The following is a 72,089-nucleotide window of genomic DNA, read 5'->3' as shown; positions in this document are numbered from 1 at the left end:
ACCAGAGATTTAAATTTTTTAACATAACCATAAAACAATAGGAAGGAAAGTTGGAACAATTACTTTTTAAGTTTAGGGTTAGGAAGATCTGTCCAAACTTTTGTGACTCAAAATCCCCAAGTCATAAATTATTTTACTGGTAATTGAACATACAAGAATTTTTTTTTAATTAGAAGGAAAAAAGTATGAACAAAGTTTAAAAATAAACGAATTATGGGGAAAAGTTATAACTTGTCACAGACAAAGGGCTAGATTTTCTAATATACAATTTGATAAGATCATTACCCATTTCAAATATAGAAAAAGAAATGAAATTTGCTCTTAACTAGGTGACAAGGTAATCAACCTCCCCTGTAAAAAAGAATGTAAATTAAAACCACGCAGAATATCATTTTCTACCTCTCTGTTGGCAAAAATCCAAAGTTAGGTAACATAATCTGTTAAAAGACTCTGAGGGGAAGAAAAGCATTTTCTCATGCCTGGCTGATGGGAGTATAAACTGGGCAATGTGCTAATATCTATTCAACTTACAGTTTCACTGCTAGGAAAACCCAGATACTGCTAGTGATGTGTAGAATGCTACCTGTACAAGATTAGTCTTTGCAACAAAAATTTTAGAAATATACTAATGTCTATTAATATGTAATCAGCTAAATAGTGATATGTTCATACAATTGAATTATCAGTTCAGTTCAGTTCAGTTGCTCAGTCATGTCCGACCTTTTGCAACCCCATGAATCTCAGCACGCCAGGCCTCCCTGTCCATCACCAACACCTGGAGTTCACTCAAACTCACATTCATCGAGTCGGTGATGCCATCCAGCCATCTCATCCTCTGTCATCCCCTTCTCCTCCTGCCCCTAATCCCTCCCAGCATCAGAGTCTTTTTCAATGAGTCAACTCTTCGCATGAGGCAGCCAAAGTACTGAAGTTTCAGCTTTAGCATAGTTCCTTCCAAAGAATACCCAGGACTGATCTCCTTCAGAATGGACTGGTTGGATCTCCTTGCAGTCCAAGGGACTCTCAAAAGTCTTCTCCAACACCACAGATCAAAAACATCAATTCTTCGGTGCTCAGCTGTCTTCACGGTCCAACTCTCACATCCATACATGACTACTGGAAAAACCATAGCCTTGACTAGACGGACTTTTGTTGGCAAAGTAATGTCTCTGCTTTTTAATATGCTATCCAGGTTGGTCATAACTTTTCTTCCAAGGAGTAAGCATCTTTTAATTTCATGGCTGCAGTCACCATCTGCAGTGATTTTGGAGCCCCAAAAAATAAAGTCTGACACTGTTTCCACTGTTTCCCCACCTATTTGCCATGAAGTGATGGGACCAGATAGGTAGCTATTAAAAACTGAAAACAAAACTCTCTGTGTACCAGTATCAAGTCTTATCCAAGGTATATTAGGAGAAAATAGTGTAATTAAGCAAAAGTTGAATAGTATTCATTAAGTGAAAAGAGAATAGAGTGTGTAGTATGTCATCTTTTGGGTAAAAAGGAGAGAAATAACGTATTTATGTTTTCTTGTATATGCATAAGGTAATTTTAAATGAAATATTTGTAACATTACTACAAAGCTAATGGAGGTGTTGGAATCCCACTTGAGCTATTTCAAATCCTAAAAGATGATGCTTTTAAGGTGCTGCAGTCAAATTTGGAAAACTCAGCAGTAGCCACAGGACTGGAAATGGTCAGCTTTAATCCCAATCCCAAAGAAGGCCAATGCCAAAGAATGTTCAAACTAATATACAATTGCATTCATTTCACATGTTGGCAAGATGATGCTCAAAATACTTCAAGATAGTCTTCAACAGTACATGAATTGAGAACTTCCAGATATACAAGCTGGATTTAGAAAAGGCAGAGGAACCAGAGATCAAATTGCCAACATCTGTTAGCTCATAGAAGAAGCAAAGGAATTCCAGAAAAACATCTACTTCTGCTACATTGACTATGCTAAAGCCTTTGGTATGTGGATCACAACAAACTATGGAAAATTTCTAAAGAGATGGGAATACCAGACCATCTTATCTGCCTCCTGAGAAACATGTATGCAGGTCAAGAAGCAACATTTAGAACCAGTCATGGAACAATGGACTGGTTCAAAACTGGGAAAGGAGTATGTCAAGGCTTATATTGTCACCCTGCTTATTTAACTTCTATGCAGAATACATCATGCGAAATGCTGGGCTAGATGAATCACAAGCTGGAATCAAGATAGCCAGAAATATCAACAGCCTGATATGTGGATAATACCACTCTAATATTAGGCAGAAAGCAAAGAGAAACTAAAGAGTCTCTTGATGAGGGTGAAAGAGGAGAGTGAAAAGCTGGCTTAAAACTCAAATTAAGATCATGGCATCCAGCCCCATCACTTCATGGCAAATAGAAGGAGAAAAAGTTTCAAAACAGTGATAGATTTTATTTTCTTGGGCTCCAAAATAACTGTCGGCAGTAACTGCAACCACGAAGTAAAAAGATGGTTGCTTCTTGGAAGAAAAGCTATGACAAACCTAGACAGCATATTAAAAAACAGAGACATCACTCTGCCAACAAAGTATAGTTAAGGCAATGGTTTTTCCAGTAGTCATGTATGGATGTGAGAGTAGGACCATAAAGAAGGCTGAGCGCTGAAGAATTGACGCTTTTGAACTGTGGGATTGGAGAAGACTCTTGAGAGTCCCTTGGACTGCAAGGAAATCCAACCAGTCAATCCTAAAGGAAATCAGTCTTGAATATTTATTGGAAGGACTGATGCTGAAGCTGAATCTCCAGTACTTTGGCCACCTAATGCAAAGAGCCGACACATTGGAAAAGACCCTGATGCTAGGAAAGATTGAGGGCAGGAGGAGAAGGAGGCCAAAGAGGATGAGATGGTTGGATAGCATCACCGACTCAATGGACATGAGTCTGAGCAAACTCTGAGATAGTGAAGTACAGGGAAACCTGGCTTCCTGCAGTCCCTGGGGTTGCAAAGAATCAGATATGACTTGGGACTGAACAACAACAAATGAATACTCTAGGGTTAATAACAACTGTTATACAGAGGATTAGACCTAGGGGGCAAACTGAAAAATTAAAGACATAGATCTAAAGGGCACTTTTCACTTTATAACTCCTTATGTTTTTCTGAAGCGCAAGGATGCATTATCTATTCAAAATTAAATGTAAAGGACTTAAATAAAAAAGGAAAAAAATGTTATGAAGCTAATACTGTCCTGTGTTTTACTTAATTTTCAAAATTTAATTCATTTAATTTCTTAATTTTTAAATTTAATTCATTTTCTTAATTTTTTGAATTATCTTATTGATAAAATTTTGAAGGCATTAATTGTCATCTAACTGTACACTATTTCCTTTTTAATAAAATTTTAGCATTTCCATAATCCTAAATATTCCCATTAGGAAAGGACTTAGTAGAGCCAGGCTATAAAACTGATAATTTTTCAACTATAAATGTTTCACCCACCTCGAGGGGTTTGCTGAATATATAGTTTTCTTGTCATTTTTTCTGATTGGCAGAATTCTTATGATCAAAGTATCTTTAATAATAAATAAAAGCTCACTTAGAACACATCTATTGACAATAAAGTTCAAAGGCAGTGAAATCTATAGCTGTGCAAAGATTCCCGTGTTGTGATATGTTGCCAATTTTTAATTAATCAGTGTGTATGTCTAGTGTATTAAATGTAAGAAATGATATTTTTATCATTCATCCCAAATTTGTTCAGGAAATTTCGTTGTAAATAGTCAGAGGTGGTCAATTCCTACTGCCCCATTCATGCATGCACTGTCTTCCCAGCTCCTAACAAACCACTGGCACCACCTTCTCCTCTCACAAGTTCTGCAAGTCAGTGGAGACACTTCAGTTCCTACGGCCTATGTCTCAACCAAAGGCTGGAGCCAGTTCTATCCCCTTCTGATTAAAATAAGAATATATAGTCAAATCACAACATAGTGATTTGATATTTCTGTACATTTCAAAATGATCACCATGATAAGTCTAGTTTCCATCTGTACCAAACAAAGATAGTATTGTAGGTCAATTATACTTCAAAACCAAACAAACTCACAAAAAAGCAATCACGAGAGGCAGGAGGTGAGTGGAGCAAGAAGAAAGTGGATGAAGGCAGTGAAAATGTACAAATTTCCAAGTATAAGGTAAATAAGTACTAGGATGGAAGTATGATATGATAAATTAATTAACATTGCTATACTTAATACATGAAAGTTGTCAAGAGAATAAATTCTAAGTAGTCTCATCACAAGGAAAACAAATTTTGTATTTCTTTAATTTTGATGATGGATCTATATGTGATAATAGGGGTTCACTAAAATTATTGTGATTATCATTTCATGATGTATGTCAAACCATTATGCTGTATACCTTAGACTTATACAGTGCTATATATTAATTATATCTCAAAACTAGAAGAAAAAATTTAAAAATAAAATAACCAAAAGAAGGCATTCCTATTTTTATCATTATTATATCTGTACTTTAACTTCAGAATCAATATTCAAATAGATAAAAATAATAATTCTATGGTAAAGATGAGAAGGGCTGTGAAGATTAAGCCATGGCATTCAAGTCTTTACAGCAATACAATATAAATATTCAATACTTTGTTTAGCAAAATAATGCCTGTCAATGTTTCAAAACCACCTGCAAAATCTAGCTTTGAGACTAGCATCCAGGGACTAAGTGATACATGGCCATGGTGAGCATATACTGAAGCCTGGTGTGCTGCAGTCCATGGGGTCGCAAAGAATCAGACACGACTTAGCGACTGAATGACAAATGGTGAGCACCATTTGCAAAGGGATTAGTAACGTACCCCCAGCTACTTTCGATTCTGCTTAAATTTCAGTCTGAACTTGAGCAGCATCATGCTGACACAACACATTCATAACAAGAGAGGAGTTTCCTGTTCTTTTTATGAAGATTTATAACCTTGGTTTCTGGGACTCCTTGTTTTGGAAAAAAAAAAAATCACTTCCTGATAAATTCTCTGTTGAAGAAAAAACTAATTTAAAACTAATTAAAATAATTGGGAAATGAACATGCTTTACATAAAGATATGCAAGTGATCTTTTTTTTGTTATGCTTTTAATTCAACTTAAAATCTGACTACACATTATTTTTCTCTATAAGTATACACAAGAGGAAAAAAAAAAAGTAAACCACTTCTGCTTGCTGGGTGCTCCTAATAGGTGTTCGGTATCACAAAGACCACAGAAATCACATGATTGTGACAATTACTATGGCAACTAACAAAATTTTCAAACTGAAATACCCACAGCCCAGGGTGCCCACACAGAGCTCAGATCTGACACCCATTTCCACTTCAATGTACAGTGTGCAAATTTGGAAGCCCCTGTCATCTTGTAACCACAGTGAAAAAAACTGCCTGCATTAACCCTGCTACTTTATTTGTAGATGACTGTTCCATACGTCAGGGAGTATCTCTTGCAGCACTCCATTAAAAAATGGAGAAAGTTGGCTGCCCACCTAGAAAACTGCACAGAAAGCCAAAAGCACACACAGAACTAAATTAGCAATATCATCCATATGTTTTCTCCTCTGTGTGCTTGGTGCCATGAAAATAAGCTCATTAAAAATAGCTTCCATCACATAGTGTATCTTTTTCTTCTCCTGACTCAGATTGTCATTTTAATGTCTGATTTAATTATATAAAACCAAGTCCCTCATATCAGAGAGGGCCTCTCCTCAAATAAATACCACACAAGAAAGCTGGTATGTAATAAGACTGTAAACGGTTTGGTCAGAATGTTCTGCGTTGTGTTCAGAGACAACAGAATTTCAGGAATCTTTTGGCTCGTTATCATGTAGCGATGAGGAAAGGCTCAATATGGACATCAAAGCCATCCGGGAAAAGGCTGAAAAGACGAGGAACAAGAAAATAATCCCTGTACTGGCAGCACACCCTTTCGATTGGGGGGAAAAAAAAAAAGCCATGGGACAGAATTCTACTGTGATCAGCAAATGTTACTGTGTGACTTTTTCTTCCTGCTTCTACTTCAAAAGAAAAAGGACACAGGAAGTTTTAGGGCAAGAAAGCCAGAGGAAATGATGTGCGTCTTAGCAGGACAAGCAAACAAGCAAGACAAATGGAGCGCTCTTCTCCTAGGACCTATGAAATCGAGACGTACAAATCCACTACGGAGACAGAAATTTTCCTTTTGGCCCCAAAGACATCGTGGTCATCATCATCATCATATCAGCAACCCAACGCCCCCTGAGTGCTTATATATATCAGGCATTGTTTAGAGGGTTTTACGTGGATAGGCTCTTCTAAGCCTCCTTTTCAGTAGACCACTTCTGTCCCCCATTGCCCAAGTCATAAGATGTAGAGTGGCGCCAGTACGTAAATCCAGGCAATCTGTTTTCAAGTTTTAAAGCCTCAAGAGCAAAATAGGTGTCTGGAAACATCTATAATAGCTCCCCTTAGACCCTGTTGCCTTTCAAAGTCTGCAGACAAAAATGACAATTTACAACAGTGTTGTTGGATGGGACCAGTGTTTACTGAGAAGACATAACTACAGTTTTAAAATGTCACCTGGCTATGGTCTTGAGTTGGGGATTAGGAGAACTAGGCTTCCACAACCAGCCTATAGCCCCAAACTTTCGTGTCCAGAGCAGCATTTTAAAAGAGGAAAAAGTCTAAAGTTAGTAAAATGGAAGTAAATGGAAGTAAAAATATAATCATCTCTTGATTGTGATTTATGGCTGGGAAATACAGGTCATTCAAACAGCTACTTTAGCTTGATAAGTTTGACTTTCTGCCCATGAAAACCTTCAGTTTTTATTACTGCTATAACAAATAACCACAAATTTGGTAGCATAAAACAACACAAATTAAGTATCTCATTGTTTAGTAGGTCAGCATTCCAGTGTAGGTCTAACCAGACTACAAACCAGGTATCTGCAGGCTGTATTTCTCTCTGGATGTTTTAAGGGAAAATCTGTTCCTTGCTCATTTGGGTTACTTGCAGAATTTAGTTCTCTGTGATGGAAGGAGGACTGAAGTCTTGCCTTCTTGCTTCCTGTAAACTGAGGCCTATTCCCAAGTTCTAGAGGCCACCACATTCCTCGGATCATGGCCCCCTCCCTCACCTTCAAAGCCAGCAAGGACAAGTTGAGTCCTTCAAATCTCACCTCCTTCCCCTTTCGTTTCAAATTTCTGACTCAGCCAGGAAAGTTTCTTCCCTTTTTAGGACTCACGTGATTACACTGTGTCTGTGTAATTAACCAAAGATAATCTCCTGACCTCAAGGTCCATACCTTTGATTATACCTGCAAAGCTCCTTTGCCAAGTAAAGTAAAACATTCATAGTCTTACCCGCTTCCACATGCTCACATCCCCAGGTCCAGACATAAAGCAAGTAACACCTTTGGAGGACATTATTCTGCAATTTCCTTTAGGAATAGAAAGCACAGAAGGTTTTGTTTGTTCCTCTTTTTCTCTTTAACAGCTTTATTGCAGTATAATTTATGTACATTGAACTGTACATCTTTAAAATGTACAATTTTATGAGTTTTGACATTGGCATACAGTATACAGCCATAAATCTATCACTGTAATCAATATAATGAATATACCCATTATCCCTAAAAGTTTCCTTGTGCCCCTTTGTAACCCATCCCTCCCTCCTCATCTCATCCCAGGCAACCACTGATCTGCTTTCTGTTGTTATAGATGTGTGTATATTTTCTAGAATTTTATAAAAATGGAATTACACAGTATGTACTTGGGGGCAGGCAGTGGTCTGCCTTTTTTCATTCAGTGTGATGATTTTAAGATTTGTCCATATTTTGGCATGAATCAATAATACTGCATGACCTAGCCATTCTGCTCCTATATACTACTTTTATTATTTCTGCCTGGTACAGTGTGTTAAGAAGAGAAAAGTGACTGAGAAAAACCAGAGCTTTTCTAATCTCCCGTCTAGCTCAGACACATGAAATCTTTGATGCTGCTGCTGCTGCTGCTAAGTCGCTTCAGTCATGTCCGACTCTGTGCAACCACATAGACGACAGCCCACCCGTCCCTGGGATTCTCCAGGCAAGAACACTGGAGTGGGCTTCCATTTCCTCCTCCAATGCATGAAAGTGAAAAGTGAAAGTGAAGTCGCTCAGTCGTGTCCGACTCTTCATGACCCCATGGACTGCAGCCCACCAGGCTCCTCCACCCATGGGATTCTCCAGGCAAGAGTACTGGAGTGGGTTGCCATTGCCTTCTCCAAAATCTTTGATATTCAGACACTATTCTACTCTATCTGTTAGTTTCTGCTGTGTAAGAAACCACTCCCAAAACTGATTGATCTAAAACAGTATCACTTCTCTGTGAATCAGTGATTTAAGTTAGCATTTGCTGGTCATTCTGCTAGGCTTGGCTAGGCTCACTCTGGTGCTAACGTCAGTGGGTAGATTGGCTAAGGGCTGATTCAATGTCTCACTCAGTGTCTGGTGGCTGATGCCAGCTGTCAGTTGATGTTGGCTCCCAACTGGGTGATGAAGATGACAGGCCACAGGTCTCCAGCGAATCACTCCAGGTTTATATTTACCTGGTTGCAGCCACAGGGTTCTTAAGAGCAGCAAGAGAGGCAAGCCCCAGTGTTTAAGGACTTTTTGAGCTTCTGTTTGCATCACGTTTGCTAGTCATAGCAAGTCACATAACTAAGCCCAGATGAAGGGGTGAAAAAACAGACTCCACCTCCTGATGGGAGTAACGATAAAGAAACACTGCAAAGGGACATGCATTCAGGTAGGGGAAGATTGTGTAACCATGTTTCTGCAGTCTAGCACATCCACCTCTTTTCTTCCTTCATTACCTCCACTTCCTCACTACCCATTCATGCCTCAAGCCATACCTCAAGTTCAGTTTCCTTCCCCATCACTCAGCAGAGTCTATTCTCTCCTAAATTACTAATGAACTTGTTTCTTGTTAAATGTAGGAAACCCATTTCACTCATCATTTCATTTGACATCTTGGCATCATTTGATACAATCTTCTCTGTTGGCTTTGATAACACTACTGTTTTCCTTACAGTCCTCTTTTTAGCTATTTCTTCACAGTCTCCTTTGTGGAAAAAGTGTATAGCATGGTGTCTTGTGTAAAATGAGCATTTAAATGGTTTTTTGAATGAATTCTTGAATCCATGAATGAATGAACAAATAGAACAGGATTTTGTTCCCCTACCCACCAATTAAATGTTGGATTTTTGCCAAGATTTGGTTACTACCTGTGCACAGATGACTTCCGGTTTTATGTCTCCAGCCCAAATCTCTCTCCTCTACTTCAGGCATATATATATGGAATCTCTGGCTGGACTTTCTCCCCACTGACACTCAAACTCAACCTGTTCAAATCTGATCCCATTAACCTCACTGCCAGACTTACTTTTCTTCCACAATCTGCCCAGTCACCCAAGCTAGAAATCTGAGTGTCATCCTTGGCTCCATCCTGTCAGTCACTAAGTCCTATTACATCTTCCTTTTGAAATCAGCCCACTGGTTTCCAATGATGTTGTTTCTACTACTTTTGTTTAGATCCTCCCTAGTCCTCATCTATAAGTCTCCAACTACTACCCAACTCAGCATCTGCAGAATCTCTGTGAAGACAAAACTCATCTGAAGACAGGAAGCATATGCTTTTATGCTTGTTAAAAATATAGATTACCAGACCTGCCCCAGATCTTCTGCGTTGTAATATCCCAGAAAGCAGCCTGGAAATATGCATGTTTTAAAAGCACCCCAGGAAACATGGGAAAACATTTTTCTGCCTCTCAAGCACCAGAGTTGCCACCTACCTTACCATCCACTCTCCACAGCATTGCCAGAGTGACCTGTTTAAAACAGAAATCTCATCTTATCAGTACATCCCATGATTCTGCATGGTGTCTAGGATAAATATACACATTCTTTAATAAGAGACTCTTCGTATCTCTCTGGCCTTATCTTTCAACTCTTTTCGGTATGGACCCTACACTCTATTCTTAACTCTTTCCTAAAAGCAGCATGCATGCCCTTTCAGGCCACTGCACCAGCTCTCCTACTACCTAGGACACTTAACACCTTTATTCATCACACACTTAGGTAACACTTTGGTGAGATGCAGGCTCTGTTCTGAGTGCTTTGGAATGTTAAGTCATATAGTCATCCTTACAACTCTGGGATGGATAAGTAGATGGTGGATACAGTTGTTATCCCCACTCATGGAGAAAAGTGAGGGACATTTGCCTGAAGTCATGTTAGTTTCTGGCAAAACTAAGACTTGAACTCAGACAGCTTGGCTGTAGAACCTGTGCATTTAGCACCCATGCGTTAGTGCCTTGCCTTCATCTGATTAAAATCATTTTTATTCAAAGCGCAGCTCATGCATTAATACTTCCTGGAAGGCTTCTTCAATCCCCTAGTCTGAATTAACATTCTGGGCTTATTTTTTGTCACTGCGCTCATAGCACTGTACAGCTATACAGTCTATTTTCTTGTTTTACAAATCAGACTGTAAGTTCTTTAACAGAGGGAAACACATTTTTCTGTATCCCCCAAACCTAGCACAATGCTCAGCATGAAGTATGAACTATCTGTTGAGTTTTTTAAAAAAAGAAATAAATGAATGAGTGAAAAAATGCATACATTAACTTATAAAGAAGCAGCAGGGAACAACAGATGATCTGAACATTCTGCCTTGAATCGTCAAGTCATCTGTACACAGTTTTAGAAGGCTTTTCAATTTGAGGCAGACGAGATGGCCTACCTTGTATCAAAAATAAACTTTGGAGTCTTCTGACAAATTCTACAGATTTTCATGGGACCTCAAATTAAATGCATGATTGAACATCTATTTGTTTAATCTACTCAGTAGATTTCTTTTTTTTCTCTGTGTCAGGCAAGAACATTAAAATGATTTCTAGGCCTTTCACCTTACCTCAACTTTCCCCTTAATTTCTTCACTCCAAAATGTTGAACAAAACAGGACCCTTTTTGTGGTTGGAAAGTTTGGCTTTACATAGAACCTTTCAGCACACAACTGTCAGCACCTGATTATGGGTCATTTTTTAGCCTCTGACTTTCACTTCCTTCCTTAAATAGGTCTTTCAGATGAATCATCTTCAGCCACTCTGTGATCATGCAGGGAACACTTATGCAGTATACACATGAGCAGGATGCACTCAGCCCCCTCCTACCTGATATTCTCTGTGCTCTGATTTGGGGGTTTTCATTTTTCATTCAGTAAAAATTTGAGTGACAATGATGTGCTAGATTTTGTGTAAGCCCTCAGTTCATTAACACTTCCTGCAAGAAAAAGAGGAACAAAGAGCTAGGGAAAGCTCATATCTCTGTTTCTGGTTTGGAGACGAGTTTAATGGAAAAGGACTTGGATAAAATACTTTATAATACATGTGCAATTATTTTTCTATTCAGCTTCATGTCATTATTAAAACAATTGGGTGTGTATACAGTATGTTATATATATATAACATACATATATATATATATATATATATAAGTAATCTGTCAATCAGCACAGTAGTAGAGCCTTCTAACTATTCAAAAATTTATCCCTCGGTCCATAACCCATGAATGCTTTATCAGGTTCATTCCTATAATACATATGCTGAAATCATAACTATTCAGTACTTATTGGATCAATTTTGGAAAATAATACATTTTGGTAAATAATCTCTTTAATTCAGTTAAGTTCAGTCGCTCAGTCATGTCCGACTCCTTGCCATCCCATGGACTGCAGCACACCAGGCTTCCCTGTCCATCACAAAATCCTGGAGCTTGCTCAAACTCATGTCCACAACAACATGGAGTTGGTGATGCCATCCAACCATCTCATCCTCTGTCATCCCCTTCTCCTGCCTTCAATCTTCCCCAGTATCAGGGTCTTTTCCCATGAGTCATTTCGTCACAAATAATCTTTTTAATGATGGTTTATTGATTGTTTCATAACATGTACTTAGTTAAATATGAAAGAATCCACTCTTTTTCCATTTGAAAAAATGGAAAAAGTTCAATAAAAGTACCAAGGCATCCAGTATTGGAAAATACCAGAATGAATTAAGGAAAGAGGAAGTTTACAATAGGCATTTTTGTCTTTTATCTTCCATATGAATGACATCCTACATATGTATGATCCTGACCTACATTTCTACAGTTGAAGGCTGTTTCCTGAGTGAATCACAGCTGCAATGAAATGTGCAGCTTCAGAGGTATGAAAGGATATCGACAACAGCCCTCTGACAAACCCATACTATAGGCAAGGGATTAAAGGACTCGGGTAGGACCTCGGATGGGGTAGGTTTAGAGAAGATTTTGACCCTCCATAAGAATGCAAAAACTACTTGTTTAAGAGTCTTTTCAGGCTACTAAAGAAGATTCTGACTTTGTGCTGCTTCTTCCCCTCCTTCATCTTCTGAGAAGAGATGTGAAAAGAAAGTAATGCTTTGGGCATTGGTAATGGAGAATCATCAGAGAACGAACAGAGAGCAGTGTCTGTGAGGTGGTAGGAAGAGAGGAAGACATAACTGAGTCAATGATGATAAAGAGCCAGAGAGGGTACGGAGAGAAAAATAAAAACAGCCCAAACTGGGGGCAGAGGAAATGGCTCAGAAAAGAAGGAGTGAGAATAGCTGTGGGGTGTGACAGCAGCTTGTGGGAAAGAGAAAAGGGGAAATTTGAGGAAATTTTTCTGAGAGATATTTGTACCCTTCATAGGACTTGAGAAACACAAGTGCAGTGTTTGAGACACTCTGAGATTACTTTTGGTAACTGAGTTTGTCAGCGTACAGTCCTGCCCCAGGACAGAACTGCATGGTTCATGGCTTTATAAACATTACACACCTTAAGGTGAAATATTATGAAAACCACCTTCACCATCATCTGGCCAGCATGATTTGCGGCCCCTAGATGAACTGATAAAACCCATTTAGACTGACACATTCTATACTCAGAGCACATCGCCTCTTCTCCTTTCCCCATCTTCACTTACTGTTATTTGTGTCCTCATTGATATACAAATAATGTGCTAGACTCTAACATCCTTGATGCCAGGAACTCTGTCTTTTTTGTCTTGGTATTTTGAGTTATATCTGGCAGAACACCCGGGACATGATCATACATTCAGTTAGTTAACTAATCAATCAATTCATTCTAGGATACACATAAAGGGTTGAAAAATAAAAGGAGTAAAAATTCAGGAAGAGAAAGCCAAGTAGCTTTGGTTTTGTTGGTGGTACTTTAAATATTATCATGTTTATTGATCTTTGACATATTCTGATTCAGCAATATATTGGAATCTAAGAACTATCATGTACATTAGTCAGTGGTGATTTAATTACTACAACTTTGCTTACTGAGCTTACCAAAACCTTTTCATTTCAGCAATACATCTGAAATTCAATGGTTATTGCTATGTTTTAACACTTCAAAAAATATCACTAATTTAAGAAACCATTTTGCTAGGAAGTAGTTATATAAGTAGTATTAATAACACATGTCTTTTCCACCATTCTTGTCTAAAAATGAGCTACAAAATTGGCCAGTTTTAATTCTCTCAATTTTGTAAAGGTACACGTGAGATCGTAGCTATTGCTCCCACACTAATTGTTTTGATTGTCTGCAAGTCTTTGCTGTCTCATTAGCTATTATCCACCTGCATAAAGTCCAAACATAATGAAATTCATCAAACTATCTCTGGATCCACAATAGCAGTGTGCCATGAGTATGAGTATTTAATAGCTAGGTGGGAGCACCCATTGAGAATCTAGATTGAAGGCATTATATACTGTTAACTGTAGGGAGTTAAAAAGGAACAAAAATATTTGTCCTCTGACAACAAGGAACTTATATACAACATACACAAAATAAATTTCTGTGATGTGAAATGACAAGCTTTAAAAAATATATGTACACATACTTTCCTGTCATGCATTCACAAACTTACATTTTCAGTTATGTGGTTGCTCGCTCAGTATCCACACATTGCTAGACAGATGTGTTTATGACCAGGTAAAGCACAAGAGTCCAATTGAGAAAACAAGCCTGGAAGAGGAAGCCCTTGCTAGCTGTGTGCCCTGTGTAAGTCTTAGAGCTTCATATGTGATTAGGATCGAACATCTACCTCTTGAGTGGGGTCTAAAGAGAAAATGAGGTCACTCATGGAAGGGCCTAGTGTAGAGCACCCCACAACCACCCATTCTCTCTCCACATGGCATTTTATTTTGATTTCTGACTACTAACTCGGGGTAAAACCTGCACCTCCTTAGCAGTTCTGCTTCGTAGACACCAAGATTAAACAAACAAAAAACCAGAAGTGCCCTTCTGATGACTGTATACCAAGCAAATGTTTACTACGAAAGAAGCATGAGACTATTTACACAAAGAAATAGCATTAAATATATTACTGTGAAAGTTGTTTAGATATATATAAATGCTTGACTATTTAAAATATATAAAGGGCAATTAATATAAAGGAGAGGAGATTTCCAGCAATATTGTAGAACAAGAAACTGTCACTTGAAAGGGTATTATAAGTAAGACCTGATCAAGGAAAGTTTTATTGTGCTTGCTTTTTTATGATACAATGCACATTTTAAAATTTGAAAATTTTTTTAAAAAACATAAGCAGCCACAAAGTCAGTCAGTTCATGTTTTATCAGATATAAACATTGTTAACTTTTGGTGTTTCCTCCCAATGTTTTTCTTCATATGTAATCTATGTTTTTGCCTATTTTAAATTATACAATTTGTGTGGTTTTGCACCTTGGGTTTTCTTCCTCTTAGATTATGTAGTAAGTATTTTCCATGCTACTAAACATTTTCTGAAATCGTGATTTTTAATGGTTGTCTGTTATCCATAAGATAAAGGCATAATAACTGAATTTCACCCCTTACCTATTCTTACTCCTTTATATTTATACTCATAGTTTTTCACTTTTAGAAGAACTTTAGCCAATGACAATGATATATTTTAGTGAAAAGTAACGTTTTCACCAACATGACATACACTTACAGACTGGATAATGAGGAGAAAGAGACAAAGGGAAACAGCTCAGAACACAGGGCCAGCATGGAATCATGTTATCTCTATATGCTGTCAGACAATATAACAATGCAGTTGTACTTCTAAGTAAGTTAAAAACATCTTAAGGAAGTCAGAGAGTGTTTACTCATTTGAAGGAATGGACAGGAATTAAACAGTGAAAAAGGTTATATTCTTTCCAAAATAGTGATGAATGTGAGACCTGAACCAACTTTTGCTGTCACACTTGGTCTCTGGAAAGTGTCCTCTATAATAACAAGATGCCATACTTAATAAACATCAAATGGCAGGATGACATCTGAGCAATAAAGCAGATAAGGAGTCCGTCTCATTCCCAGGTTGAGCTCAAGTGAGCTCCGGCATAACCATCAAAGAGTGCAAGGAAGGTGGGCAGAAAGGGTGAGGACAGTAGGGAAGATTTCTTCCCTTCAGAACCACACAATTCTGTCTCATCAGGTCTTTCCTGAATGATCCCCTTTTCCACTGCCTCCCCCATCACAAGTTCTACACACTGTAGGCTAGCACACACTGTCAGTTCATGGACTCAACTAAGTCATAGCAGTGTTAAGGACACACAGAAGAAATTCAGTATTCAGGATGATCAGCCTGTGTTCCTCTTTTGTGCAACACTGAAGAGTCTCTTCCGAGGTTCCATAGACCCCCCTCCTTCGTTACACTGACACTTGAGCAACAGCGGATTGTGAAATGAAGGATTATAAACCAGGGCCAGGAGAACTATAGCAGAAAATGAACCAAGGAAGAAGCTGGAACCAGATTATATGAACACACTGAACAGACATCCTGGAGACAGAGATAGATAAAAGCCAAAAGATAGAAGTAACTGTGGAGTCAAAGTGAGACAAAGAACCTGAAACCCGAGAGATCAGGTCAGGGTAAGGCACTACTGAAGAAACGAGACCTGCCACAAGTGGAAGGATACTGCTTATTCCTCCTGATGACTCAAGATCCACAGATTGGCATCTTGGACATAGATCCAAGGAATTAAGGTGAATGCATTAGGTGCGAGGGGAGTTTGGGTGGGGGTTGGGGGGTGGGCATGGGGAATGGATGCATGTATATGTATGGCTGAGTCTGAAACTCACACCTGAAACTACCACAACATTGTTAATTGGCTATACCCCAATACAAAATAAAAAGTTTTGTAAAAAGATGAAGGCACTGGATTTGGTAAACCAGCACCTCTCATTCAACTCCCTGAGAACCAGCAACTTTTCTGATCTTGGAGTTGGGTCTTTCTCTCCTATCTAGGAGAAGGCAATGGCACCCCACTCCAGTACTCTTGCCTGGAAAATCTCATGGATGGAGGAGCCTGGAAGGCTGCAGTCCATGGGGTCGCTGAGGGTCGGACACGACTGAGCGACTTCACTTTCATTTTCCCTTTCATGCATTGGAGAAGGAAATGGCAACCCACTCCAGTGTTCTTGCCTGGAGAATCCCAGGGATGGGCCTGGTGGGCTGCCGTATATGGGGTCGCACAGAGTTGGACACGACTGAAGTGACTTAGCACTTAGCACTCCTATCTACCCTACCTCCCATTCTCTAGTTTCACAGCAAGTCAGATGCCCTTTTGGTTAATAAGTTTGACTTACATTATATTCTTCATAGAATCCTTGGATTTCTGGTTGAAACTACCATATCCAAGGCCACCTCCTCACTTATGCAAGAGATATCTCACTCCTTTCCATCTTATATGTCTTCAGCTCATTTTAAACAAGAACATTCTTTCCCAGGTTTGAAAGTGGCAAGATATGATTGAACAGCTCAAAATCCTTCCTATTTTCTCTGGAGTTGAGGAAGAAGGGGATTCAGAAAACAATATGGAGAAAACAGTACCCTCAGGGATGCCCAAAGGTACTGAAAGCTCCTGTAACAGAGTAGAACCCTAAGGGGCCTTCCCAGGACAGGGCACACTCCCCACTCCCCATTTGCTCTACCTGCCTCTTGTCTGTAGAAAAACCCTAAAGAGTAAATTTAATCAAAGAAGTGAAAAAATGCAGAAACAAAGGAAAATAGTCAAGCAATGAAAATCATAATCATTTAGCATTAAACAAAGTCAGGGACCTTTTGGTTCCTCGTCAAGGACTATAGATAATATTCTAAGCCATATCCTTTGAGCTGTTTTCTCAAATACTGAAATTCCCACTAGGTAGAGGGGACTTCCCAGGTGGTGCTAGTGGTAAAGAACCTGCCTGTCAATACAGGAGACGTAAGAGACGTGGGTTCCATCCCTGGGTCAGGAAGATCCCCTGGAGGAGGGCATGGCAACCCACCGCAGTATTCTTGCCTGGGAAATCCCATGGATAGGGGAGTCTGGCAGGCTACAATCTATAGTGTTACAAAGAGTTGGGCAGAACTGAAGCAGCTTAGCACGCATGCACCATCAGATGGAAGTTAACCACATGATGACCAGATTATAGCCATGGCATGTGCTCCATCTTACACAATGTCAAGAACTGTCCTCAAAGAAATGCAAACAAACCAGCCCCAGAACGAAAGATGAACTGAACTTAAAACAGTCAAGATAATGCTGATTAGACCACCACATAACCAAGACGATTGTTGGAGCTGACTGTGCTATTCTGCACGTTGCACCCTCCCTCCACTTATACACCCCTGACCCTGAAATTCCTCTTTACTAATTTTTTTCTTTTTTTGGTCACACCAGGCAGCATGTGGAATGTTAGTTTCCCAACCAGGGATCAAACCCCCACCGTCTTGCCTTGAAAGCACAAAGTCTTAACCACTTGACTACCACGGAAATCCTTGAAATTCCCCTTAAAAAGCAGTTGGGAGTTGACCTTGTACAGGAGTCCATCTTTCCCCAGGTTGCTGGCCCCCAGAATAAAGCAGACTTTCCTTTCCTACTCACACTTGTCTCTAGAGGATGGGCTTACAAGCAGCAAAAAGTTGAACCTGAATTCAGTTAACACTCCTTCCAAAAGATGGCCCCCACAGCAGGACTGCACCATCCCACATGCGCCCTGGGCTCACACGCGATGCGGCAGCTTGGCCTCAGCCTATCCTCTCTAGGTAACCCTTTCTCAGGAACTCAGAACCTGATCTGCTCATTCTTTCTCTAACCTTTTCATTATGCCGAAAGCCCTTTTGATCACTTTCTATTCTCCAGGCATAATTGAAACCTTCCTTCTCATACAATTTCTTTTTATTTAAAAATTTCTCGTGCTCTCTTCAGCAGAACATATACTAAAAATTTCTCATTTTGTGGATTCACATATTCACATGTGAAAAGCAGCCTCAAGGGGATTCTGGCACATATGTAGAACCCTGAAAGAGAAGTATTTACATTTTAAAATGAATAATAATATAGCTTATATTATTGTTTCCTTAGTAGGCCCCAGAGATTCTGCTAACTGCTTTATATTATAAATTATATATAATTGATATATCTAATATTTTCAACATACTATGAGTCCTTTCAGTGTACCTCTTATTTCCATTTTACAGAAGAAAAAATAGAGGATCACAAACAGCACGTGATGGGAGTCGGGACTCAAGACCAAATCCATATGACCACACCATTCGTTCTCTGGTCAGTATTCTGCATGGTTTCTTGTTTTGAATAACTCTGGCCTTGCTGTCTTTGGCATTTACTTGGCAAGAAGTGTGGCACTTTCCACCATCCTGCAACAAAGACATAGTTACTGCACAGTCTTGGTCACAGAATCATTTAGCTGCTCTGAAACGGTTGTGTATAAGGCTTGTTAGACTCATAAATTTCCATACTGATCACCTTTTGAGGTGGGAGTGGAAAGGAAAAACTACACAATCATGCTGGGACTGCCATCGTGGAAAATAAAATGCAAGGCTCGCCTCCAGCGGAACCTCCCTGTGAAGGGTTACTCTACTGCTCTCGGCCGCCTCCCTTCCCATCCACTCTTATCAGCCCTTCACTCAGCACCCTCTGTAGTCACACTTACTTCATCAGTGTCCTACTTTGTAAATGGTCTGAGGCCCATTTTATATTCATGGATTGTGTGTCTCCCGTGCCATAAAATAAGGTCTCTGGGGATAAAGCTTCTATTTTTCATCTAGTAGAGGAGTTAACTGAATGGATACTGGCTTGAAGAAGTAAAGATTGGTGCCTGGCACAAGTAAGCATGCATGTATTATAACTCCCATACTAATAGTAATAATTCTTGTGTTTGGTGCTCTGGTTCATAGAAATATGTATACCTATTTAAGAGGTCTTGAAATATCCTGACAACTCTCGTACCTTGAGCACATGACGAGACAGGAAGCCAGAGAAGGTTAGTTCACTTTATAGCGGTGATTATCGAGTAGAGACACATATCTGGAGACAGATTTGGTTATCACAATTTGAGGGGTCAGGAATGTTACTGGTATGTAGTGGACAGATGCCAGGAAGGCTACCTAAACACCTTACACACCCAAACACAGGAGAGTTCCCCCGACAACCACAGCAAAGAAGTACCCATTTCAAAATGTTAGTCGCACTAAAGTTGAGAAATCCTGGTTCAGGAAAAAAGTTATTCTGAGGTCAGATTATCAGCATTGCCTGTGTTATTTGTGGTTGGTTTTTTTTGCCAATTTATTATCTGAGGCAAAGTATAGATTTTATTTTTAAGATTGAGAATACCATCATTTACATACCGGTCATATTAGCTAAATACACTGTAACACAGTTTGCTTCACCTTACATTCAAAATTACCATCTCAACTTTTAAAATTATTATTTAAATAATTTTAATTATTAAAATTACTATTTTAAATATTTTACAGTATTATTAATTATTACTATAATTTTCCATTTTTGTATGCAATATAAATCCATTTCCATAAAATCTCTAGATTGGAAGGGAGAAGGCAATGGCATCCCACTCCAGTACTCTTGCCTGGAAAATCCCATGGATGGAGGAGCCTGGTGGGCTGCAGTCCATGGGGTCGCTAAGAGTCAGACACGACTGAGCGACTTCACTTTTCACTTTCATGCATTGGAGAAGGAAATGGCAACCCACTCCAGTGTTCTTGCCTGGAGAATCCCAGGGACGGTGGAGCCCGGTGGGCTGCCATCTATGGGGTCACACAGAGTCGGACACGACTGAAGCGACTTAGCAGCAGCAGCAGCTAGATTAGAAGAGATGTTAAGGATTACCTGGCCCAACCTTTTCATTTTACACATGAAGAAAGTGAGACCCAAAGTGGTCCAAGGACTTTGTAATGACAGGAGTAGATTGAATCCTACATCTCCTGACTGGTATTCCCGTGCTTCTTTACAGCATCACACAATGCAACCATTATGTAAGTGAGAAGGACTCAATTCTTCTTTGGCAGAGTATTTCCTTCTAAGGACAAACTTCAGCCTTTCTGTATCTAGCGACTGTGCTAACCAGTTTCACTAAATCATAAGGTAGAAAATAATTGCTACAGTAATATATGATGAAACACTTGTCCTCTGAGGCAGACAAGATCAAACACTAAAATTCCATTTTGGAAACGGGAATTCTAAAGCCACCTGGCATTTTTTACTTTTAAGTTCTTTTAGATAATACATTTCAGAATATTATCATCGTTGCTTCAAATAATTATGTTAAGACTTTGTCTTGGTAAACAGATTATTATAATAGACATTTAGATGAGGAAATCTTAAACTCTCTCAAGAATAATCTTAATAAGTATTTTTGTTCTATGCAGTGACTTTGGTGTTCCCTTCATTGACAAAAGAATTACTGGAATGGAGAGTTTAATTAACTTATTTGTAATCATGCAGTACACTAGTGGTAAAGAAAGGATTCCAGTACTCAGTTGTTTTGTTTTGTTTGAATTTGGTTTTTTGGTTTTGTTTGCTTTTATTTTGCAAAGCAAATGCTTTTAAACTATGCATTAGTTTTAATGCCCAGTTTGTTGTTCAGCCTACATCCACCCTAGGAGGGCATGCTTCTGAGCTCTCAGATGATGCGAAAGAAATGAGTAACAAAAGCTGATATTACCATTTCTTAATATTTTCTATTGAGCTAAGTTGATTTAAACATTTATGATATGAAGATTACAGATCAGTTTGCACCTTTAGCCTCCACTACTCAAATTTGAGTTTGTGTCATTTGTCCCAAAGAAGACTCAGTGGAAATGCAGGGAAAGATTAGTTTGAATCAAGCACTTCAACTCAAAGAACAATTTAAAACAAAGCCCCACTAATCATGGAAAATGTCACTAGTTCCTATTTTGATTAAAAATGAGGAACAGAAAGGAGGTGAACAGACTGGAACTTCTTGCAATGACTCGTTTAGGATTTATAACAGAAGGAGGAAGTTACTCTCCAGAAGTTGTGTTTGAAGTAGAAAGAAATGTGTTACTGGCATATGAATACCAGTCAGGCTGACAGCACTATTAGAGGTAGGCATGATGTGCAGAATAAATAGCCACTCAATGTAGTGACAACTTTGAATGACAGATAAAGAATAAAAATGAACAATTTTTCTGATAATGTGTCAGGAAACAAATGCCTCTTTCTTTCAGAAGAAAAAGATATATATGGTTGTAAATTCCAGCAGCCTCCCATCTGGTGAACTCTTTCTTCCTTAACAAAACTATCATTTTGGCCCCAGACAGAGCAATTTCTTGGTGGAAATTGTTACTTCGTTCATTGAAGGTTTACACCAGTTTATTCTGACTGTTTCTGTTCAGCTTTAACCATGTGTTTTATACTAACATTGTCTGTCTGCTGCATAATAAAAGATCTAAGAATAGTTTAGGCATTTTGTGCTCTGTAGGGCAAATGCCATCGTAAGTTCAGATGTACTCAGTTCAGTTCAGTTCAGTTCAGTCACTCAGTCGTGTCCGACTCTTTGTGACCCCATGAATCACAGCACACCAGGCCTCCCTGTCCATCACCAACTCCCGAAGTTTACCCAAACTCATGTCCATCGAGTCGGTGATACCATCCAGCCATCTCATCCTCTGTCGTCCCCTTCTCCTCCTGCCCCCAATCCCTCCCAGCATCAGAGTCTTTTCCAATGAGTCAACTCTTCACATGAGGTGGCCAAAGCACTGGAGTTTCAGCTTTAGCATCATTCCTTCCAAAGAAATCCCAGGGCTGATCTCCTTCAGAATGGACTGGTTGGATCTCCTTGCAGTCCAAGGGACTCTCAAGAGTCTTCTCCAACACCTACTCAGAGCAAATTCACATGTGCTTTTTTGCACCAAAAATATGTAATGTTTTAGGAGTCACCTCTTTATAAAATAATAAGAAAATAAAATTTTGTATTAATTTTCCTTTGTCAAAAACAACTCAAGGAGATGATATGGGAAAAAATTTTAGAAATTATACACTACGTTTCTGTATCAATCATTACATCTTGTCTTTGCCAACAAAATGAATTTGAATATTATTTCAACCTCCCTCAAGAAATTTCTGGCATGGATCAAAAAGCAGAAAAGAAAATAATGGGCCTCTACCTCAGGCTACTGTGTGCACAGTTTCCCTGAATGATGGAAATCCCATGGTGACAGCCTTTCATCACAGCAATAGATGTTTCCAAAGATACGGTTCTATAAAAGTCCCTCTGAACTTAAGAAAGAAAATATTAATTAGATAGTATGGTGTACCATGTCACTTTTAATTCTTCTATGCCATCTGAGAAAGCTTGAATCTAATAGCAGACCAATATTTGGTTTCAACTAAAGAGAATGGTATCTGTTTGTATATCACAAGGATCTGTGAATCCAAAATAATGAAAGAAAGCTAAAGCACATTACGGAGTTATCTGTTTATTATAGGAATTCGTTAGCTATGCAGAAAACAGTTTTGCCCTTTTTAATTTCCTTACATAATTTATTATGTTGAGGGTATTCTCACTTCTGCCCAGAAATTTCAAGATAGAAGTTGAAACGTTACTTTCATATGTTGTTAAAGTCCATTATTTCTGCATGGAGGTCTCATATTATGCATCATGGCAATTGTTTCCACTTCGTGAAATGATCAGAAATTCACTTTTCCCAAATTTCAGTTTTGATCTTTGCATAATTTCAAAACTTCTCTTTGGAAAAAAATATAGCAGTTGGTTTTCCTTTTATGTTTAGTATTCAAGTTAAGAGTGTACAATTTGTAAGGCAGATTTGTAAGGCCCTGACCAAGAACTCACCTCCCTGTCATCAGGATTTCCCTCAATGTCTCATCTTCTCAGCTACCGTGATTTCTCTTTGGTGTCTCAGTGATTTCCCAGCTCCCACTCATTACTGTATGCTTAGCATTTGGAAGGACAAATTAATTGACATCACTCCATAGTTTTTTTTTTTAAATAGACTGATGATTGTTTTGCAATATTCGTTTGATTTCTGTCATACATCAACTTGAATTAACCGTAGCAATATGCTTTTAAGGTTCTTCCACATTTTTGTGTCTTGATAGCTTGTTTGTTTTTCAGTTCAGTTCAGTCACTCAGTCGTGTCCGACTCTGCAACCCCACCAATCGCAGCACACCAGGCCTCCCTGTCCATCACCAACTCCCGGAGTTCACTCAGACTCACGTCCATCGAGTCAGTGATGCCATTCAGCCATCTCATCCTCTGTTGTCCCCTTCTCCTCCTGCCCTCAATCTCTCCCAGCATCAGAGTCTTTTCCAATGAGTCAACTCTTCGCATGAGGTGGCCAAAGTACTGGAGTTTCAGCTTTAGCATAGTTCCTTCCAAAGAAATCCCAGGGCTGATCTCCTTCAGAATGAACTGGTTGGATCTCCTTGCAGTCCCAGGGACTCTCAAGAGTCTTCTCCAACACCACAGTTGAAAAGCATCAATTCTTCAGCGCTCAGCTTTCTTCACAGTCCAACTCTCGCATCCATACATGACCACTGGAAAAACCATAGCCTTGACTGGACGGACCTTTGTTGGCAAAGTAATGTCTCTGCTTTTCAATATGCTATCTAGGTTTAGTACCTACTAATATTCCATGCTATGGATGGTGCCACACTTTATTTATCTATTCACCCTTTGAATCGTTTTTAATTTAACTCTCAGCACAAATCCTATGAGTTCTGGCTATTCCCTTTGACATATGAAGAAACTAAAATATAGAAGGTTCAGGGAACCTGCAGATAGAAGTTGCAGAGCCTGGATTCAAACCCAGGTCTGCTCATTTTTCAAAGAAAAGGAACAAACCACTCCCTCTCTTCCCCAATGCAGAATCTGAGAAGAACAAGAGGCAGTGGTTCAGCACTGAGTCGAGTCTTCGCTAAACTCAGAGTCTCTAAGTTTCTCTTCGTATGACTGAGGAAGTGAGGCCTTAAGGGAAATGAGGCAGCAAAAGGTCCCTTCTTCTATTCTCAGAAAACACAAAGGGAGAAGAGGATAAGAAATGAAGTAAAGAAACCAGACTTTACAAAATGTTGAGGATTACTGATTTTGTGGACGGAGAAACAATCTGAAGTTTTTTTAATATTTTTAATTAACACTTATTCCCCAATAGCTCAGCGGGTAAAGTATCTCCTTGCAGTGCAAGAGATGTGGGTTCAATTCCTGATCCTGAAGATCCCCTGGAGAAGGGAATGGCTACCTACTCCAGTATTCTTGCCTGGGAAACCCCATGGACAGAGGAGCCTCCATAGTCTTATGGAGTCGCAAAGAGTCAGACATAGCTTATCGACTAAGCACATATAATGTAGCACAAAATGTATGTCAGACACTGTTCTAGGTAGTTCATAAATATCAGCTCATTCAATCCTTATACTAACCTATGAAATGGGTACTATTACTATCCTCATTTCAAAGATGAGGAAAACGAAATATAAAAACATTAACCTCTGTGCCCAGAAACCTGCTGTTAGTCAAGACAAGATTAAGATTTAAATGTAGGCAGTTTGGCCTTAGACTGAGCTCTTCAGCACCATGACATACTGCCCCTGATAGTTAGGAAAATATTTTGTTCCTTCTTATGGGCTTAGACCACTGTTTCTCAACCTGGAGTTCAAGATCCCCTGGATCCTTCAGATGTTTTTTAAAAGGCTCTGGGGTTCTCTTCAAGATTTTCATTTTATGTTTAGTTCTCAGCTTGCTCTGCAGCATGTGTTACCAAGTCACGTCAGTCGTGTCCATCTCTTTGCGACCCCATGGACTGTAGCCCACCAGGCTCCTCTGTCCATGGGATTCTCCAGGCAAGAATACTGGAGCAGGATGCCATGCCCTCTTCCAGGATCGAACCCACGACTCTTACTTCCCCTGCATTAGCATGTGGGCTTTTTACCTCTAGCACCGCCTGGGAAGCCGCATGCGTGCTTAGTCACTCGGTTGTGTCTGACTCTTTGCAACCCCATAGACTGCCCCGCCAGGCTCCTCTGTGGATGGGGATTCTCCAGGCAGGAATACTGGAGTGGGTTGCCATGCCCTCCTCCAGGAGATCTTCCTAACCCAGGGATGGAACCCAGGTCTCCCACATTGTAGGCTGATTCTTTACCATCTGAGCCACCAGGGAAACACTGGGAAGCCCCAGTTCTCAACTTAAGTGAAGCTTAGGTTACAATTGACATAGTTTTCCCATTCTTTCGAAAAGCTGCTTGTTAAGAGGGGCTTCATGTTAGCAGGGGCCTCAAATTCAGGGCCTACCAACCAGAAATGAGACAGCACAAGGAACTGAGGTGGGCAATAGGGTCTGACCCACTGCCCACCCACCAGGTTGTCTTCAGATATGGCTCCCGTCGCGGAAATATCTCAGGACTCCCAACTGCATTTGCTCTCTGAAGCCCATTGTCTCATGATGACTACTATTATCATTCTCTTTATACTGGCCAACCAACTTCTATGTTGAAACTGCCTTGAGAGTTCTGTACAGACTGCTTGTTGCCCTCAATAGCCACTCTCCCCTTCTTTTATGATAGAATCTTCCACTTTAGCTCGGTGCATTACCCAGCAGCTAAAAGACGCCACCTCTCAATCTACCATAGATATATGAGTGTCCCATACAACCAAGCTCTCACCAAATGAGAGGTAAGCAGAAATGCTGACCGAGACTTCCAGAAAATGTCCTTAAAAATGAGGAGACAACGGAGCATGTTGATAACGCTTGTGTGAGGACAGGAGATATACGCTAAATCTCTGTACCTTCTACTCAATTGTGCTGTGGACCTAAACGTGCTCTTACAAAAAAAAGAAAAAAGTCTAATTTTTTTTTTTCTAATGAAGGCTGTGCCTGTCTCTGCCTCCTTTCTCTTTCCTGCTGCTGTAGTCAGAGATAAGAAGGCTAAATTCCTAAGCCTGTCATGGACCATGGGATGGCCTTGGTAATATAAGCCACCTGTACCAGAAAAGGAAGGGAAAAGAAACAAAGTCCTTCACCAGCTCCAACTGTGTCACTCCAGACTGCTTTATTAGTGGGAGGGAAATATGCTTCTCTTTCATTTAATCTGAGGTCATTTTGATTTTCCTGTAATATGCAGCTGAACTTGATCTTCAGTGGTATAGAAGTACAGAGATGATGTTTTAGTCACCCTTCATTGAAAATATGTTTCACAGTCTCAATACAGCAGGTTCAATTGAAAAATATATTTATTGAATTGAACTTCAAAAACCACTAGAAGGGCTCAGAATTCTCCATTGAGGTATACACCAAAGTTCCTCCTGGTCTTATTGTCTACATCTAATTAAATTCATTCCAAATAAAATTTATAATTGTTTCTTTTCAGTCTTTCTTGATCAGAGGTTTCATAATAGGAAATTTAAATAAAATGCTTTATGAATATTCCATATGCTTAAATATATTTTATTAGCTTTTGAATAAAAGGTGACCAAAGTATTGTTTTCTGCCTTTTATTGAAAACATAAAGCTTTAGCTTTATTATTAGGGATTAAAACAGCTTTAAAAAGAAGACCTAAACTGAAAACAAGTTAGTATTACAATGTATTTTCTGTTAAGATAATATAATGTATATTGTATATCGTATTAACAATGTTATATAAGTTTCAATAATTATCTTGAGTTTTAAACTAGCAAGTTACAAGGAAGCTTTTAGAAAATAACATATTTGTAAATTGGTGAGTAGGGGCTACATATAGACATGTAAACTCCAAATATCAGTACTATAGTTTCTGGATTTTGGAAACTATAAAACCTTAGGATATTCTTTAATCATAACTTATTAGATTTCATCCTATTAAAATAATGACTATAGTTTTAGCACTCAGTTTTTCTTTTTTTATATTGAGGTACAGTAGATTTACAATAATATATAATTTTCAGGTGTACAACATAGTGATTGACAATTTTTAAAGCTTATAGTCCATTTATCATCATTATAAAATATTGACTATATGTTCTGTGCTGTACAATAACTCCCTGTAACTTATTTATTTTATACACAGTACTAATAGTTTCTACCTCTTAATCCCCTCCTCCTATCTTTCCCCTCCCACTTCCCTCTTCCTACCGGTAACCACTAGTTTGTTCTCTAAATCTGTGAGTCTGTGAACTATATCATACAAGTAAAATAAAGAATATTATCAAGTCATTCCATATAATGTTTAAATATATGTAATGGAATGTAGCTGCCCTGTGAACAGCACGGGAGTTTGGACATCAAGCAAAGCAGTGGAAAATCCACATATTGCCACCTCAGCCTCAAAAACAAAGTAATTGATAAATGACTTACCCAAGGACAAGAAGCTGAAACAGTGTGGATACAGTCAAGACTCAAACCCTAGTTGTTTTGATTCCACATATTATCATCTCTAATCAAACACAAACTTTTCCTCACACTTAGTTAATTTAAAGATCTATAAAATAAAAATGAAATTTCCAACATTCGATTGATCATAGAGAAAGCAAGAGAATTCCAGAAAAACATCTACTTCTGCTTCATTGACTATACTAAAGCCTTTGACTGTGTGGATCACAACAAACTGTGGAGAATTCTTAAAAAGATGGGAGTACCAGACCACCCTACCTGTCTCCTAAGAAACCTGTATGTGGGTCAAGAAGCAACAGTTAGAACTGGCCATGGAAAAACTGAGTGGTTCAAAACTAGGAAAAGAGTACGTCAAAGCTGTCTATTGTCACCCTGCTTATTTAATTTATATGCAGAGTACATCATGCAGCTCCCAGGCTAGATGAAGCACAAGCTGGAATCAAAATTTGGGGGAGAAATACCAACAACCTCAAATATGCAGATGATACCAGTCTAATGGCAGAAAGTGAAGAGGAACTAAATAGCCTCTTGAGAGGAGAGTGAAAAGGCTGGCTTAAACTCAACATTCAAAAAGTTAAGATCATGGCATCCAATCCCATCACTTCATGGCAAATAGAAAGGGAAAAAATGGAAGCAGTGACAGACTGTATTTTCTTGAGCTCCAAAATCGCTGCAAACAGTGACTGCAGCATGAAATTAAAAGACACTTTCTCCTTGGAAGGAAAGCTATGACAAACCTAGACAGTGTATTAAAAACATCACTTTGCCGACAAAGTCCATATCATCAAAGCTATGGTTTTTCCAGTAATCATGTACAGACATGAGAAATGGACCATAAAGGAGGCTGAGAGCCAAAGAATTGATGCTTTCAAATTGTGGTCCTGGAGAAGATTTTTAAGAGTCCTTCAGACTGTAAGGAGATCAAACCAGTCAATCCTAAAGGAAATCAACCCTGAATATTCGTTGGAAGGACTGATGTTGAAGTTGAAGCTCCAGTACTTTGCCCACCTGACGGGAAGAGCCAACTCATTGTAGAGACCCTGATGCTGGGAAGGATTGAAGGCAAAAGGAGAAGGGGTGGCAGAGCATTCGATGGTTGGGTGGCATCACCACCTCAGTGGACATGAATTTGAGCAAACTCTGGGAGATGGTGAAGGACAGGGAAACTTGCCATTCATGGGGTCACAAAGAGTCGGACACAACTTAGCAACTGAACAACAACAACAAAATAAAAATTCAAGTACTGTATTTATTGAAAAAAATCTGTATATAAGTGGAATTGTAGAGCTCAAACTTTTGTTCAAGGGTCTACTCTACTTATGAAACTTCTACATTCAAATAGAAAATGCTCATTAGTTCATCAATATTTCTTTTGCACCTCTTACAAAATCATCTAAAAACATCCTGTTTAAACTTTAATCAGTATTATCTAGTCTACATTTTAATCAATAATTATTATTAAAAAGAACAGTTGTTCTGTCGCTAAGTCATTTCCAACTCTTTGTGACCCCATGAAAGATAAGAGTAGTCAATATTTATTGATCATTTATCATGTGCTAGGCATCATTTTGGAGAAGGCAATGGCACCCCACTCCAGTACTCTTGCCTGGGGAATCCCATGGATGGAGGAGGCTGGTGGGCTGAAGTCCATGGGGTCTCGAAGAGTCAGACACGACTGAGCGACTTCACTTTCATTTTCCCTTTCATGCATTGGAGAAGGAAATGGCAACCCACTCCAGTATTCTTGCCTGGAGAATCCCAGGGACAGGGGAGCCTGGTGGGCTGCCATCTATGGGGTCGCACAGAGTCAGGCACGACTGAACCGACTTAGCAGCAGGCATCATTTTAAGAGTTTCACATATTCCACAAATAGAATCCTGAAACTCAGAAATGATAACAATATGCTCCAATCCTACCAATAAAGGTAGAATTGTGATTCAAATCCAAGTCAGTCTGACTCTGAATTCGAATCTCTCTACCAATGAACACACTTTGCTGCCTTCTATTAGTAACAAGGAGACTATAATTTCAATATTTTTGTCATTACATTTTTCTTCAAGTGGAGGTTAGCCAAATTAATGCCAAAAGATTTGCCAACCAATTTGTTAAATTCAAGAAAAACTGTAAGTCTTTCTAGTCTGCCTGAAGTGACTACTTTTTATATAAATGAGAAAATAAATTCTATCATTATGTAAAGACTATATTGTCACAGTTATTATTTATCTTTAAGCTGCATGGGAGCCAAAGCAACAAAGCAAATATGATGAGCTACATAATTCTTATATCAAGACTTTGAGAAAAACATTTTTTCTAGTATCAAATTATAAAACCCATATATTATAGCAGATTTATGAAGAAACAGAATCAACAATGTTTTAAATATCATTTTCACAACAAAAAAAGAAGTGATATTATGTGCCCAACTTTTGGATTGTGTGTCTATGGAAGTCAATGGGCAATGCTGCTGCTGCTGCTAAGTCGCTTCAGTCGTGTCTGACTCTGTGCGACCCCATAGACGGCAGCCCACCAGGCTCTGCTCTCCCTGGGATTCTCCAGGCAAGAACACTGGAGTGGGTTGCCATTTCCTTCTCAATTGCGTGAAAGTGAAAAGTGAAAGTGAAGTCGCTCAGTCACGGCCGACTTGTGGCGACCCCTTGGACTGTCGCCTACCAGGCTCCTCCATCCGTGGAATTTTCTAGGCAAGAGTACTGGAGTGGCTTGCCATTGCCTTCTCCACAATAGGGCAATAGTAAAGGATAATTCAAAAATAGTGATTTTTTTTCAGAATTATCACAGTCAATATCTACAAATGTTCTATAGGAATCAAACTTTCATTTAACTAACACTGACACTATGTGTATAAGTTGTAAAAACATCATATCAGTGCCATCAAGACATAAAATAATGTATTTCATGATGCCTACTGTCCACACTGGCTCAGCATTCTCTGACTTGTATGATACTATACAGAATTATACAACATCTGTGCCCTGCATCTTCCCTTTGAGCTCAAAAACATTTTCACCTATTTATGAGAAAAAGTGAACGTGTTAGTTGCTCAGTCGCTTCTGACTCTTTGAGACCCCATCGACTGTAGCCCACCAGGCTCTTCTGTCCATGGAATTCTCCAGGTGAGAATACCAGAGTGGGTAGCCATTCCCTTTTCCAGGGGATCTTCCCAACCCAGGGATTGAATCCATGTCTCTTGCATTGCAGGCAGAATCTTTACTACCTGAGCCACACATCTAAGCAAAGCATTCTTTTGCTGCCCTACAACATATTCCCTTCATATAGCTGACACCCTTGAGCATACAGGTACAAAACCATCATGGCCACATGGCCACTGGTTCTTGCCAGCTCCCAGCTCCTCCCTAAACAGTAGACAGGCAGAGACAGGCAGCTAGAAAGAAAGTGCGAGGGCAAAGTCACCTGAGTTGACCTTTTGTGTCAAAAGTGCTTCACCTCCCCTACATTCAGCAGAGAGCTCACAGAAAGCATCCTTACGTATGTCTGTGATAAAAGCTGCCTTTGCCTGAGCAGTTGCTTTCTGAATGAGGTCACTTTAACAAGCACAGTAGAAGTGATATAATGAAGAGATGTGGGTCTTTTCCTCATTAAGACATCCCGTAAAACATAGAATGAGCTATGGTCCCTCCTGAGGAAACTTAGACATGTTAAATTCATAGTTATCATTACACATTCAAAGATAATCAGCAGCAGCAGCCTTACCTTGGATATATTGAGGCACAAAGGGAAAATGGAGCATAGGAAATTGCTTACCTAGTTCACAAAGGTACTGAGAAGCTTAATGCTTGAACTCAAAGCACTTGAACTGAAGACACAAGCGTTATCTTCTTAGCATGCCATTCTGACAGACGTCCACATGGTCCCATCTTCCACTAATTGGACTTGGATGTTGCACGCATTTGATGATTGTGATAATGGGTGATCTGATTAACAGCCTCTCCATAGGGCATTTTGTCCACAAATAAAATTGTCTTTATCCTATAGGAGAAAATGTTTCTCAGCTTGAAATAATCTGGTTTGTCACCACAGGTTACAAAGGATGCCTTGGACTTGTGGTGTGCAAAAATGTCTTTAAGTCAAGTGCCTGTTAAGAGGTTTCTTTAAAGAAGAGAATGGAAGCCTCCATTTGTACCACGTGACACAATCTTATCTGTTGTCTAGACTGTATTACCAATTCAGATCCTCTACCGTTGGGTGAATTGAGTTTAAAGGTAGATAAAGCAAAGCTATAGTTACACCACGTAAACTGATCTGGAAAAAAGAAAATGTAACAGTTTACCTACCATGAGATTGTGCACAGTACTTGTGTTCATTCCCTTAGTTCTAGAAATCTTATATAATTCGTACTCAGCATGAGTGTGTGAATTTTGTAATTACTCATAATTAAATTGTGGCTTATTTGAGAACAACAGAGAATCAAAAGTTCATGAAGTTTGTTATCTCCATCTCAGACTGTAAAGTAAGTAGGTCAAGTTTTCAGAGTTGCATTTTTTTCTTATTTTTTCTTTTTTTTTTTACTTTATTTTTTAATTGCAAAACAATTGCTTTACAATGTTGTGTTGGTTTCTGCCATACAACAATGCAAATCAGCCATAATTATACACACATCACCTCCCTCTTGAGCCTCCCTCCACAGAGATGCATTTTTTTAACCCATCAATAAGAGAAAAAAATTGCAATATCTTGTGACTTTTCAATGTTCTTATTAAACTATTTAATAAAATCTGAAAATGTAAGTTTAAATTGTTCACTGCTTATAAACTAGTTTTCCTTTAAGAACTATATACCATTCAAGTTTTTCATTCCTACCTTATATTATTGTGAAAGTATTTCTGTTTGAACAATGAGTATTTGGCAATAATCATCTTCCCTAGTGTCATAGCCATTCTGATAAAAGTTTAAGAGATGAATTAAGGTCTCCTTTTCAGTAAAGCAGGTATTGATGAAGCTATACATATATATATGTATGTGGGAGTCAGGCCCTCAGAAAAGGTGATCCATTATCTCTGTGCTATAAGCCAAAGACATATACAGAAACTCACACAACTCTCCCTTCACCCATCCAAAAAGAGGCAAAAAAAAAAAAAGGAAGAAGATTGATAACTATAGCCTGTTCTATCTCCCTCAGAAGGAAAAATACAGAGTAGCTTAAAATAAGAAAAAGATAAATTCCTATTACTTCCAACAACTACAAAAGAACTATGGAGTATATTATTTTTGAAAACTATCTGCATAAATCCACTAAGATTTTTCCAAGAAATGGGCAAATTTAGAAAACTCAATCTAACACAGTTAAAAAGATATAAGATCTTGATGTATATGTAACTATTTGAGGAAAGTTCTTAGATTTTTTTCCAGTAACAGAGTTGTACCTTTGCTAAAAGCTTTTTGACTTCAATTAGCTGAGTATTTACTTGGAAAGGAATCCCAATACTGAATGGGAAAGGAAAGATTAAAAATGTGGAGGGACAAACACTCATTTCATTCAAAAACCCTTGACCTGTGGTTTCCTAGGGAATCTGGATACTGGTACTATTCATCATTTATCTCACTGCTTTTCAGAACATAAACTGTAATGTCATTCTTATAAAATTTCCTTACAGCTATGGGAATCTCCATCCTATTTTGCCTCTCAGCTAACTCGGCTTTATTATTTACCATTGGTGGGTCCATAATTCATGAAACGTATCATTCTTTTTAATTTTTCTTATTTTTATCTTTATCTCTTATTCTCAACTTTATTAAAAATTCATTCATCCAACATTGTATTTACAAAGATATCCACAGGCCTAGTTAACCAGCTGATGCTATTGTGTTGCTGCAAAAGGGAGGTCTTAGAATTTATTTCGTGGAAATGAAGATTGTTTCCCTTCTGGAAGGATCAATCAGTGCAGTCTTTTTGTGTCAAGCTTAATGAGAGTGAAAGGTCCAGTCATTTAAAAATGAATAAACTGAGCTTAGACTCTTAGACAACACTTACTTACCCATGAAAAGAGACCACCATGATCTGGAAACTTAAGAAACGGATTCAAAAATGACTATTTGATATTATTTTTAATTTTCTACAGTAATCCACCATTCATTATTTTTTTTAATTTTCAATCTTATATACTGTGTCCTGTAGGAATGTTGCACCATTTGGATAAAAAATATAAATGAAGCTATAGTTTGGTCACATTATTCAATTAATATTAGCACTACCAATAAAGAGCCAATGGTGAAAAAGGAGATAAACTTCAGTATCTACTGGTATACTTCTGTTACATTCACCATCAATTATTTCAGTCTTCATTAATTAGTTATATGAGACACAAACATGTGTTCTTCAAGGAGTTGATCTCATTATAATTAGATAAGTATGGCTTTGTAGGGATCTACTCAGCATATTATGTAACTCATATACAGGACAGCTCGTATTAACTCTATTATAATTCCAATATATTGTTAAACCGGAATCTCATTGATAGAGAAGTGACAAAGGAATAAAGTTCTCTCAGTGTAAGCACATTTTTGAAACAAAGAGAATGAAAGAATCCTGGGAGAATGTTTGGGATAAAAGAATATCAAGCATGTTGTCATTTTTCATATGCTTTAATAGCTTGGTTATAAAGTTAGCTGGACACTAACACAGCTTTAAGGAGAAGGCAATGGAACCCCACTCCAGTACTCTTGCCTGGAAAATCCCATGGACGGAGGAGACTGGTAGGCTGAAGTCCATGGGGTCGTGAAGAGTCGGACACGACTGAGCGACTTCACTTTCACTTTTCACTTTCATGCATTGGAGGAGGAAATGGCAACCCACTCCAGTGTTCTTGCCTGGAGAATCCCAGAGACGGTGGAGCCTGTTGAGCTGCAGTCTATGGGGCTGCACAGAGTCGGATACGACTGAAGTGACTTAGCAGCAGGAGCAACACAGCTTTAAATCCGATGGCAGGTAATTTTTATTCAGCTCTTAGTGACAAGCTGGAGTCACTGGTCTTTTACACTCTGTATTACATATCAGACATCGGTAAATGAGTTTTTTATTTGTCTAAGTGGCCTTTTAGTTTTCAAACAACCTTAAGATTTGCTCCAATTATTTGCTCCAAATATTGGAATCATTATAAGTGTTATCCAGTTAATAGAAAAGGCAACCACGGTTTTTAATATGTGAATTTGGGGGGAGCGCCATTCAAGGAAATAAGACTTGAAAAACTATTTCTCAAGTCACTTTGAAATCTACAGTCTGCCTATAACTTGTACTTAGAACCCTGCCATGGTCAAAATTACAATGGTCCAGACTGCATCATTAGACCTAACATCTTACTGCACTAAAGGGAATGAAACCTTATCTAAGAGGCTGTGCTGTAAATGATATCAGCCTCCTGACTTAGGAATCAGCTTCACAGAATTATCTTCTCTGTCAAGTATGACATACACTAGAGAGTGAAATTGATTGGTAGTTTACAGAAGAAAGATATAACCTTCAGACTGGATAACCAAAAGTTTCTCAAAAAATCTCTTCTGAAAGTCAAAATCCTTTTATATTCTTAGCAAACAATGATCAGCTGGAAGATTAAGACATTACTAGCTTTTTCCTAGAAGATCAGTTAAAACGGTGGTTATTTTTCCTGTTTTATCCAATAATAGTTTTTTTTTTCCTTTTTTATCCAAAAGATGAAATAGATCATTTTAAAATTATAAATATTTTAACTGTTTTTCACAGAAAAATAATTACAATCGTTCTCTATTTTTAATGTTTTTAAGTACTTATGGAAATACACATATTTAGGACAATTCAGGTAAAAATTCCTATGTAACCGTGTTTAAAAGACCCTGCATCCTGTCCCCAAAGAGAAAATGAAAACAATATCCAAACTTCAATGCAGGAGACCCGGGTTCGATCCCTGGGTCAGGAAGATCCCCCACCTGGAGAAGAGAATGCTACCCACTCCAGTATTTTTGCCTGGAGAATTCCATGGGCAGAGTAGCCCAACAGGCTATAGTCTGTGGGATTGCAAAGAGACGGACACAACTGAGCAATGAACACTAGGACTACAGTTTACAACTTCCTTCATATTCTGACTTTTGTGTTTGCAATTTCCTTTCATGCTTTATTCCTCCTCACTCACCCTATAGAATCCAGCCACACTGATCTCTCAGCTCTACAACCATATCTAGCCCTCCCCTAGCTTTCCCCTCTTCTTGGAATGCTTAACTTTCCTCTCCTTGAATGGTCGCTTGCTTATCACTCAGGCCTCAGCTTAAATATCACCTTCCCAGTCAGGTCTTTCCCAGTAATTTGTCACAATAGGAACCCTCCTTGTTAGTTCCTATTTGAGGAATAGGGATAGTTCCTTGCTTGTGTTTTTCTTAACACATACCATCATTTGTCATTTGCTTGGTTATTTGACCTCCATCCCATTGCATGCTCCATGGCAAGGGGATCAGAATATGTAGTTCTATACTGTAGTGTGAGTACATATCCCTGTGCCTGTCTTTGGTAAATTCTCAATAAACATTTGTTCAGTAAATTAATTGATGCCCAAGAAGAGGTCATACTGGAAAATTATTTTATGTCTTTATGTTGGCAAGTCATTTCTTTTTAAACTCTAATGCTGAGAATGCTGCCTTTGTCACCACCATATAAACTAAGTCCTTGCAAAGCAATTCATTCTACAAAGTTATTTTAAAATGTTTTAGGGACTCAGTTCAGTTCAGTCTCTCAGTTGTGTCTGACTCTTTGCAACCCCATGGATGGAAGCACACCAGGCCTCCCTTTCCATCACCAGCTCCCAGAGTTTACTCAAACTCATGTCCATTGAGTTGGTGATGCCATCTAACCATCTCATCCTCTGTTGTCCCCTTCTCTTCCCACCTTCAATCTTTCCCAGCATCAGGGTCTTTTCAAATGAGTCACTTCTTTGTATCAGGTGGCCAAAGTGTTGGAGTTTCAGCCTCAGCATCAGTCTTTCCAGTGAACACTCAGGACTGATCTCCTTCAGAATGGACTGGTTGGATCTCCTTGCAGTCCAAGGGACTCTCAAGAGTCTTCTCCAACACCACAGTTCAAAAGCATCAATTCTTCGGCACTCAGCTTTCTTTATAGCCCAACTCTCATACCCATACATGACTACTGGGAAAACCATAGCTTTGACTAGACAGACTTTGTTGGTAAAGTAATGTCTCTGCTTTTTAATATGTTATCTAGTTTGGTCATATCTTTTCTTCCAAGGAGCAAGCATCTTTTAATTTCATGGCTGCAATCACCATCTGCAGTGATTTTGGAGCCCCAAAAATAAAGTCTGCCACTGTTTCCACTGTTTCCCCATCTATTTGCCATGAAGTGATGGGACCGGATGCCATGATCTTCGTTTTCTGAATGTTGAGCTTTAAGCCAACTTTTTCACTCTCCTCTTTCACTCTCATCAAGAGGCTCTTTAGTTCTTCTTCACTTTCTGCCATAATGGTGGTGTCATCTCCACATCTGAGGTTATTCATATTTCTCCTGGCAATCTTGATTCCAGCTTGTGCTTCCTCCAGCCCAGCGTTTCTCATGATGTACTCTGCATATAAGTTAAATAAGCAGGGTGACAATATACAGCCTTGACATACTCCTTTCCCTCTTTGAAACCAGTCTGTTGTTCCATGTCCAGTTCTAACTGTTGCTTCCTGACCTGCATACAGATTTCTCAAGAGGTAGGTCAGGTAGTGTGGTATTCCCATCTCTTTAAGAATTTTCCAGAGTTTGTTGTGATCCACACAGGCAAAGGCTTTGGCATAGTCAATAAAGCAGAAGTAGATGTTTCTCTGGAACTCTGTTGCTTCTTTGATGATCCAGCAGACGTTGGCAATTTGACCTCTGGTTCCTCTGCCTCTTCTCAATCCAGCTAGAACATCTGGAAGTTCACGGTTCACATACTATTGGAGCCTGGCTTTAGGGACTACCCATCACCAATAAAATTAAGTTCAAGATCCTTCTCCTAACACACAAGGCCTCTAGAACTGGTGCCTAGAGCCCTGCCCAGTGCTGCATTGCCCCCATGCCCTGCTTCCTTCTTCACACTCTGATAACAGCCAGCCGTGCCAAGCCCTATGCCTATGAATGAGCAGGCACTCCACAAGTATTTGCTAAGTCAACTGCTAGCAGTTTCCTGCATACTCCTGCCTGTTTGGGTGGTGTCAGCTGAGACTGGAGAGCTAGTCAGAGACAGATCTAGAAAGATGTGAATATGACATGTTAGGGATTAAAGCCTTTAAAGCTTTAATGGGAAGCAATGCAAGGGCTCTGATCAGGGGAATGACATAAAGAAGGACTGCTCAGAGAGAAGTAGCATGTGTATCCTTCAGCATTGGCGTAACTTAGCATGTCTTTATGTGATTAGCTCCAAGGGTGATTTAATAGCCCCCCACGAGAGTCAGGGGCAGAGTCTGGGAAATATTTCTAGCCAGTAGTTTCCACTTGAATTGCATCTTGTACACTTTCAGTTCTGTCTTTTATGGAGCATGTAAGTTCTGAGTAACCTCCAAAGTCACTCAAGTAAAATAAATCAAGGATTGTGTTTTATACTTCAAGTCCTTGCGTGTCCTTAGGCAGGAAGAAAGACAGGCTTGGAGGGTCTGTATCTTTCCCAGTCATTTATCTTGAAAATGTCTGAAGCAACATTGAACTTTCAATGATTTTAATTAAGGTATATTTTCCCAAGTCGGAGAAGGAAACATAGGGACAAACAAAAACCTCCCTGTTTGGGTACAAGTAGCTCTAAACTTTATATATTATCTCTCAAAGTGTCATATACTGATATAATATTTGCTAATGTTTGTGTTGATAATGGCTACATATATTTGAATAAGAAATGCAAGGACAAATTTTATTATCATCATCAAAGAACTCCTCATAAAAAGTTTTCTAAGCATCTTTTGATAACTTTTTGATAATAACTATGCACTAAATTAATCACAAATTGTTTATTCCCTCAGCAGTAAGGATTATTACTTGGTATTTGAGCTCCTTTTTTTAATAGCTTAGGTATTAAAACTTCTCTGTGACTGTCAGCTAGAATCAGTTTTACTCATTTGTCAAAATAACCGAGCTAATTTGACAGCATAAACAAACGTGTGCAAAGAAAAAGGTACATTGTTCTTTAGAGATATCCAGCAGCTATGCAATGACTGGGCATTACATTTCTCATTTTTCAAAAATAAATTCCTATGACTGTCATAAAATCTGAATTAAAAATCAGTGCTTTCCAGAACCTCATGAAATAATCTGCAGGTGCTAACATGATGATAGCCGCTGAGCTGAGACCAAAGTTAACATGTCAAAACTGGTTGCATTTTGGAATATTCTAACATCTGGGCCTCAAGTTGGATGTGTATGGATAAACCTCAGCTTCTCATGGCTCAGAAGAGGACGAGTATGAAAAAGAAACAGAGGCAATCAGAAGTTTGCAGGAGCAGGCCAGGCACCATCTGGGCTCTGTAGGAGGACTGCTGGGGAAAGGGAACATGATGGCATATGCTATAAAAGTACAGATTGTAAAGAAGGGTAGCACCCTTGTTTTGCAGACAAGTAACTACATTTATGTTGCAAAAGAGCCCTCTAAGACTCAGGAGGAAAAAAACCACTCTGGTTTCAGGTTAGCTGTATTGCAATGTTCTCTACTGAAGGATGGGGAGGGGATGGCGATGTGTACCAATTATAGCCCAATAGGTATAAATAAGTGTTCATGGGTGTAAATCTCTTTAACAATTGATTAAGAATCCTAGAGGAGGAACCGTGTCTAAAATGTCTCCTGCCTTCCTCACAGAAATGCAATGCTGGGCTCGTGAGAGTGGCAGAAGCTCTGTATTTGAAACTCAGAGCATCTGGGTTTAATTACCATCTGTGCTTTTGTGAGAAAGTCAGCCTCTCAGCCTAACTCCTCATCTGCAAAAGAAAAAAAAAAAATAATAAGGAAGTGGATGGTTAATTCCAGTCCTGCTTGGGTTTTTTAGGGTTTTTGTCAGAGTTAATAGATTAATATGTGTGAAGATGTCACATAAACTGTAAAAAGCTCCACTGCTGGAAGGCAATGATATTATACCTGGAGCAGAAGATCAACAAACAGTTGTTGGCAGACTGGTTTCAAGATTAGGATTTATTCATGACTCATCTATGGAAGGATTCCTTTCCATTTACTTCAGGGCTCTCAACCCCAGCACTGTTGACATTATGAACCAGATAATTCTTTGCTGAAATGTGGAACGTGAGGGGTGGGGATTACCTGTGTGTTGTAGAATGTTGAGAAACCAAACATAGCCCTAGATGTCAATAGCAGCCTCCCCTCCCCACTCTTATGAAGTGAGACCAACAAAAACCCGTGCACGCTCAGTTGCTTCAGTCATGTCTGACTCTTGGTGACCTTATAGACTGTAGCCCACCAGACTCGTCTCTCTATGGGTTCTCCAGGCAGGAATACTGGAGTGGGTTGCCATACCCTTCTCCAGGGGATTGTCTCAGCCCAGGGATCAAACCCACATCTCCTGAGTCCCCTGCATTGCAGGCAGATTCTTTACTGACTGAACCATCTGGGAAGCCCGGAAGTGTCCACAGACATCACTAAATGTCCCCAGGTGGGGGCGGGGTAAAGGGGGCCAAACCATCTCACAGTTGAGAACCACTGATTTAACCTAGAGACAAAATCCCATTATTTTCTGAAAAAAGCCATAAATGATAACAGCAGTAGTCATCCGTGATTACTCTGTGGAAGGCACCCAGCTAAACTATTTGCCTATATTAACTTCTTTAATCTTACAACAGCGAGGAGGTTTGAGTAATCCTCATTTTACAGATGAAGAAATGGAGGCTTAAAGGGTTGAAGCCACTTGCCCAGGTTCAAAATCAGAATAAAGCAGAGCTTGCGTCTGGATGCTGCTCTGTAGGATTTCAGAGTCTTCACTCTTAACCACCCCTCCTGTTCATGCTCACGTGAGATAAGCTGATCAAAACAGCCCCACTCTCTGTTGAACATAAGACAGAACTTGCAGAGGTGAAGCTGACAGAAGGATTAAAGCACACAGCTTTCTAAAGGCTGTAGCTGCTTGGTAAATATTATTTATATGAACCATGAAACTAGGCTAGGCATTAAAAAAAAATAGGCATATCCGAAGAAAAATAGGCATCAAGTCCTAACGTATTCATGCATAATCATCATTTAATTCAATATAAACCATTTTTTATTGAGAAATTGTATTTTCTTTGTAAATATTTATATTTTCTTATTTCAGTGATGTGGAAAGAGATGAAGCTTCCAAAAGTAGGAAGCAACATTGTTAAGGGTAGGTTGATTAAACTACATCTTACTCGATGGATATGAGGGTGGAAAGCCTTCTTATGGGACCAAGAAGCTCAGGGCAAAGGCTGTTGTTCATTAAGCATCTATGCGGGTTTGTTTTGCCAGGTGCTTAGCAAAAGTTAATGCCCTATGACTTAATATCTAGGATCTAGGCTCTTTCAAAATACAGAAGCTGTCGATATTATTCCCAATTCCCAAACCCAAAAATGAAGACAAGGTAAAGTTGACCAATACATATCAAGTCACAGAAATCAAGAGAAGGCAAAAGAAAACTTTAATTACAGAAGGATGTATAACTCAGATCATTCTCCTTGTACTGTCAATCATTAATGTCCCCTGAAATAGTAACCTGAGTAGCAAAGGTATTTAGTTTCTTAAGAGATCCACCCCTCATGGATGGTTCCTTCTCAACTGACTGTTGAACAAGACTGTAACTGCTAATTCACTACAAGGAAACCTGATTGCATTTTCTTCCAACTTCTATTCTGCTCCCCTGAATCAACCAGAATTCCTAACTTTACAAGTTGATACACATGTTTATTTCCTCCAAGAATAATCTTGAACTTTAAAAATGTGAAGAGAATTTCTTGCTACCAATAACAAGAACAGTCCAGTGTTTCATAGGGTCCAGAAGATCTGGTCCTTCCCCAGTCAGAGATCCAGTCTGAGTATATGCATGAAGGGTGTGGTTACAGTCTTGTTCTTATCTTCCCAGCCAGTATCACACATGTATGGTCAGTTCCCACGGTCACCCTTGCACTTTTAAGAGATGGTCCTGAGGGGAAGCTCCTGCCTCTGGGATGGCCCCCAGAAGCCATTTTATTCCTGTTGGTTTCCTTGTGCCCCTTTGCTGCTATTCATCTGATTCAGATGAGCTGTCAGATAATGCAGGTGCCTGAATTCTGTAGGAGATGACTGTGTAAGTCAGGATTCTTTCTGTTACAAAGGACAGAAACCCAGCTCAAGTTTGTTTAGGAAGAACTGGGAAGTTATTCTCTTTCCTAAATGAAAAAGTTTAGGCATGAACCCTTTCAAACCATGGGCCCAGAGTTTTTAAGTTACAAAGAATGTTTACATTTATTGGATTGCTATTAATAGATAATGGAGGTAGGTAGGTAGGTAGGTTGGAGAAGGAAATGGCAACCCACTCCAGTGTTCTTGCCTGGAGAATCCCAGGGACGGGGGAGCCTGGTGGGCTGCCATCTATGGGGTTGCACAGAGTCGGACACGACTGAAGCGACTTAGCAGCAGCAGCAGCAGGTAGGTAGGTAGATAGATAGATAAAGAAGTAGACGAATGGGCAGGACAGGTCTTACCTTCATCTTCTGCTGCTGCTGCTGCTGCCAAGTCACTTCAGTTGTGTCCGACTCTGTACGACCCCATAGACGGCAGCCCACCAGGCTCCCCCGTCCCTGAGATTCTCCAGGCAAGAACACTGGAGTGGGCTGCCATTTCCCTCTCCAATGCATGAAAGTGAAAAGTGAAAGGGAAGTCTCTCAGTCGTGTCCGACTCTTCACGACCCCATGGACTGCAGCCTACCAGGCCTTCTGTGCTCAAGGTCTCTCAGCTAGTAAATTGCACAGCTATTTACAACTAGTTGACTCCAGTTGCTGTGAATCCTAAGCACTGTGTATTTCCCAGTGTAGCTTATCTTGAAAGGATTGTATTAGACAAATAGCCTTACCCTCAAGATATCTAATTAATAGCAGAAAAAAAAAAAACTGATGCCCTTGAAAGCATTTTGTATGAAGAACTGATTTGTGCTTTACTAGCCGTCTATGGCGGAGACGGCAATAGCACCCCACTCCAGTACTTTTGCCTAGAAAATCCCATGGATGGAGGAGCCTGATAGGCTGCAGTCCATGGGGTCGCTAGAGTCGGATACGACTGAGCGACTTCACGTTCACTTTTCACTTTCATGCATTGGAGAAGGAAATGGCAACCCACTCCAGTGTTCTTGCCTGGAGAATCCCAGGGACGGGGGAGCCTGGTTGGCTGCCGTCTATGGGGTCGCACAGAGTCGGACACGACTGAAGCGACTTAGCAGCAGCAGCAGCAGCAGTACTTCTCCATTTTCTTTTCATAAGAGGAATTCTACAGGACTGTTTGGTGGAAGTTCTAACAGCATGTGCAAAGTACAAGTGGGCACTTTCTTTTGTCACTATCATACTAAACGGACAAACAGAGGACCGTATCATTGTCGTCAGTATGTCACGGTCATGTTGCCGTTGCCAGCAGCAATCACAAGCACCTTGAGAGTACTCCTAGCTCGGGCCTGTGGGCCTCTGCAGGGTCTCAGAAGCCAGCACTGTGTTCATTCATCATCATATCCCTGACAGCAAGTGCAATTTTGGTTGAATTAATGGAGAACAAGTCCTGATGGGACATAAAATCTGAAGAATGAGTAGAGGGAAAACGGAACTCTGCAGACTTTACGAGGGCCATGACTGTAGGTATTATTCTTTTTTGAGAGCGTAATGAAAATGAATCATTTCTTGAAGTTCCCATTGGTTATAAATGAAGATTACTAATTGATGAAGGACACATATAAGTTACCCTATTGTTGTGGAGCTGTATAAAGTTTCAGCAAAATGAAAATGAAAAAGTACCTCTCCTCCACCTGCACTGTAAATTCCATCCCCGTCACACCCTAGGGGGCTTTTTGCCATCAAATACCCCCTCTTCACTTGTAGGTTTACTCAATGTAAAATTACAGCCATCAGTCCCAATATTAAAACAATCCTGGCTCATCCTTTTATCCCCCTATAACAATCACATTCTTTCCTTCCATTCGGAAACTAAAGTCTAAACTCATTGTCTCCACTTCTTCATTTCTCATTCATTTTTCATACTGTGACTCGGTTTTCATACCCTCTATTCTGCTAAACTTGTTCTTGCCAGTTTCTGATACCATATACTAATTTCAATGTCAAAGTATTCTTCTCATCCCTTATCTTATTTGACCTCTCTCTGGCATTTGGCATTATAACTCCATTCTTAAAACTCTCTCCCTGGAAGACCACATTCCCTGGATTTCCCCTACTTACCCCTTCTCACTGAAAGCATCTCTCGTAAATGCTATTATTCCCCGAGGCTCCATTGTCAACAGTCTTTTCTGTCTACGATACTCTGTTAGGAAATCTTATATACTCCTATGCCTTCAATGAGTATTGATTTAACGTCTCCCAAATCTTGGTCTCCATCAATAAATCCACAAACACGTCAGCTATCCTGCCATTTCAGCATGCCCTAAATCAGTTGCATTGTATTAAATCCCACCAATATTCATATCATTGACTCCCTGTCCCCATGAATACCAGTATTATCTATCCACATTGGAAACTTCAGTCATTCCAGATTATTCTGCCAAATCCTTTCAGTTCTACTTTCTAAATATTTCTTGTATTTGGCCCATTTTCCCCATGCTCACTGCTGCTCTCAAAATATTTCTCCTGGTTATTATGAAAAAGCCTTTTATTTGGTCCACCTGTGTATGATCCACCTACTCACTTGCCCCCGTTTCCCCATCACCACTCAATTCATCTCTAAAACAAGCTGTCAAAGGTCATTCTAAAAACCAAATCTGATCATGCCATTTCTGTGCCTAAAATACTTCAATGGTTCCACATTACCTCAAGGATGAAATTTTAACTCTGTAGTATGTCTACCATATAAGGCCTTTCATTATCTGGCATCTCACAGAAATATTGATCTCTATATTTACAGCCCTAGTACAAGATAGGCCTTTGATAAGCACCTACTGAATGAATGAATGAATGAAAGAATTCTGGAAAAGATATCCTTAGATTTAAAAAAAATGTTATGTTGACTTTATTTATCTTCAACAAATAATAACTTTTATCCAGGGACTTCCTTGGAAGTCCAGTGGTTAAAACATCGTCTTCTGATGCAGAGGGTGCAAGTTTGATCCCTCATCAGGAAGCTAAGATCCCACATGCCTCATGGCCAAAAAAACAAAATATAAAACAGAAGCAATATTGTAACAAATTAAATAAGGCTTTAAAAATAGTCCACATCAAAAAAAAATCTTTAAAAAATAATTTTTAGTCATATATAAATTCACATAGCTTCTTTATTTTAAAACTTAACATGTATCATCCAAAAAAATAGGGTCTTATTTTGCTTCTTTTTTTTAGGAAATAAATCTTTTAGGGAAAAGATCTAATAAGATATTTTAGAATATCCCACAAATATATGAGGAACTCCTGAACTTGTAAATGGGCCATGTTCCAAACATTCTTTTATAACTTGGTTTTGTGAAACTTGGAATGCATTTTCTCGTAGAAACAATGTTTTATATATTTTATTTAATTTAGACTTAAATTATTTTAAAATGATTTAAGGTAGTATATAATAAAATGCACATGTCATAAACTATTACAGTAATGAAAGAAAGTCTATTAACAATATATTTGGCCTATGGAAAGTAATTATATCATAAATCTCATAAGCCTACACTAACCCAAAACCACATAGAAATAACTGAGAATCTTGTCAGCCAATACAATATGAAAGGGAGAAAATTATGAGATTCTTTTTTCTTTTTTGCTTTTTAAACCTTTTTTTAAGTTCTTATTGTCTAAAATGATATATACTAACTCATCAGGAGACACATTTTCTTTGTACTAAATTCTCAGAAATTTTTCACATGGACACATACAAGGAATGTTTAATAAACTGTTAGGCAAATGTGGTCTAATAGAATAAACAAAAATACTATACATAGAGCTACCATCAGTGAACCTGAGAACATATTTCATTATATTCCTATAAAGGCATTTCTGTAAGCAATTCAAGTAATATATACCCATATCTCTGATGCTATAACTTTATATGCAATCAAGTCTGGTCATAGCCAGCATGTATCATTTAGGAGGTGTGTACATGCAACGTCTCATTTAATCTTCACAAAAGCTTTTGTGGTTAGTACAATTATTACCATTCCCATTTTACAGATGAGAAAATTGAGGCAAAGAAGTGCATAACTTACCCAGTTCACACAGCAACATTGGTAATATTCCTCCTACCTTTTTTCTCCTTCAAATATTATTGATCTCATTCAAGAATTCAAAAGCAGTTGAATAACAAAATTCTTGAGTTTGAGCTCAAGACTCAAAATTCTTAAGTCCGTTGTCTTTAAGATGAGTTGCACCACTCCTGCCTTTCCAATGTTATCTAACTCTTTTATCCTCTTTCCTCAGTGAATTTTTATAAAGAAGTAAAATGACTCTTACCAACCAAACGTCTTCCCCACACATTAGGGCTTTGCACTTGGGAAAAAACCCTCTACCTAGAAAATATTTCCCAAAACTCTTTCCATGACTGACACTTTCATGTAACCAGATCCCAGCAGAAGTCAAACTAGTTCCTCCTTGACCACACAATTTAGAGAAGCCTACTCAGATACTCTCTAATGCATCACTAGATTTTATTTTCAGTCTGTTTATTGGTATTTCATTTATTCTGTTCTCATAACCCCTAGAATTGTGATAACAGAAATATACTGTGAATCATAAATGCAAGTGTCACACTTGTAATTTTGAACTGTCTAGTTGTCACACCAAAATATATATATAAAAAAATTTTAGTAATTTTAGTAATATATTTTCTTTAACTCAGTATATCTCAAATATTACCATTTCAATAGCAAACAATAAAAAATTAAAGAAATATTTAACATTCTTTTTTTCATGCTAAGTATTCAAAATCCAGGGTTTATTTTATATTGGCAACACATTGAAATTCAAATGAGCCACATTTCAGGTTCTCAGTAGCCACATTCAAATGTTCAATAGCTTCATGAGGCTGTTGGCTGCCATACTAGACAGAACAACTTAAAATGTAAACTCTTATTCACAGGTATATCTCTAGAACCTAGATTAGCATAGTAATGTCTGCCCTTTGGGTGCTCATAATGCTATGGAATGAATGAAAGAATGTGGAATATGTGGAATATAAGTGTTCTATAATGCCTATATTCTGTTAGTGCCAAATTTGCCCATGGCAGAGATGACATTGTCTTATATAATTTTAGATGAATGCTAATACCTTGATTCAGCTAGTGAACTGATTGCAGATGTCTGACTTCCAGAACTGAACAAGAGTAAATGTATGTTGTTTTTAAGTAATTGAGTTTGTGATAATTTGTTACAGCAGCCATAAGAAACTAAGACACTTATTAATCTGTCAAGCCACCTCATACTAGATATAATTCTCTGATAGCTTGCAAAAATATTTTCATCACGATATCCACTCCTCTCTGTGTCCATACCCCTTTGCCATGTGAATTAGCAGATTCTCTCCTTAAGAGAGAGAGGTGGGTTTCTTCACACTATCTGTTGCTTTGGCCAGTAGAATGCTGCAGAAGCAACATTCTGCCAGCTCCTAGTCTGGGCCTCAGGAGAGCTTGCATGCTTTCTTCCTCTCATCCGGAACCCTCTGTATTTCCATGTGAATAAGCCTGGCCTATCCCACTGGATGCAAGAGACAAGGGACCCAGGTGTCCTCCATTGTCCAACCTGACAGTGAACCATCTGCTGGACCTACGAGTGAGGTCATCTTAGGCCAACCAGCTCTCGGTTGACCTGCCAACAGCTGACTGTGGACAAACGTGCAATATCCACAGAGATCAAAATAACTACCTAGCTGAGCCTAGCCTAGATTCCTAGCCTATAGAACTGTGAGCACAAAAAATTGTTGTTGTTTAAAGCTGCTAACTGTTGGGGTAGCTTGTTATGCAGCAATAAATAACCGATGTACTCCCATAAAGCAAATTCTTTCTACATGTGCTCAACCCTCCCATACAAATTCAGAGAAGGAGTCTGCCAAAAAAAGAACAGTTTGTAGTCTCACTTGGGGACAGTGCCAACTACTCCATTTCTTACTGGAATTCCATAGAGCTAAAATTTTCTACAGAAGCAACATTTCATCATGTTGAGTATCTCAATGAATACTTGGCTAAGGCCAACCACTCACCATATATCACAGTAGAGATAATACAAACATGGAATTTCAAGGTAGATATGAGTATATAACTGATCTAAACATTTGTTAAATATCTCATTTCCTGCCAAATACAATTTTGAGTGACATTAAATCCTTTTTTCCCAGTAAAGATTAATTTGTTACAGATATATCTTTGATAACTATAAGAACTAACCTGTTGAATAGGTCAGTTCCATTCAGTTCAGTTCACTTGCTCAGTTGTGTCCAACTCTTTGTGACCCCATGAACTGCAGCATGCCAGGCCTCCCTGTCCATCACTAACTCCTGGAGTTCACTCAAACTCATGTCCATCGAGTAGGTGATGCCATCCAGCCATCTCATCCTCTGTTGTCCCCTTCTCCTCCTGCCTCCAATCCCTCCTAGCATCAGAGTCTTTTCCAATGAGTCAACTCTTCACATGAGGTGGCCAAAGTATTGGAGTTTCAGCTTTAGCATCAGTCCTTCCAATGAACACCCAGGATTGATCTCCTTTAGGATGGACTGGTTGGACCTCCTTGCAGTCCAAGGGACTCTCAAGAGTCTTCCCAACACCACAGGTCAAAAGCATCAATTCTTTGGCACTCAGCTTTCTTCACAGTCCAACTCTCGCATCCATACATGACCACTGGAAAAACCATAGCCTTGACTAGATGGACCTTTGTGGGCAAAGTAATGTCTCTGCTTTTGAATGTGCTATCTAGGTTGGTCATAACTTTCCTTCCAAGGAGTAAGCGTCTTTTAATTTCATGGCTGCAATCACCATCTGTAGTGATTTTGGAGCCCAGAAAAATAAAGTCTGACACTGTTTCCACTGTTTCCCCATCTATTTCCCATGAAGTGTTGGGACCAGATGCCATGATCTTCATTTTCTGAATGTTGAGCTTTAAGCCAACTTTTTCACTCTCCACTTTCACCTTCATCAAGAGGCTTTTTAGTTCCTCTTCACTTTCTGCCATAAGGGTGGTGTCATCTGCATATCTGAGGTTGTTGATATTTCTCCCGGCAATCTTGATCCCAGCTTGTGCTTTCTCCAGCCCAGCGTTTCTCATGATGTACTCTGCATATAAGCTAAATAAGCAGGGTGACAATATACAGCCTTGACGTATTCCTTTTCCTATTTGGAACCAGTCTGTTGTTCCATGTCCAGTTCTAACTGTTGCTTCCTGACCTGCATATAGGTTTCTCAAGAGGCAGGTCAGGTGCTCTGGTATTCCTATCTCTTTCAGAATTTTCCACAGTTTATTGTGATCCACACAGTCAAAGGCTTTGACATAGTCAATAAAGCAGAAATAGATGTTTCTCTGGAATTCTCTTGCTTTTTCGATGACCCAGCGGATGTTGGCAATTTGATCTCTGGTTCCTCTGCCTTTTCTAAAACCAGCTTGAACATCTGGAAGTTCACAGTTCACATATTGCTGAAGCCTGGCTTGGAGAATTTTGAGCAGTACTTTACTAGCGTGTGAGATGAGTGCAATTGTGCAGTAGTTTGAGCATTCTTTGGCATTGCCTTTCTTTGGGATTAGAATGAAAACTGACCTTTTCCAGTCCTGTGGCCACTGCTGAGTTTTCCAAATTTGCTGGCATATTGAGTGCAGCACTTTCACAGCATCATCTTTCAGGATTTGAAATAGCTCAACTGGAATTCCATCACCTCCACTAGCTTTGTTCGTAGTGATGCTTTCTAAGGCCCACTTGACTTCACATTCCAGGATGTCTGGCTTTAGGTCAGTGATCACACCATACTGATTATCTGGGTCACGAAGATCTTTTTTGTACAGTTCTTCTGTGTATTCTTGCCACCTCTTCTTAATATCTTATCGAGCCCATCATTGCATAACATGTTCCGTTGGTATCTCTAAGTTTCTTGAAGAGGTCTCTAGTCTTTCCCATTCTGCTGTTTTCCTCTATTTCTTTGCATTGATCACTGAGGAAGGCTTTCTTATCTCTCCTTGCTATTCTTCGGAACTCTGCATTCAGATGCTTCTATCTTTCTTTTTCTCCTTTGCTTTTTGCTTCTCTTCTTTTCACAGCTATTTGTAAGGCCTCCTCAGACAGCCATTTTTGCTCTTTTGCATTTCTTTTCCATGTGGATAGTCTCGATCTCTGTCTCCTGTACAATGTCATGAACCTCCATCCATAGTTCATCAGGCACTCTGTCTATTGGATCTAGTCCCTTAAATCTATTTGTCACTTCCACTGGATAATCATAAGGATTTGATTTAGGTCATACCTGAATGGTCTAGTGGTTTTCCCTACTTTCTTCAATTTAAGTTTGAATTCAGCAATAAGAAGTTCATGATCTGAGCCACAGTCAGCTCCCGGTCTTGTTTTTGCTGACTGTATAGAGCTTCTCCATCTTTAGCTGCAAAGAATATAATCAATCTGAATTCGGTGTTGACCATCTGGTGATGTCCATATGTAGAGTCTTCTGTTTTGCTGTTGGAAGAGGGTGTTTGCTATGACCAGTGCGTTCCCTTGGCAAAAGTCTGTTAGCCCCTGCTTCATTCCGTACTCCAAGGCTAAATTTGCCTGTTACTCCGGGTGTTTCTTGACTTCCTACTTTTGCATTCCAGTCCCCTATAATGAAAAGGACATGTTTTTTGTGTGTTTGTTCTAAAAGTTCTCGTAGGTCTTCAAAGAACCATTCAACTTCAGCTTCTTCAGCATTACTGTTCAGGGCATAGACTTGGATTACTGTGATATTGAATGGTTTCCCCTGAAAATGAAGAGATCATTCTGTCGTTTTTGAGACTGCATCCAAGTACTGCATTTCAGACTCTTTTGTTGACCATAATGGCTACTCCATTTCTTCTAAGGGATTCCTGCCCACAGTAGGTATAATGGTCATCTGAGTTAAATTCACCTATTCCAGTCCATTTTAGTTCGCTGATTCATAGAATGTTGATGTTCACTCTTGCCATCTCCTGTTTGACCACTTCCAGCTTTCCTTGATTCATGGACCTAACATTCCAGGTTCCTGTGCAATATTGCTCCTTACAGCATCGGACCTTGCTTCCATCTCTAGTCACATCCACAACTGGGTGTTGTTTTGCTTTGGCTCCATCCCATCATTCTTTCTGGAGTTATTTCTCCTCTGATCTCCAGTATGCAGTATGTTTCTGGAAATGAGAGGAAATAATGCCATTTATATTTTTAGTGTTTAGCAGTTAATTAGATTTTAGTTGTAGTTAATTAAGTCCTGGTATGCAGAAACACTCCAGCTTATCTAGTCAGAAACATGACTAATACAGAGAAACAGGTATACACAAAGTTTGAGGAGCAAGATCTAGTCTTAGCTTCCAGAAATGATTCCCAGGTATAACAATGAACCCGTGTGGGAACTGCTGTTTCTCCATCAGAAATCTAGAAAATAGGAAAAATGCAATTGCTCGTTTCAAGAGCACACCATCTTAACCATAATCCACACAAGCAAAATGGATAGTCTATGTCCTGCTTCTCAACACTCAAGAAGTTAGGAACAACCACACCTCTTGCAGAAAAACAAATGCTTCACAACCAAACTTTTCAGAAACAAACTTGTGCAAAGTAACAACAGAAGCACAATCATTTTTGACTTCCAAAAATTTATATTTGGAAAATCCCAAATATAAGGGAAATGGTGAAATGTAGGCTTTGACTTTCAGCCACTTCTTTCCAAGAATGCATGATCCATAGGTTGGAGTGATGTTGGGTGAGCCAAAGAACAGTAATTTTACAATGCTGTAGCTGCTAATTCACTCACAGGCCCCAGATGGGATCATCTACCTAACTAAAGCTAATTAAAAAGTTAATTCCATTAGAAGAACTCCTAAAACCAATCCTCTCAGAAGACATAACATTTACTGAGAAGTCAATGATTAGTAATAGCTAATAAAACTATACATTTATATATGACTATATATCATATTTGAGGGCTTCCCTGGTAGTTCAGATGGTAAAGAATCTGCCTGCAATGCAGGAGATGTGGGTTCAATACCTGAGTGAGGAAGATCCTCTGGGGAAGGGAATGGCCACCTATTTCAGTATTCTTGCCTGGAGAATCCCATGGACAGAGGAACCTGACAGTCTACAGTCCATAGGGTCACAAAGACATGACTGAGAGATTAACATTTTCCAAATGTTGTTAGAAATGAAGTGACATGCACATTCTAATGATTTCATCAATAAGAGATTGAATCATTCATGAAATAAGAACAGTGTGTTGGTCCTTAGACTGTCCTCAGACTCACAGCTCTCCCTCCCACTCTTCTGCTCTGCTCTATGTGCAGAAGGGCTGTCCCACACGCTGTTTTTCCCAGACTCCTTTGTCAACTGCTGTTTTGCTGGATGTGGTCAATGAGAAATGCTGAACAGAGGATGGGAAAGGAAGAGAGAAGGGAGGTCATTTCTCCCACTCTGCCTTGAGGATCATCTCTGGCAGCATATATATTTCCTCCTTGACTCCAGCTGTAATTAAAAAGCCCATCTTGGTTTCACCTTCCTTTAGATAACCCTGAACACTAGGCTCTGATAATACTACCTCCTCCTTGAGAGTCTCCAGCAGTTGCTAATCTGCATGATGATTTCTGTTTTCCTGATTGGACTCTGACTGATAAAATTATTGCAATAATTCTTTTGAGTTGATCTGCAGTTTTTTTTCCCCGCCTTGGGGCAAGAGATAGTTGGTACTTGGCCTGTGATTCAAAATCAACTTTAGTGATTGTCTTTTTTTTTCTAATTTTTATTTACTTCTGGCTGTGCTGGGTCTTCATTGCTGTGCAGGGACTTTTCACTAGTTGCAGTGAGGGGGGCTACTCTTCGTTGCAGTGTGAAGGCTTCTCATTGCAGTGGCTTCTCTTGTTGCAGAGCACAAGCTCTAGGGTGCATGGGCTTCAGCAGCTGCCGAGTGTGGGCTCAGTACTTGTGGCTCCCAGACCCTAGAGCACAGGGTCAATAGTTGCGGCACACGGGCTCAGTTGCTCTGCAGCTTGTGGGATCTTCCCGGACCAGGGATCAAACCTGTATCTCCTGCACTGGCAGTCGGATTCTTTACCACTGAGCCACCAGGGATATCCAGTGACTATCTTTTTTTTCAATGTGAGTTTATTAACTTTTCCTAGTGATCTAGTGTGTGTGGATCAAGGATTTCCTTTCACATATGAAACATAATTGGGATAATAAAAGGGTTCTGTAAGTGCTTAGTCAGGAGGCAAAAGCCAGTCTGCCTTCTCTGTTTGTTTCTCAACCTGGTTCTCCATCAGAATAGTATGCTGCTGCTGCTTCTGCTGCTAAGTCACTTCAGTTGTGTCCGACTGTGTGCGACCCCATAGACGGCAGCCCACCAGGCTCCTCTGTCCCTGGGATTCTCCAGGCAAGAACACTGGAGTGGGTTGCCATTTCCTTTTCCAATGCATGAAAGTGAAAAGTGAAAGTGAAGTCGCTCAGTCGTGTCCGACTCCTAGCGACCCCATGGACTATAGCCTACCAGGCTCCTCCGTCCATGGGATTTTCCAGGCAAGAGTACTGGAGTGGGTTGCCATTGCCTTCAGTATGGAGTCTTAAAAATTATTTCCACCAAGGAGATTCTGATTTAAATAATCTAGGATGAACAATTTTTACAGTAATGGTCCCCAGATCAGTGGCATCAGTATTACCTAGGAACTAGTTAAAAAAGCAAAATGTGGGTTCTCCCTCCTACCCCATAACGACTGAATCAAAAACTTCATGAGGTTGGCACAGGAAATGTTTGTTTCAACAAGCCTACCAGGTATTTTGATGTACACTGAACTTTTAAGTGCCACTATTCTAAAACTGGTGCTTCTCAAATGGCTCAGTGGGTAATGAACTGCTTATAACAGATGTGGGTTCAATCCCTGGGTCCAGAAGATCCCCTGGAGGAGGGCATGGCAACCCACTCTAGTGTTTTTGCCCAGAGAATCCCACAAACAGAGGAGCCTGGTGGGCTACAGTCCATAGGGTTGCAAAGAGTCGGACACGACTGAAGCAACTGAGCACCCACAGACACATCCTAAAACGACCCAGGTCATGCTGATGTGCAGTGGAGTTTAAGAACCACTGGTTTTGGAATAAACTATCTATAAGATCATAACTTCAATCAAACATACAATTATTTAATACCTGCCATGTTTTGGAATTTCCTGTTGCCCAAGAAAACAACTGAAAGTGAGATTATTAATAACACTTGAAACTATGCAGAAAGATGATGCATTAAAACAAAAAGTTGTAAGAACCACAAATATTCAATCACAGAGAATACAAAAAGGAAAATATATTATGAAATCTCTTCTTTCTGAATTGAAAATAGCTAGCTAGATAGTAAATGTGCTTCAACAATAAGGCTGAAATCCATTGCAGAATGCAGGTCCAATGATCTAATATACGTTTCTCCGACTTGTCTTTAATCACACTAATGGCACAGAGTCTTTGCTAGAGATGGTTTTAGATATCATATAATCCAGCATTTTGCAACCAGTAATTCATGGACCCAAGAGCTCACAAAAGATTTCTGGCAAGGTAGTAGCTGAAGGACGTGAATAACAGTAGCTCCAACTCAAAGTAGCATAACTGATCAAGCACATAGGCTCACTCATTTTAGGTCCACGGCTAAGGACGGTTTCAGGTGCAGTTCGCCCCAGCTCCATTTCTCTGCCATGTCTTGGTTTCACTCTCCTCCTTATGTCAATCGACTTTGACTCCAAACTTGATGTCTGTCATTGTAGCAAAACAGCTGCAGCAGTATCAGGCCTCTCATCACATCCCATACCATCCAAAGAGAAAGTGTCACTCCAGATAAACACTGAAGAACAACAAGGATTCTCTTTTTCTAGAAATCCTTGAAAAATATATTCTGGTTTTCCTTTAGCCCAGGTTGGTTTATGGGACCTAATCCTTGTGGGCCAGAGAATGAACTGGACCTCGATCAGGGCCAAGTCCTAGAGCTAGGGTTGGAGTTGTTTTCTCATGAGACAAATGGAAAACTAAGATAGTACTGCCATAAGAAAATGCAATGAATGCCAAGAAGTCTGAAATGGCAAATGTCTGCCATACATGGGGGAGGGGAGTGTTTTAAAATTGATAAGTAAAATAATTGTTCAGATGTTTTCTTTCAAATTAGATGCATCTTAGAGCCTCCAACAGTTTATCAGATGACCATTCATGGCAGCCAGTGGATATCAGAGGGATACTCTCAAGACTCAATCATTCATTCAGTTTACTATCTAGATTAATACTACTAGTTTAATGCTTTATTTGTTCTTCACTTTAAGATAATTTTTATTCTTAGTTGTGTATTGTATAATTTAGCATCTACAAGGGACTGCTGTTTCAAGACAGAAAGGTATACATATTGATGTGTTGTTCATGTTCACCCCGCACCTTCTGATGATAGAACCACAGTTTTCTTATAGGAGGGTACCGACACTTTGAGACTTAGCAGGTGGCTCAGTGGTAAAGAATCCACCTTCCAACTCAGGAGATGCAGGAGACATGGATTCTATCCCTGGGTTGGGAAGATCCCCTGGAGAAGGAAATGACAACCCACTCCAGTATCCTTGCCTGGGAAATTCCATGGACAGAGTAGCCTGATGGGCTATACAGTCAATGGGGTCACAAAGATTCTGACATGACTGAAAGACTGAGCACAGCACCAGCACCTCTTTCCTAGTGGGCACAATATAAACAGGACTAGGGTTTCCCTGGTGGCTCAGTGGTAAAGAACCCTCCGGCCAATGCAGGAGACGCAAGAGATGTGGGTTTGATCCCTGGGTCGGGAAGATTCCCTAGAAAATGAAATGGCAACCCACACCAGTATTCTTGCCCAGGGAAATCCCACGGACAGAGAAGCCTGGCGGGCTACAAAAGAGTCAGACACAATTTAACAGCTAAACAGCAACAACATTAATCACGATGTCCCTCTATCCCATAACCAAGCAGTGAACGTGGGACTTGCAACAGGCCAACCAAATTCCTTTTCCTGGGACAGGAAAGAATGACAGAGCTGATTCATCTCTGTGATGATACCTTAACATGACGATTAAATTACCTACTGCTCACAAAACCCAAGAGCTTTCCAGGTTCTTGCTGTTTCTAAACTGGCCCTTGAGCGTCCTTTGATGTGTGAGTCACCCGTGGCCTTCCAGTCAATTCTCTTTTTGTTTGAGTTTTTCAAGAATAGGTTTCTATGGTTTGCAACATATAATCCTGAAAAGAAGCATAAAAATGATAATTATGAACATTTCCTTTAAAATGATCAACACTGAATTAATAAATTGCATATCTGATCAAAAAAATTTATACAATGCATGAATGTACCTCTAGTACTTTAAAAATCATTGTTGAAAGGGAAAACCTAAAAACATTTTATCCAATCTGACTTATAATTTGTTAGGAATAAAATCTTTCTAAACTCTCAATGTGTTATTTGTGGATGAGTGGTTGGGAATAGCAGCTTGAAGCCTTCTCTTTTATCTTACCATTTAGAAACAAAAGAAAAAAATTATGAAAATAAGCTAGCTTCTTTTTTAAAGCAAAACTGCTTTAAATGTTAAAATTCTAAGTATAGCTACAAAAGTGGCTTTTTGTCAAGGTTTGATGCATAATAGGCAGTAAAATTTTAGTATATATTTTAATATGTATTTAATCCCCAAAGAAACATGATGTAATATTATTTTTAGTTGATTCACCAGCAGATTATGCTTTTTCTCATACAATAAAATTCAGGAAAACTAAAGAGAATTAAGCTTTTTCTCAATAAGTCATGGGAATGTAATGTACAGAACAACAACTATAGTTAATGATACTGTTTTGTGCATTTGAAAGTTGCTGAGAGAGTTGATCTTAAAAGTCCTCATCACAAGAAAAAAGAAATTCTGTAGCTACGTGTGGCTATGGATATCCACTATAGTTGTCATGGTGGTCATTTTGCAATATATTCAAATATCAAATCATCATGATGTGGTACACCCGAAACTAATAGAATATTGTATTCTACTTCAATTTTAAAAATAAAAATAAAATTTAAATGCTTTCTAAAGCCAAATGGTATATTTAAATATATGGTGACTAATGCACAGTATATACAAAGACATACTAAGAAAAAGAATAAAAATGTGTATAGTGCTCTTTGAAGACATACTGATTTGGAAGTCTTCCTTGCCTTTCGAATCTACATTTCACACAGATAATAATTATTTTTAACTTCTAGGCACTTTCTATAGATTATTTATCTCACTGAGAGGTGTTCAAGTCCAAAAGAAAGCTGGGAAACACTGATATACCTCCTTACTTGACAGGAACCAGAGAGGTCACACAGATAACCCTGAGAGGTGAGATACAAGCAGAGTTCCTTAGACTCTCAGGGCCCATCAGACACTCTTACTTTCTGCCACCACAAACGCACTCCGGCACTTGTAGAAAAGCAAATTCTCATCAGCTTCTAGGCAATGTCTGTAACTTGTCAGTTCCAAAACCATACATTTCTATGTAATTACATATACGATTGCCTGTGAACCTCCAGATGAAGTCTTGTGTTGAACCCCCACATTTTGAGGCTAAAATCTAGAGCAGTTGCCCAGAATCCATGGCCCAAAGGATGATTTAAGACCTTCTCAATATTGAGTGATATTGCTAAATTAAGATTTCATACATTTGAGTTTAGAGATTGAACTTCTAATGTTTAAATGAGGTGTGGAACTGACTGCCCTCCTCTAATTCTCTGCTAGAAGTTTGCTGGGACACCAAGGCAGGGAACCAAGAACGGACAGAGACTGTGTCCCTTTGGTTGCTTCTGTCACCCCAACTAACCACTTTTGAATATTTCTGCTGTCTCCAGCTGTCTCTGATGAAACTGATACATAAACTTCCAATAATCAGAACCCCATGGCACTGAGAGTCTGTAAGTAACAAAGGATAATTCAAAGTTCCTGGGCAAGACTGTTCCCCTTGTAAAATGGGCTGCCCTGATAAGCAGAGTGGGGGTAGACTTAGAAGGTTGGAGAAGATAACAATATCATACCATTAGTGAAGTGAAAGTCACTCAGTCCTGTCTGACTCTTTGTGACCCCATGGACTGCATAGTAAACATTTGCTGCTTAAGATAATCTGATAATGATGTTGGAAAATATAAAGATGTAAAAGGCACACAGTCCAATTTATGTACAAGGAAGAGGATAATTTAGACAGAATGGGGGGAATTTGAAATAGAGCCTATTTGAGTTATACATTTAGAAATATTCCCCATGGAGATGACATCTGAAGTTTTGTGACAGGCGATCATTCACTGAAATTGAAAGAAGTGAAAGTGAAAGTTGCTCAGTCTTGTCTGACTCTTTGCCACTGCATGGACTATACAGTCCATGGCATTCTCCAGGCCAGAGTACTGGAGTGGGTAGCCTTTCCCTCCTCCAGGGGGGTCTTCCCAACCCAGGGATCGAACCCAGGTCTCCCACATTGCAGGCAGATTCTTTACCAGCTGAGCCACAAGGGAAGCCCAAGAATACTGGAGTGGGTAGCCTAGCCCTTTTCCAACGGATCTTCCCAACCCAGGAATTGAACCAGGGTCTCCTGCATCACGGGTGGATTCTTTACCAACTGAGCTATGAGGGAAGCCCCATACCATTAGAATACCTGTTAAAATTTTATGTTAGCTTCAATCGGAGCCTGATCTGACTCCTGTGATATGATGAATGTCATGTGGCTAACAAAAACCTCATTTTAGGCCAAGAGTTTCCATGTTCCTCTAGATAAGCCAAGAATCCTAAGCTTAAAAAAAAAAAATTAAATTAATAAACAGACAAGAAAATAGAGGAAGAGTTTTAATCAACTGTAGTATCCACCAACTGTAGTACTCCACCCAGTTGATTAGAATTCCTGTCGTGTTTTATTTCTGAAAGGATGGCCAAAAGATACATGTTTTATCAATTATTTTATTTTAATTTTTTGGTGAGAATATTCAAGTTCTACTCTCTTAGGCGTATTTTTTAATTGTATGATTCAATATATATTCACTATGTTATATATTAGATTCTCAGCTCTTACTGATAACTGAAAGTTCGTATCCCTTTACCAACTTTATTCCCCCAGGTCAGATTTATTCCTGACTTTATTTTATTTTAATTGAAGTAGAGTTGATTTACAATGTTGTTAGTTTTTGGTGTACAACAAAGTGATTCAGTTATTTGGTTTCCAGATTCTTTTCCATTATAGGTTATTATAAGATGTTAAATATAGTTCCCTGTGCTATATAGGAAATCCTTATGGTTTATCTCTTTTATATACAGAAGTGTGTTTCTATTCATCCTGTATTCCTAATTTATCCCCCCTTTTCCTTTTTGGTAACTATAGGTTTGTTCTCTATATCTCTAGATTCCACATATAAGTGGATACCATATTATATTTGCCTTTCACTGTCTGACTTACTTCACTTAGTATAATAATCTCTGGGTCCATCCATGTGGTGACTGCAAATGGCATTATTTCATTCTTTTCATGACTAAGTAATATTCCAATGTGTGTGTGTGAGAGAGAGTGTATGTGTATGTTCAGATACACACATCTTCTTTATTGATTCCTTCTGTTGGTGAACACTTTGAAAAGACACATTTCTTCTTCAACACTCTGCAACCAGGTCTAGAATCCAAGCGAATTTTCCCTCACCCCTCTCTTATTCTGAAATTTAGGATTCAGGCCTAATGTTCATCTAGATTTCCCCTCTGATCTGCCTTTCACTTAAATTCCAGACCACTACCACAACAGTGTTTGACCTCCCCGACAGTTTAATCTCTGGGCTTCTGTCAGCATGGAGCCCAGAAGATGTTGCCAGTGTTGCCCTTTTGTGGTTTATCAACCTGACAGTCAGGTCCTTGTGGCATCCCACAAAAATCTACTTAATTGACAATATCCTTGAACTGTGGTAGTAATACCAGTAGATCTCCACTTACAGAGTTTTAGTTGGAGATACCAATCACACATCTTCTTTGGCTACAATGGAAGCATAAATTCAAAATCTTTATAAAAATGTGCCATAGAATCAAGTTTAATCTGGATTAGTATCTGACCCCATTGTGTAGTAAACACCATGTGAAAAGTAAAATCTCCCAATATTTTTCCTGCTAATGATCGCTGTGTTTCTTTAAGTTTCCCAACAACACTTCTTTCCTAAGAAAGCTATGACAACAAAAAGGAAGTGGGGATGGATATGATCACCACAAGATTTGCCATTTTTAGGGCCTTCATATCTTAGTGATATAGGCATGAAAGTTATGTGTTTAATATTAACTGGACCCACCTGAATCAGGGAATGTCTATGCTTACTTTTACAGCTCTGAAATTCTGCTCTCTGATCTTTTCCTTTTTTGGCTGTGGTGGGTCTTCCTTGCTGCATGCAGGCTTTCTCTAGTTGCAAGGAACAGGGAGTACTTCTGGTTGTGGCGTGCAAGCTTCTCGTTGCAGTGGCTTCTCGTGTTGCAGAACGCAGGCTCCAGGAGCACTGGCTTCAGTAGTTACAGTGCATGAGCTCAGTAGCTGCGGCTCATGGGATCTAGAGTGCTGGCTCAGCAGTTGTGGTGCACGGGATTAGCTGCTCTGTAGCATGTGGGATTGTCCCGGACCAGGGATCGATCTGGTGTCCCTTGCATTGCAAAGCAGATTCTTAACTGCTGAACCACCAGGGAAGCCCTGCTCTCTGATCTTTGAAGTTATAGTTTTTGTCAGAGAAAGCAAGAGGATTATTCATTAAGATTGTGGAATGTATGGTAGGTTGAATGTACCACTGGTAATGCAAATGCCATATTAAATGTGAAACCACATTTATGGAAAAGAAAAGGGGAGCTTTTAGGGAGCAAAAATGCACCAGAATATAGAACATGCTTCAGATGTCTAGGAATAGCAGAGTTAAAATGTCTGTATATTAGCAGATGGGGAAAATTACAGAATAATATTTGACAAAACCTTTTATTTCATACTTCTACTATTTGTCCAGTTTCTTCCTTCCTTCCTTCCTTCCTTTCTTTCTCTTCCTTCATTTCTATAAGATCATATATTAATATGTTGCTTTTAATATATTCTAGTTCTGTTCATGTTTCCATTTCTTTGACTCTATGGGTACCAAAAAATAGCTTGCTTTTCTGATCACTGAATGGAAACTTTTTTGTATAAATTCTGAAACCTGGACCTATGATATTGAATATAGTCTTTCAGGGAGACTGAACTGAAAATCTTCACAAAATTACTTTTCAATTACAATATCCTTCTGTGCAATATGGGATATGATTTCTTATCCAAAGTTTTCAAGTTAATTAATTTGTGAATTTGCTATATTGCATATTCTTTGATCAACATGAATACCAAATAAGTGAAATTATTTACCTAGTCATTTTAGGTTTCCAAAGAGAAAAATCTCTATATATTGTGGGTACGATTACCAGTCCATGCATAATCCATTTTAGCTCATCAGCTGGCTGGCTGACTGCAGGTCTCTCTGTCTCAGACAGCCCAGGTAGCACAATGGTAAGGCCCTGGATGCGGAGACAGAAGCTCAAATATCAGCTCCACAGTGTCCCTGGGAAAATCTCTCAGCCCTTATAACTCTCAGTTTTTTCATCTGTGAAATAGGATATAAATATCTTCTGGTCTTCCCAGCTGGATTGTTAGAAGAATCAGAGAAGACAGTGCATGTGAAAGCATTTTGCAAATGCAAGGCATTTGGGATACAATTTTACTTAACTAGTAGTTGATATTCTCCTGCTTTAAAGCCACATTGTCAGAAAATGAAGCAATTAGTTATGGCAGTTCATATATATCCCAAAGCTAATCTTGACATAAAAACATCAAGTTCAAAGGCTCAAACCATGTGGCCTGTCCTCAGGCCTGAAAATTATTCAATGTTTTGTAAAGCTGAGATCAGTCCACCGGTGCCTCAGGATGGTATCAGCAGCAGGCCAGAGATGCTCAGCTTTAGCTGGAGACCAGTTTTCCGCTGTCCTCAATATTACAGTGTTTCAGCTACCACATGTTACAACCCTGCGGGCTGGTTGATAAGAAAAATGAGGCAGGATGCAAACACCTGGGGCTCAGCTACCCTAGTGAGGTTAAGTCACTGTTAGGAATTGGGAGGCATTTCAGCAAGGGCTCTCACATTTATTTAAACTGATTTTAGCCTAAAGGTAAACTATTAACCTACTTAAGGAGCAACTAAATTAGAGTAGCAATGTAGTTTCTCAGTTCAGTTATCAGAAGGACCTGGCAGGAACCTTGTCCATGAATGAAGACATGGTCACTTTGTCACTTAGGTATTCAACCTGGGACAAGTTATTTTCCAGAAAGTGATAGCATCATCTTATGTTTGTGTGGTCTTTGGGATTGAAGGGGTATAGCTCTATGAGAACATGACTGGTAGAAACGGAACCAGCTCAAACATTAGCGTCACGACAGCAGTCTCACCGCCAGTGGTTAAAATTTCAGCTTTCAGTTTTCAGATATTAAAATAGCAAGAAAAGTTTCTACAAATGAACTGATACTTTTCCCTACCTTTGCCACTTCACAACCACATTATATCTGGAAGCTAAGATATGGGACCAGGACTTTTGAGTGTTTCCATTAGCAGGTTGGTTTGCATGGCTAGATGAAGATGTCTGGGGGAGTCCAAATCTCATTTACCACGAAGCTCCTTTTTATTTTTCCATTCACCTTCTGTATTGTATAACACAACAAAGTTAAATAGCATAGATTCCCAGGTTGAGGGCTAGCAATAGACTAGACCAAGTCTACTAGAGGATGTGCAGTGGAGAAGCAGAAATTTCAATAAAATGTAGGGAGCAGGGGTAGAAAATCTGATGTTTTAATTAGTTCTACCTCTTCCAGGCTTCTGATAGTTATACAGTTATTTTCTGCTTTATCACCATGAGCTTGTTCAAGTAAAACAGTAATTAATAAAGCTTTAGACTGCCCTTCCCAACAATTAAAAGAAATCTGCCAGCAGAATTATTATATCATTTTATCACAGCCATTTTAAAAAAATAGGGTAATATAATTAGCAAATTGAGACTGACCTGTGACATGTCCAAGCACTTTCTTAACTGATAAATCAGGAAATAAACCAAGCATTTCTGGAGTCCCTCCAAGTACTAATACTCTATGCTTCTATTTCAAATGGCAAAGGGATGCAGACAGCTCTAACTGATAATACTAAAACCTAATTTTATCTATTTATTTTTGGCTCTTCTTTCCCTAAATGTCTTTTTCTCTTCTTCCTGCTTATGTTTTGGTAGCTGCACAAATGGAAATGAAAGATCAAATAGATGGCATAGACAGAAGAGATGTGGGTCAAAAAATACAAACTTTCAGTCATAGGTAGAGTAAGTTCTGAAGATCAAATGTACAGCATGGGGTTACTGTTAATCACATGGTATTGCATACTTGGAAGTTGCTGACAGTAGATCTTCACCTTTATCACCACCCCCCCTCAAAAAAAATACTATGTGAGTGATGAACATGTTTATTTTATTGATGTTGGTAGTTACTCGGCAACATATATGTGTATCAAATCATCATGCTGCACACTAATTATATACAATTATATTTGTCAATTAATCAATAAATGTGTGGGTAGGGGGACAAACAGCTGATCTCTCAATAGTAAAGCACTGGCCATTATCAGGATTCCACAAAACCATTTATGAAATTTATTGAAAATTCCTCCTATATCTATCTTTACTGTAAGTGGATTAGGCCTTAAAATGTTTCAGGTGAGATCCCACCTAGGGTTGCTTGCCTTCTAACTAAGGGATTTATTCAACATTGTTGATGAGTTTTCATGCCCCGCCCCGCGCCCCCGCCGCCCATTCACAGAAGAGAAACACAGCACTGACACAAGTCCGCACCGGTGCATTGTGCTACTAGTTGGCCTCAATCCTGACCTAGAAGGAACATCTTCAAAGCTGAACGTTAATTTAGAGTCTGTTCCAGGTCAGTCCTTGGCATCTTTGCTGAGAAGACTTATTAATGCCAACCTCAACAAAAATAAACACAAGCCCATTAGGAAATGGACTAAGACCATTCATCATTTGGCATAAGACAAATAACACAGCCTATCAGATGATGAACCTACCAACTCCAAACTGAGTACAAAATAGCATTTCCAAAATGTTTTAGTAGGTAATATCCTATCAAAAGGTATAGGGTTTACATATGACCAACAAACAAATTAATGTACAATTAAAATAACATAGTAGAAAACTCTAAATGTAATGATCTTGTGATATAGTCTGAGTTTGGAATGCTTCAAAATAACAAATTGTAATTTAGGGCATTTCACTACAAATTATCCTTCATACCTGGCACAATTTAAGATACAAAGATGCATGTCTGGGTTACTATGAAATTTTTATTATCATAAAAACAGTAAGCTGCAAAACATTAAAACATGATTAGTAATCTACCATCTCAGTTTTTGAAACACTTTCAAATACCTCCATAAATGGAGAGATTTTTAGAGTTATCAAGTAGGTACAGAGTTTTTTCTTGACCAGTAAATTCTTATAGAATGAAGCTAATTTATACTCATTTTTCAATATCTAAAAGAACTACAAATTTAAATTAGCAAACTATATTGTACACTTGTATTGATAAGCATGTCCTTGGTGGTTCATATATAAATATTTTAGATACTTTTTTGCATCCCTTGGAGAACTGGATTAGCAGGACACTTTTCTGAGGTCTTTCTGTCACCATAAGGGGCTGGTCCAGATAAAAAGTCTGTCTCATGTGGCTTAAGACCAGGAGACTCCTGTTGTCACCTGGGCAGGTGTTGCTTCTATTAGGCATGCTAATAGAATGTTGCATACTCCAACACTGGGTAAGTACAGAGGGAAATGAGGTCAGGACTGGGCAGGGACAAAGCTGGGAGAAACCAATCCAGCTCCAGGGCTGGCGCCCAAGGAGGTAGTCTACAGTTAAATGATCAGTCCAAAAGGGCACAGTGATCCTCCAGCGTGGTTGCAGTCATCAGCACCTGAGATCCAGTGAGAAGGTACAGTTTGGCAAAATGAGGATTCAGGCAGCAGGTGACCTGCCAAGACAGATGCCACTGTCACCACAGAACCTGTGTCAGTCAGGGTCCTAGAGGAATCACACTCAGGTTAGGAAAATTCAAGAAAGTTCAAGTAAGGGACTATTTAAAAAGTTGTAAGATGAAATCAAAAGGGAAAATACAATTCCCCAGTACCTGAAAATGAAAGTGTTAGTCACTCAGTCATGTCTGACTCTTTGTGACCCCATGGAACCCACCAGGTTCCTCTGTCTGTGGAATTCTCCAGGCAAGAATACTGGAATGGGTTACCATTCCCTTCTCCAAGGGATCTTCCCTACCCAGGGATCAAACCTGGGTCTCCTGCATTGCAGGCAGATTTTTACCATCTGAGCCACCAGGGAAGCCCCAGTACCTAACTAGGCTATAACCATCCCTAGCCAGAAGGGGTGAGAAGTGAAAGCAGTTCCTAGAGTCTGCAAACAGAGGACCACCTGGAACAGAGCTCTGACCTTCTGTGGAAGGAGGCAGCAGCTCAAGGGAGCCTCAGAGGGAAGAGATATACATTTATATCCAGAGATATAAATGTATAAATTCTGGCCAAACCCAGCCAGAACCAGAGGGCGAGGATTGGTAGGTTCATATGGGTCAGTATGGACGAGAGAGGAAGAATGCAAGGTGGAAGAGGGTAGAGAAGAGTCTGGCAGAGAAAACAAAAAAAATGGTGACATAAACAGGATCCCCCAAAATATGTGGGAGTCTAGGGATGAGGGTCCAGCATCCAGAGAAGGGCCAACAGAGGGAAGTAGAATATTACAGCCCTCAAAAAAAAAAAAAAAAAAACATAAATTGCGTCAGAGGACTCCACCCACGTAGGAAGTCAGATGCTAACCATCAAACCAAGTCTGCTGGCACATGCTCTGCCAGAGATGTGGGAGGAGGAGAAAGTCCCCAGGCATGCTGGAGGACTGGCTGCAGAGCAGAAACGCTCATCCCAGATCCAGCTCACTGATGCCTTTAGCATCAGAAGTACTTTCTGCCTGGATCAGGACTCACAGAAGAACAAGTCAGGATTGAGACTAGTGAAGACCAGTACATGGGCCACTGATCAAACAGGAAGGAAAAGAAGTATCAGGGCTATCAGAGACTGTATTATAATGGTCCCTGCAGGAAGTAGATGACACATGCAAGTTGGGAAACATAAGGAGAGTTTACAAAGGTGTGGGAAGAAGGTAGGAAATCCTGAGAATGTACACGGGATGTGTGCTCCACCTCTAGGCTTGGGACAGCAAGGGGAGGGGGTAATTACAAAAGCCATAACTGCAGCCTGAGAGATGCCCCCAGCCTCCAATTGAGGGACATTATCAGCCCTAGGATGGAAAGAGGGTGACCACCTACGGAGAAGAAATCAAGGGGGCATATCCCTGGACGCACTCTCCACCCTCTTCAGTTCTTCTGCAGGACTCCCCATTGACCAAACCCACTCTGCCACCAGAGGACCAGCTTAACTAGTCTGCATAGTTTGGCCACAAAAAAGGATGCAGAAGGTTGGGACAGGGACACAGCAAAGCTGATAAAAATTATCTAGCACAGGCTATCATGCCATCCTGGTGACAAACAATAAGGTTCTTCCGATGGGATACTTATCCTTTACAAAGGAAAAATAGTAACTTCACAGTAAAAGATACTAGCAGACTCCACCTTGACTAGATGATCAAGTTAGCATCACCAGATACAGGTCAAAGTGGTATCACGTGCCTCCCTGTATGATTCACTGAGAAGAAATGTGCACCAGAGTCTAATTATGAAGACTCATCAGACTAAACCTGACCAAGGGGCAGCTTGCAAAACAATTAGTCCATCCACTTCAGAAATGTCAGTGTCATGAAAGAAAAAGAAAGACTGCACAGTCGTTCCTGGTGAAAGGAGACTAAAGAGACACGGTGGCTGAATACGGTGCACGACAGTGTTTTCTCCTGCTACAAGGACATTGCAGGACACGCTGTGAATTTTGAATTAGGTCTGTAAATCAGGTAACAGTGTTATACCTGTGTTAATTTCCTGATTTTGACTGTTGTACTGCAGTTATGTAATAAAAAGCCCTTGTTTTTAAAAAACACATAATGAGGTATTGAGGTGTAAAGATGCCCTGTGTCTACCCTCAAACAGTTCAGGGGGGAAAAGGCACAGAGAGAAAGAAAAGACAGAAAATACTATAAAATGGTAAAATTTGGGGAATTCGGGTGATGGATATATAATAGTTCCTTTGCTATTTTTACAATTTTTCTTTAAGTAGAAAATTATGTCAAAATGAGGATAAAGATAAAAGTGATGAGCCCTTGAGCTGGTGCAATAGCAGTGGGGTTAGAGAGAAAGGAAGATATACAAGAACAATGAGGGAGGGAACATGGATCTGATTTAAGCGATGAATTATGTGGGAGGAGTCTACAGTGGGCATACACATATGGTTTTGGCCACTGCATAATGCAGAATATCGTCATTTTTGGTACTGTTAGCATGAGTTGTTAAGTTATCTGAATAATATATTAAATGTGCCCTGGCTAAAATTTAAATGTCTATTTCTATAATTTGCTCTTTTCCTATCAGATTGACACAGTCATTTAAATACTAGTAGATTCAAAACAAGATCCTAAATATTGCCATCATCAACAGTAGTAAGAGTTTAATTCTTTCCCTTGGAAGAGCAAGCAATTGCGAATTTACCCAGCAAAGGGCGAAAGAATGCCCCTGCCAAATCAGTCCCTCTTCTCCAGGGATACAGAGCCTATTAGAGCTCTTTCTAAACATCAGAAGAATATTTAGAATGCAAAATAACTCAGACCTGTGAGAGAGCAGTTACCTGAAACTGATATTGGAAACCAGTTGTGAGAGAGAGCATTCCAAACTCTTCTCCCATGTAAAACACAAAGTTGAGAAAGAAAGACATATGTCTTAAAGGCTTCCATCAATCTCAAGTAGTCGCCAATATGAGAAATTAGCCCCATTTCTCTGATCATCCCATGTGTCCTATCTCAGGGTACAAAGCCCAGTTTTTTAAGGCATAGTCTATTCAACAAATTCAACAAACATGTACCGAACACTTACCATTACATCAGCTTTCAATCAGCGTCAGATTTACAGGTAGGTATAACCCACACTTGGCAGGAAAAGGAGACTTAGGGGTCTAACTTTTCTGCTGTATTTCTCATAATAGTGTAAGTATTGTATGACTAATTGTGATTATGGATTTAGTGCCTAGTGAATATGAGTTTTATCTGTTTTCATTACTCCGAGTCCTAGTGAGATATTTGTTATAACTGAAATACCTCAATATTGATGGATTCTATTGAACAAGCAGCAGCTAGTGTGCCCACACTCAACTACTGGGCTTAGAAGGGAATGATATTGAGGTGAAATAGGCAACTGGTTACTAATTGATTGTCGTTTTGAGATGCTTCAGGATCCCACAGATTCTGCAAGTGAAGTGAAAGTCACTCAGTCATGTCCGACTCTTTGCAACCCCATGGACTTATAGTCCATGGAATTCTCCAGGCCAGAATACTGGAGCGGGTAGCCTTTCCCTTCTCTGGGGAATGTTCCCAGTCAAGGGCTCAAACCCAGGTTTCCCATATTTCAGGCAGATTCTTTACCAGCTGAGCCACCAGGGAAGCCCAGATTCCACAAGGTTACCATTAAATCCCATAGGTAACCATTATATCCCATAGATTCTGCAAGGTTACCATTAAAAATCCCTTCCTTTGGAATAAACACATCTATCAAGGTCTCCTTTAAAATGCAAATATCCTTAACGTATGTCAATAATACAAAAGGGTAAATCAATTTATTAACTATTATCGAGTCCCTTGGACTGCAAGGAGATCCAACCAGTCCATTCTGAAGGAGATCAGCCCTGGGATTTCTTTGGAAGGAATGATGCTAAAGCTGAAACTCCAGTACTTTGGCCACCTCATGTGAAGAGTTGACTCATTGGAAAAGACCTTGATGCTGGGAGAGATTGGGGGCAGGAGGAGAAGGGGACGACAGAGGATGAGATGGCTGGATGGCATCACTGACTCGATGGACGTGAGTCTGAGTGAACTCTGGGAGTTGGTGATGGACAGGGAGGCCTGGCGTGCTGTGATTCATGGGGTCGCGAAGAGTTGGACACGACTGAGCGACTGAACTGAACTGAACTGATCAAGGATGAGGATAATATAAGAGTATTTTCAGGTGTGAAAGGGGAAGATTTTAAAATGGAGAAAAGGGTGGAGAATAGGGAAGTGCAACGTTATAGAGAAAGAAAAAAAAATCTGCCTACTTCACAGCTTTCCCTGGAACTGGCTGTAAAACTAATGTCGTGAGTGTATGGTGTGTTTTCTTTAACTTTTTCCAATCGAGAAATTTTTTTCCAAGGCTACAATCTACATCCCCAAATTTTGACAAACACATTGTATCAGAATGAGAGTTGAGGAGCAAGAGTGCAGGAACTCAAATAATAACTAGAATTTCCAGAGCCCATGCTTTTAAATGTGGAAAGTAACGTCAAAGTCATAAAATAATCCAGGATGTTTGCTCATCTTCCCTATTTGCTTACCTTCCTATGACCTGCCATTTCTAGCATTCTCTCTGCCAAAAACAAAGTTTTGTTCTGACCACACAAAAGAGCATCACTGAAATCTGCGGCTGTTTGGAAGAATATCTCCAAGCATGGGGCTGAACTTCTTCAATTAATTTTCAAAGAACATTTCCTTCCATCGAGATATGTTTGGGATTTCAGGATTCAAAGCACTGTACCTTAAGCTTCATTTTCAAACTGAGCATCCTCTTTAATTTTTCTCATCACACAGAGTGTGCACATAGTAGAGAGCTCCCTGGGACCTGTGTCTGATCAGAGCCCACAGTTCAGCAGGAGGGATCTTCCAACCAAGATCTAAAGGTAAACCCCGAGTGTTCTCATGAACACACTCTGGATAATGGCTTATATTTAATCACTTCAAGTGCTGCCTCTCTTTCTCTCTGGTAACTTCTATTTTAATTTTCATCTTTAGTGATCAAAAAAAGAGCAAAGAAAAACTTACAATAATTTTTCTCCTAGTTTTTTTTCATTGGATCTACATTTCTAAATTTTTCCCACTCTGTTTCCTAAACCTAACATCATGTTATATGCCAATTATAACTCAATTTTTAAAATAATTAAAATAGTTTTTAAATTTTAAAAATTTGATAGAATATAATAAAATCCAGGAGGGTCAACTCTCTGGTCAGGCCCCACATATGCAAAATAGCATAATGCTTTCTATCTCACATAGTCATGGTAGCACATGAAGTTATATTACATACGTATCTTGCACAGAATGGACACTTAGTAAATAGTTTTTCAGTCATGTCTGACTCTTTGCGACCCTATGGACTGTAGCTTGCCAAGCTCCTCTGTCCGTGGAATTCTCCAAGCAAGAATACTGGAGTGGGTAACCATTCCCTTCTCCAACCTAAGTCTGCTGCACTGAAGGCCGATTCTTTACCACTGCCCCACCTGGGAAGCCCAAACAGTAGCTATTATTTTCTAAGACTGGCATTTTAATAGCTGCCAATTCAAGAGCAAGATAGAGCCTGATAATGCTAAGAACATCAATGATAGCAGTTAGCTTATGTATGCTGCTTAATAATTTCTCATGCATTTTATACAATAATCACACAACTCTGTGAGGTAGATGGATAGTGTGATTATATTAGTTTTTCATTGCTGCATAACAAATGGCCGCAAATTTACTGAATTAAATGATACAAATATATTATCTTATAGTTCTGCACGTAAGAATTCCAACAGGGGTCTCACCAAGCTAAAATTAAGGTGTCCGTAGGGCTGTGTTTCCTTCTGGAGGCTTTGGGGAGAATTGAATTACTTGCTTACCCAGGTTGTGAGTGGAATTTAGTTCCTTGCAGTCGTAGGACTAAGGTCCCCATTTCCTTGCTGATTGTTAACCGACAGCCATTCCAGCTTCCAGAGGCTGCCCGATTGCTCAGCTCATGGCCTCTTCCCTCCATCAAAGCCAGCAACATTAGGATGAGTCCCATTCATTTTTTTCAGGCTTCGCTGGTGGTTCAGACAGTAAAGAATCTACCTGTGATGCAGGAGACCCGGGCTTGATCCTTGGATCTGGAAGATCCCCTGGAGAAGGGAATGGCAAACCACTCCATATTCTTGCCTGAACAGGGAAGCCTGGCAGGCTACAGTCCATAGGGTCACAAAGCGTCATATACGACTGAAATGACTAACACTTTCAGACTTGCAATCACTTTTTAAATCTTTCCTGCCTCATCTGGCACAACATCTTTCTGATTTCAGTCAGGAAAATGTTTGTGTTTTAAATGTTTTAAATGTTTGTGTGATTAGATTGGGCCCACTTGAATACTCCAGGATAACTCTCCATCTCAGAGTCCATGTCTTGAATCACATCTGCAAAGCCCCTTTTATCATGTAACATAGCACATTCACAAGTGCTAGGGATTAAGACATAGACATCTTCGGAGATGGAGAAGGGCATGGCAACCCACTCCAGCATTCTTGCCTGGAGAACTCCATGGACAGAGGAGCCTGGCCAGCTACAGTCCATGGGGTCACAAAGAGCTGAACACAACTGAGTAACTAATACAACAACAACATCTTGGGAGATTCATTAATTTTCCTCCCACCGTTATCATTATCCACATCTTCAAGAAGAATAATGAAGATCAAAGAGAATAAGAGCCTTGCAAAGAATACACAATAAGCAGCAAAGAATGGACTCAAATCCCCAAGTTGTTTTACTCCAAACCCAAGTCAGTGTTCTTCCAAAAGTTTTTTCTCTGAAAGGCAATTTGGCATTTTTTGCTCTTGCATCGTCCCTCCCTCCTACCCACATGTAAACCCACACTTCCATTAACTATATTTAAGGCTGACATTCTTCAGGAATTAATGCATTTTCCAAA

The 72,089-nt window shown here is 39.4% G+C and overlaps 1 long non-coding RNA gene across 1 annotated transcript; it reads left to right on the top strand.

The window, feature by feature from the left end:
• Positions 1–15,707: 15,707 nt before the first annotated feature.
• On the top strand, positions 15,708–70,090 carry LOC147371385 (uncharacterized). The gene is made up of 3 exons (XR_015164813.1): positions 15,708–16,090; positions 18,570–18,654; positions 69,968–70,090. It is a non-coding gene; the product is annotated as an uncharacterized LOC147371385 (long non-coding RNA).
• The last annotated feature ends 1,999 nt before the right edge of the window (positions 70,091–72,089 follow it).

This window comes from Bos grunniens, chromosome 5, assembly GCF_055505025.1.
Source record: "Bos grunniens cultivar Pamir isolate PY7600 chromosome 5, Bosgru_T2T1.0, whole genome shotgun sequence".
Taxonomy (NCBI): Eukaryota; Metazoa; Chordata; class Mammalia; order Artiodactyla; family Bovidae; genus Bos; species Bos grunniens.
The sequence above is the reverse complement of the archived record's forward strand: the minus strand, read 5'-3'. Positions and strand labels throughout refer to the sequence as shown.